General features: G+C 38.5%; 1 protein-coding gene across 1 annotated transcript; it reads left to right on the top strand.

Annotated features, from left to right (window-relative positions):
• Positions 1-8,691: 8,691 nt before the first annotated feature.
• On the top strand, positions 8,692-41,477 carry CYTH4 (cytohesin 4). Its single transcript, XM_026693284.2, has 13 exons — positions 8,692-8,827; positions 18,723-18,805; positions 19,462-19,526; positions 21,080-21,146; positions 24,143-24,261; positions 24,388-24,468; positions 25,680-25,792; positions 27,294-27,442; positions 30,480-30,591; positions 32,042-32,118; positions 33,605-33,676; positions 38,081-38,235; positions 39,015-41,477. Exons 1-13 carry the CDS (start codon positions 8,809-8,811, stop codon positions 39,085-39,087), a joined length of 1,185 nt encoding a protein of 394 aa, XP_026549069.1. The 5' UTR covers positions 8,692-8,808; the 3' UTR covers positions 39,088-41,477.
• Positions 41,478-64,860: the final 23,383 nt, after the last annotated feature.

Raw genomic sequence — 64,860 nt, 5'->3', positions numbered from 1 at the left:
AAAATAAAATGCAGCCTCAAGTCAGTTTTGAGTCATGGTGACCACCTCCTATAGTATTCTTGGCAGCATTTTTCAGAAATGGCTTGCCAGGCCCTTCTTCCTAGGGCTGAAAGAGAATGACCGGTCACCCAGCTGGCTTTGTGCCTAATGCCAAACTAGGAGACACTTTTAGACTTAGGATAACTTGTCACTTTGAATGTACAAGAATTGGAATACATTAAAATGAAATTTCATTGGATACAGCTCTCTTAACCAATATACACTACATAAACATGACAAAATAAATAAAATAAATACAAAATTATGCATATACCCACATATATTATATGACACAGAGAAATAACATAGTCTAGTTTGGATGTATACATGTAAATGGGGAGAAAAACGAATCCTGCGAGTTTACCAGATGGATGGCATAGGGAACAAAGCTGTTACAGAATCTGGTAGTCCTGCTAGAAATACTTGGAAACTTCCTCCCAGAGGGGAGCAACAGAAATAGTCCATAAAGTGGGTGTGTAGGGTCTCTAACAATGCTTTGAGCTCTAAGCACATAGTGCTTGTAAGCAGTATTCTGAATAACAGGAAGTGAGCTTCCTATAATCTTCTCGACTGTCCTTACCATTCTCTATATGGACTTTCTATCTGAGGCACTTCTGTCACCAAACGAAACGGTGATGCAGTTTGTTAAAACACTTTCAATTGTGCCTCTGTAAAAAGTGGCCAGGACAAAAGGAGAAAGATGTGCTCTCCTCATCCAACACAGGAAATGCAGGCGCTGGTTTGCACGCTTCACTAAGGATGATGTGTGAAGAGACCAGTTCAGATTGTTAGTTATCTGTAGCCCCAGATACTGTTGACCACCTCTAGCTGCATCCTTGATACTGAGTGGAGTATGACTATGCTGTCTCTTTCTAAAACCTATAGTACAATAATCTCCTTTGTTTTAGTAACATTTAGAACCAGGTTACTTTTATTGCATCAGTCCACCAGAACCTTCACGACTTCCCTATAAGCATCTTCATTGTTGTCCTGGATAAGATCCACCGCTGCCATGTCATCTGCATACTTCACGATATGATTTGTAGCAGATTTGGCACTGCAGTCATGGGTCATCAAGGTGAACAGTAGTGGACTCAAGACACAGCCCTGTGGGGAACCTGTATTCAAGGAGATAGTGAGTTGGAAACTTTTCTTTCAACTCACACAGTTTCACAGTCTCCTGGTTTCTAACTCGGAGCCTTATCCATTATACCAAACTGGTTCTTGGTGATGGAGGAGGTGGATCTAAAAATGGTCCCAGATGTGTTGAGTATACTACTGAATCATAGATTCAGAATAAGAGCAGATGATGATATTTGTGGATGCTTACTTAGTTGCTGTTACAAAATTATAGAGAGCTGGGCTATTTAAATCAGACTTATTTAAGAGCCAGTTAAGTTCTTCTCCTAAATTTCCTATGTAATATTTCACCAAATATTGTTCTTCCAACTGAACTATGATACTCATGCCCTGAATGGTTCAATGTGGCTGATATGATGTCTGAGATAGCCACTTCCCGGGCAATTAAGCCAACTTTTTGTATTAGTCAACTTCATTGCCACAAGATGTAGTGTTGGCTAAAGGCTTCATAGAAAGAGTTGGCTTCATAGAGAGTTGAACCAATCCATGGCAGTAATGGGGATCAATCACCCTGGTGACATTATGACTGCCTTGGAAAAGCTATCTCCTGGGAGGCTAGTGGGCTTCTTTTGGTCACTGTGCGAACAGACTGCTGGATTAGATGGGCCAGGCATCTCAGCTTACATTTTTATAGGACACCCTCTGGTATTTGGGTAGAATGGAAAAATGAATTCTCTGTGCCCACTGTCTGCAAACCACACATGAATTTATCAACTTCAATCATATCCTGTCTAAGTTGTTTTTTTCTTAGCTAACATGTCTCAGACTTACTAGCCTTTTCTTGGAAGTATACAATAAGTTAGATTTAGAATAACATTCACAACCTTTCCATTTTTTATACACATACTTTTTATTAAAAAATTTAAACAAGATAAAAGCTAATGCAAGCTAACATAAAGAAAGCAAAAGAAAAAAATAAATTAAAAGTGGAAAAGAAAGTTTTAAAAAGTGGCTTTCAATATTCTTCACAGCAGTTATAATGTTATGCAGTTATCATGCAAATATATTTTGAACTCTCTAAAGTTACATCATATGATTCTTCTTTCTACAATCTGTCTATTAACCAAAACCATGTCACAAGTTCCTTTTATTCTTTTTATGCAAAATGTCCAGAAGAGGCTGAATAATATCCACAACTTTTTCCTATAGCATGGTATCTTTCCAATTATTGTCAATTAACCAATCATCATAATATATCTGTCCACAGAAGCTGCTTCTGATAAAATTTCTAATAAAATCTATCTATCTATCTATCTATCTATCTATCTATCTATCTATCTATCTAGAAGGCAATGGCAAACACTTCCAAACACTGCAGGAATTTGTCCAGGTAGTTACCAGAAATCAACAGTATTTTGAAAGCATCCCCGTCCTCTGTGAAAATTTCAAAAATTTACAGTACTAAGTTATCAACTGAGTTGTCAGGACTATCCTTTGCCATTTCTCCGTGTTAGAGATGTGATTGTGAGTGAAGACTTATACCAAGGAAAGCCACTGAATTGCTGCACTTTTACCAAGCTTCTTCTTCTTTGTATTATCTTCCCACCCATTCCCCAGAGAGAATTTGATAGTTCCTCTCTCTTGAGTAACTATATATGACCTTGTTTGCAGGACTAGAACACCCAAGAAAAGATTATATACCTCTGCTTGACTATATTCCATCAAAGGCAAATGGGTATATTAACTAGGGGAATGAATTATTAATATGATAATTGAAGCTATATCATTTGATCATTTAAATAACTGCTTTCATTAGCCATGAATCTGCCCGGCTAACATCAAATTATCACATGATTAATTACTGCAGTTTCCTCTTATCATATCAAGGAATTATGAAAGAAAACTGCTGGTTATCATTTGATCATGTGTTGACTACAGAATTACATAGAGGTAATTTTGCCACTGCAGAGGGACAAGGGAGTTGCATCCTCAGATAGTCTGAGAATGACATTGTTTTTTGTGGTATTGTTCACCTTTCAGAAGAGGATATTGTAACAACAAAGCAATTATTATACAGCACAAGAGGAAATTGCTCAATTACCCTCAATCTGTCTTCCTGTTCCAGTGACTTATGCTTCAGTCTTCAGTTCTCTTCCCCTCTAAAGATTTCTGTCTTGCAATCTTTCTTTCCATCTACCCTCAGCAGAAAACACATTTTAGCTATTAGTTAGCTCTTTTATCATACAGACACCACTTCGGCCCTTTTTCTGGCTAACTGACTGCCATGGACCAAGGCTGAAACCAAATGTTATTGCCAGGAAAAAGGCAACAAAAATGTTTTTCCTTTCATAGTCTACAGGAGATAGTGGTAGATTAAATATTTTGCTGTTTCTGTGCTCAGTGTGTAAATTCTTGGCAAACCCCAAGCTCTGAAAAGGGAAGCTTGCTCCATCTAGACTCCAATCTCCTAGGACAGAAAATTCAAATTGCTAAAAGCAGTTGTGGGGGGATTTCACTGGATTTGTGAAATAATCTTCTACATTCTTGGACATTTTAAATGATTAGAATTTATTTGCTTAAAATACAATGGAAATGCACTATCAACACAATGGCACACTTTTCCTTAAGATGAGTCATGATATTATAATTTGGCGGATCACCAGTAGAATTCTTGAGCACTCTGTGCTTTGTCAAAAGAAGAGGGGCTAATAAGGCTTTCATGTTTCATCTTAATTTGTCATATTAGCATTAAAATAATCAGTGAACGAAGAAAATACTAAACGTCTACTTTTTTCTCAGTTCTCTTCATTCCTCAGTTCAGAATATCAGGATTGAGCTTCAAAAATTTCAGCAACTTGTTCTCTGCCCAGTTGCTGGGTGGGCATGGCCATTGTGGGTGTGGCCTAGTCAGCCTACTGCACCATGGCAAGGGGGTGTTTTTGCCCTCCCCAGGCTCTGGAGGCTTTCCTTGAGCCTCTGGGAGAGCAAAAACAGCCACCCCCGGGGTCTGGGGGCTCTCTGGAGGCTGGTAAATTCCCCAAGGCCTGTTTTTCACCCTTCCCAAGCCTCTGTGTGGGCCCTGCACTTACCTCACATCCAAAATGGGCTTTGTGGAGACTCCTGGAAGGAGTGGGGCAGGGCAGGGTGGGCGGGCCAGCCAGGGGTAAGATTTGCCGGTTCAACGAACCAGCAATAACATTAGCTATGGGTTCGCTCGAACCCAGGTGAACCCATAGTAGCCCACCCCTGGTTCAAATTCATAGACATCATATATTCCCCTCTCCCACGCCACACACTTTTATCTCTCTGTGCTTCTATATTCAGCATTTTTAAAAAAAAATTTAAACATTTTATTAAACAAAACAATTAAAAACATTGAACATGGTAAAGTCGGTTTGATGTGATTTTGGGTCAATATCGCATATATATACATTTTCCTATAAACAATTATTCAACTATATACATATATACATTTGTTCTTTCATATAATACATTTCTAACATCATTCGTCTTCTTTTCATCTCATCCAATCATCTACCCTTTCAACAAATCCTTTCCCAACTTAAGACCTTCTCTGCTCCCACCAATGATAGAATTTATCCCAAATTGCATAGTATGCCGATTCATCTTTGTTTTTCATTTCTAGAGTTAACTTGTCCATTTCAGTGCATAATAAGATTTTGTTTATTACTTCTTCTTCACTTGGTATAACTGTCTCTTTCCAGTTCTGGGCAAATGTTATCCTTGCTGCAGTAATAATGTGTATAATCAAATAAAGCTCATCTTTTAAATATTTTTTTACATAATTCCTAATAGAAAGCATATCTACTTTAAAACCAACATTTCCTCCAGCCACTTCCCTGTCCTAAGCCAATACTCCCGCGCTTTTTTGCAGCACCACCATGCATGTAATACATTCCCCATTCGATTGAACATTTCCAGCAATTTGGGGACTGTTTTTTGAACATCTTGGCCAGTCTGGCTGGTGGAAGGTGCCATCAATAGAACATTTTGAGCAGATTTTCTTTATATGCAGTGACCATGGTGATCTTTTTCCTTCTGTCCCATATTGTTTGCCGTTGATCTAAATTAATACTGTATCCAAAGTCTTTGGCCCATACCACCATAGTCTCCTTTACTTGCTCTTCCTCTAATTTATAGGCTAATAAAAATTTGTAGAGTTTCCCTATCAATTTATCCTCTGCTCCTAAGATAATTTTATCTAAGACTATTTCTTGCATGTTAATTCAGCCGAACCCATAGCAGCCCATCCTGATTCATAGACATCACATATTCCCCTCCTCCATGCCACACACTTTTATCTCTCTGTGCCTCTATATTCAGCAATTTGCATGACAGTGACAAAGTGTTGGCTTAATAAAGTCATTTTTTCCTCCATCAACATAAGTGTTCTTGCTATATCTATAAGAGTTATTTAAAAGATTGCTTGCATTTTTTAAATTAAAAGCTAAGTGGCAAAGTATTGGCTTAATAAAGGTATTGCCATTTTTTTCCGTCCATCAAAGTAGCGGATTTTGCTTTACTTATAAGAGTTTGCTTGCATTTTTAATTAAAAGCTAAAGGTTGCATTTGAGCTTCCCAAAGATCTTTTGTTAAAACTCACTATGTTTTACAAATTAAACATTTCTGTAGTCAAATGTAAGCCCAAGAGAGTTAAATGCTGCTTATTTCCAGGTATCTCTGTGCAGAATTGTTGTCATGCTCCATAAATTTAATGGTGCTATTTTATTAGTAGTTTGCTTGTTCAATTTGTCTGAATGCTTTTGTTTTTTAACCATTCAGGAAATTGTAAGAGAGCTGTTGTTAGTCTATAGTAGCCAAAAATCTGAAGCTTTCACATAGCTAATGACAACTTATGCCTTTTAATAAGATTTGTAGGGTCTGGAAAGTGCCTACAGATTCCTGGTTTTCTTTTATTCTTCTTTGCATATAAACAACAGGAATTAAAAATAAATATGTTCATGAATCTTGATTATAGTATCTTCTTGGTGACAGGAATATTATTTTCAAAATTTTACCACTACACTTCTGATTTAAAGGTAAAAGGTGAAATGCAAAAAGAAGTTATGCATCAAAAAGTTCCCTATTTTCTTTCCATCTGCTTTATGCTATATAATTTCTTCCTTCCTTCCTTCCTTCCTTCCTTCCTTCCTTCCTTCCTTCCTTCCTTCCTTCCTTCCTTCCTTCCTTCCTTCCTTCCTTCCTTCCTTCCCAAGATGAAAGACAATAAAACCCTAGATAGCATTGAAAGCCTGATGAAATATAACTATTTTTGAAAATCTCCTGAAAACTGTCAATTCTTTTTATTATTTTATAATATAAAATACAAAAATACAAAGCAAATAATAGGAAAAATAGGGGAAGGAAAAGGAAAAGAAAAGTATAGAGAAGAAAGGAAAAAGAAAGAAAAGGCACTGACTTCCAACTCTCTTTGGTGCAGTAGAATAAGATAGTAACATCGAACCTCAATTTTTTACTTTTATATAATAGCAATAGCCCTTAGCCTTATATACTGCTTTACAGTGCTTCTTGGTTCTCTCTAAGTGGTTTAAGAGTCAGCATATTGCCCCCAACAATCTGGGTCCTCATTTTACCCACCTCAGAAGGATGGAAGGCTGAGTCAACCTTGAGCCTGGTGAGATTTGAACTGCCAAATTGCAGGCAGGCAGCCAGCAGGCAGCAGAAATAGTCTGCAGTACTTCACTCTAACCATTGCGCCACTGAGGCTCAATATCATAATAGCACAAACTAGCCATTTCTATAACAACAGATCTATCTAATCAGTAAAACCCCAAATCAAAGTTTCATTTTTTTCCACCTCAAGAAAATCTGAAAACCAAGGTGGAAGGAAACTTATGGATCTCTGGAATTTGAGGGTTTAAGAGTGTGGTAGTGGCCACAGAGGTGGCCTACCATCTTATCCATATCCTTATCAATTCAGACAGATGCAAGACACTTAACATGTCTTCTTGAGATGGACTCATTACATGATTAGATTCTAAATAATGACATGTTATTTTTAATACATCCAATATATGTTATTACATATTGTCATAACCACTGCCATCAGATCCTAAGATGGAAACTTTAGGAACTTGGTTTCTTCTAATTGTAATTGTTGCATTACCCTTTTCTTTCCAGCTGGTGGTGCAGCTTCTCTGGATTGTCCTGAAGAAATGAAATAAAGAATGGTACTGCCTTTTGAGCATTTCCTTTTTTCACCCTTACTGATTGAGGAAAATGTGAAAGAGAAGCAGAAGTATTCTTGATCTGCTGGCTCCATTTAATTGCCTTTTAAACAACACTATTGCAAAATGGGATGAAAAGATGGAATGAAAAGTTGTGGGAAGGGGTGTATTGAATCACCCAGAGAGAAAGCTAGGGAGCTGGATGCAAAATAGGACCTTTTGTCCCCTTCACAGTTGTGGAGAGAAGAGGAAATGTCAGATACATAGGTAATTAAAGGTGCAGTGTGGTTTTCTGTTTCATTTGGTCTGTTAAGGAAGCCAGATGTAGCATACAATGTCATACACAAGGTTATATTTGTCAACAAATCAGAATTGCCTGGGGCTCCTTGCTTATGGATTTGTGGAGCTAAATTTCTTTTCAATGGATATGTGTACAAACTGTGCAAGTGTCGAATATGTTTGACTTGCATTGAATGAGGAATAAAGAGATTACAAAACAACAGCAAGAGATGGGAGCTCAGTACAATTTTATCACAACTGAATTTTAATGAGCTACATGGGATTTAAAGAAAGCATGCTCATACTGAAGAAATAAAAATAAGTTATACATGTAAGGCCCAGATTCTTTTTAACTGGCAAAAAGAACCAACAGGCAGAAATGCATTCTTTTATTTCTAGTTCTGGCTTTCTGGAAGGAACCCAAAACCTAAAACAGATAGTGTTTCCTCTAATTAGCAACATAAAAAAAGGCTCCTTAATTGTCACACCACTTGAGGTTTTTCATACTTTTGCTACCATTTTGTTCCTGAACATGATTCCTGAGCAAAACAACCATTTTAAACTCAATGTAAATCATTCTAAACTTGACTGTTAAAAAAATGATTTCTTTAATAGAGCTGTCAAGGTCTGGAATGTCCTACCTGATTCATACAAATTTTCACAGTTTCAGTCACAAATTGACTTCTGTGGACCTTACTTCATACTTAAGTGGTTAGTACAGGGGGTGTACATAAGTGCACTAATGTGCCTATCGTTCCTGTCATTGAATTTTAATTCTTTTATTCTTGTTCTCATTTTTGTTTGACAAATTCCAATAAATAAATAAATAAATAAATGATAGTTTTAACTATAGAATGGTTTACACTTACAAATGAGCACATTGAACTCAGTGGGAATCACTTCTAAGAGAGGAATATATTTCTGTGATTCAAGATTCCTCTTAACAAAGACATTCATTGCAGTGTGAGTAACAGTGCTGTGGGTTTGCATTTTTTTTTCCAGGAAATAACCAAACTACTTGTGCACAGTTCTGAATTGTGGGTAAATGGCTTCCTCTGTCTATCTGAATCGTCACAGAGGAACCAGAAACAAAGGGTGGAGTCACTTGGTTTAGTTATTATTATGTTCAAGTCACCTTAAGTTTGAAGAAAGGGAAGAGAAATCGGAGGAGCTGCTGCCTTGCCCTTGGAACATCTTCAGGATGGATGCTTGTCTCATCGGTAAGTCTTCTCTTAAAAGAAATAGAGAACTTTGGGGTTGGCTTTCCATATATATAGGATTCCTAAGAGATCTATCTCATAGGAATTTCATCAGCTTTAAGTACCAAGAAGAAATGAGACAACTGGGTAGAATATAAGCTTGTCCAACTTGCTTGGTGGATGTTTGTTGTTCTTTTGTTTCCTTAATTCCAGTCAAGGATATGTTAAAGGGAAAGAATTCCAGCTGCTATATCATTTTGTTATTTTGCGTGTGTTCACATGAACACTATTTGAGCTTAATGATTGATGGAAAGATATATAAATATTTGCAAAAGTGAAAAAGAACTACAGGGCCAGGAAGACTTGTTTGATACAACTTTTTTAAATGTCTTTTCATTCATTTCCACTCGGGTGATATAAAAAGGAGGCTTTCAGCAGGTGTGGCAGGTAGTGCTAGGTAGATATAATATCTTCATATGAAGTTATAAAGAGGCAGGCCAAGAACTAAGGAAAATACTAACTATTGGAGAGGAAATAATTGGATAGTCCAAACTGTCAAGTCTTTTATTTCAAACACACTCTCATAAAGGTACTGTTCAGAGATGGGAGTTTTATGCCAATCATTCAGATCAGAAAATATGAAATAAGATCATCACCATAACTTCTGAAGTATCTAAAATCTGACAGGGACACACACATCTTAGATATGTGCAGTTCCCAGTTACTAGATGTAATCAGTTGCATTTTATTTTCAATCCTTTCCTTCTTTCCAAGAGCTCTTGGCTGTGTACATAGTTTTCTTTTCAATGTTATCGTAGCAATATTAAATGAGAGGCAACAATGGCTACAGCCCATTGTATCTGTAAGCTATGTCAAAACTGTAATCAGCTGTCCGAAATGGCTTACGTGATCCTTTTGGGGAAGTTTTTAAAACCAAACAAGTCTACATGCAAAGACTAAAGCTAGTGCTCCCCGCCCCAAATAAAAAAAAATAGGGAAAGTGCTTGTGAAATGGATAGTCATTTGATTGCCGGGTCATCCATAATCTTGATTCTTCTCCAAAAGCCTCATTTTTTCTTTGGCTTTGGCATGCAGGGTAGCCACTCAGGAACAGGAGGGATGGAAGGTGAGTATCTCTTCTACGCTATAAAAGCTTTGTGTCTCCATCTGAGAAAGAATTTTTAAAAAAAAAACAACCAAAAAACTGGCTATCCCTGTTATATCCAGTAACGCTGCTGAGTATGAGTCTTGTTTTTCAAGGAGAGTATTACATTTCTTCCGGTTGAGGCAAGTAAAGAGAATCTATTGCTACAATGGATGACAAATAATCTAGAGGACTTTCACAGCCAGCTAGACCAGGGTCTCCATCCTTGGCAATTTTAAGACTTGTGGGCTTCAACTCCCAGAATTCCTCAGCCAGCTTTCCAGTTTCCTAACAGACTACCTACACCTCCTTTTCTCTTTTGTGTTTCATTACTGTTTGTGGTTGCCTATCACTGATATTCTGGAAAGGCCCCAGAAAAATTCTTTCATATTGACTTCCATAGAATATAACTGAAGGGAAGGCAGGATAGCTTCAGCCCATCTCTCCAGATGGTCAAAAGAACTGAAGCTACTGCCTCCTAGTAATCCTATTATTCCAGTAAACACAATTACCCTGCACTCCAGCCATCAGGATTTTTCTGAAACTTTCTCCTCTTCATATATTGAAAGTACTTTTCCCTCATCAGAATGAATTAGAATAAATCATTTTTTTTTAAAAGGATAATTTTTCAGCAGAGCACTAAATTCTAAGCATCATTGTTAACGCGGGAGTATTTTAATCTTACCTTTTTGTGATGATTTTTCATTAAAAAAAAGTTCCTAACAAAAGTTAGATCATTGACAGGCTGAAGGCTGACAGATTCCAGCAAGAGTTCCACTGAATTAATAATAATGAAAATAAAATGCATTTCCCCTTCCTAAATTAGATTATTAAACACAGAAAGCTTGAGGAAAAGAGGATTTATATGTAAAAATATTTATGTATGACCTGTGGTGCCAGTGCTAAAAGCAACTTTATCAGCTGAAGACATGCCTGGAGGAATTTTGCCCCTTACAAAAACAAATCCCAATGAAATAGAGCTTTGTTTCAGCCGTGCTCTAAGTGAAGCACCTTTCCAAAGTGACTTGATGAATACCCCTGCTTTAAGCAAAGACAATGGAAGGCCTTATTTCCAAGATGTAGTTTCACATGATCTCAGATTTCAGATAAAAATAAGCTAGTGTCCAATATGGCTACTCCATATCCAGATGTTCCTAGCATTCCTAGCCAGCAACATTATCTGGACATTACAAAGCAAAATAGAAGAAATGTAACATGCAGTAACTCACAGGATCACATTTTCTTTCTTGTAGGGATAGAAAATTAAACAGCTCAGATTTAGACATAAACTCCAATAAGAAGAGATTCAGAAAATTTCTGAAAGTATAAAACAGTTTATGCTTAGAAGCTGCTTTCACCGGAAGAAAGCAGCAGATCAAGTGAGATTGGCCTTGGCTTGCTGCTTGGAGGAAGCAGAGTGTCTCACTTTTGTCATTACATCAAAGCAATGATGCATTTTGGTGAGGCAAAATAGAACATTAAGGTGGATTCACTGCGATCTCCACAGATTTCATCCTTAATTTCCTGCCTGCTCCCAAAGTCACTATCCTGTGTCTGGTTCCATTTCAGTGCCACATATAATGTGCTAGTTGGTGGAAACTTGGCCCATGCAATGCCACATATATTCACATTTTTATTCTGACAACTTTCCCACTGAATTATTTGCAGCTGTTTTCATAGGGAAGTTGTCTGTTCTTTTTTCCCTTGTAGTTTAAAACTATTCTTATGTGACCTATATGACTGCTCTGTTGTATACTTTTTCTAAGCAGCCAACTTTATACAGTATGTATTGAAACCTGGCATATATTTTAAACATAGCTTTCTAGAACATCTATTGATTTTCCGCACCATTTTGGAACATATTCCAGCTGTTGTAAACCCCTCTATCTGGAGGTGATAGAAAATTGCATTTATTACAGTCTTTTATGTCACAGTATGTAATGGTATATGAGAATGACCTTGAGAGACAAGAACTGCAGTCAGAACAGTCAGATAAAGGGAAGTTTAGTTGATAGCAGAAAAATGGCAAACATCTCAGAAGGGACCATCCTTAATTTCTTGGGCTGCAAAGGTAACAGGAGAGAGATGTACTCTCAAACTTGCAAAATTCTGTTAATGTAACCAGCTAATGTCACCTTAATAAAATAGAACTAGTTCTTCTGGATGTGCTTCTTGTCAGGAGTGCCTCGCATGCCTGATACAATGATTTTCTATTAATGCATTCTGAGATTTCTCTGGGAAAGAGAACTGTGGTTGTTATTTTTTTTTTTACCTCTTTCACTCTTTTGAGTTCTATTGGAAAAGAAGTTCCATCCATAGCATTTTTCCAGGGATCCTGTTTGTTCCAGGAAGGGTTTTGCCACGTAAGACTGGAAACGGTATTTCTGCAAGTTTATATTTATATTGATCAGACAACTCGTGCTTTATCATAACCAAGCCAATTCAGCTATGCCCAGATTATTTATTTATTTGTAAAATTTATTAGCCGCCTGTCTTGCTACATGGTAACTTTTATCTCAGAGTTCAACTCAACCAGAACCAAGAATTTGAAATGTCCACTGGTAGCTCTCCAGGTTTTTAGCAAATATATTTCTTATCATCTATTATCGTATGCTTTTAAGTGAAAATGTTTTTGATTGAATTTACACATGGACCACCAGGAGGCAGGTATTATGTGATTGGTTTCACCAAATTATCCAATACAGCTAGCCAGATATTGTTTTGTGATGTTATGTAACATCTGTATGGCTGTGTTCTGAAAACTCAAGGGAATAGCCTTTCATTTGCAAAATACCTGATCTGCTATTGAGCTTTTCCTCCTGTTGAATATTGTGGTGTATGTGTGCTGGTCAGGAGGTCCTGGAGAAAACTTGTTCTGTTTGGTGGGCAAAAGATGTAGAGTCAACTCATTCTGAAAGTAAATATTTTAAAGTGTGCTATAAATACATTACTCGTAAATACTTAGCCAAAAATATGCAGTGTGTGGCAAGTGGTTGCTTTTATATGATGTAAAGCTTCTGCCTTTTTAATTTGTGCATCTGGAATACATTGCTACCTTACTCATAGTGCTACCATATGAACTATGGTGACTGTAATTCAATGAGAAACATCTCTCTCTCTCTCTTTGCAACTATCATTAGTAACTCCCTGTCCCCAACCCGCAGTAATTGGTTCCACTGTTAAATTTCTCTTACTGTCACAAAGTAATTCCCCCCTCCCCAACACGCAGTTGCCTTCTTTTAAACCCAGTTCATAGAAATATGGTTCTGTTCATGCAATCTAAAATTCTATTTCTCTTCTTTGCAGCCCTACCACAGTTCTTATTTATATTCAGTTTGCTATTAATGACTATTTCAAGATCTTTTTCACCAACACAATCACTAAGCCCAACTTGTGGGTTTATATTTCCTAAGTAAACAAATTTCTATTTCCTAAGTAAAGAACAAATCCATGTGCAACTTTCCCATTCTGGGAATTATTCTTCAATTTTCAAAAAGCTCTTTGAAATATTCCAATATTCACTGCATTTCTGGATGAAGACAGAAATGCTGTTTTGATCTTCAGGGAAGGCAGGGGCCACCATCAACAAACACCATTCTGAGGCCATCCATGGCTTCACTTCATGTGAACTCAAAACCCCTTAACATTTCCAGTCAAAACAAATGTAAGTTGGTTCTACACAGAGAAGGTAGTCCTGCTTGCATTTTAAGAACTAGACTCTTAAGTCTTTAGAGGTCAAAACCAAAACATTGAATTGCATTTGGAGGCTTAGTGGAAACCAGTGGAGTGCCCACATTAATGGTCATCTGTAATAAATTTCACTGATTGCTGCTTCCAATTAGTCATCAAAAGTAGATTCTTGTATAGCATATTGCAATATTTTATGTGGGTGGTGATCAGGGCATAAGGCTGAGTCAATCTCAAACCCCATCAGGATTGAACTCCTGGCTGTGGGCAGAATTAGCTTGCTATACTGCATTCTAAACAGTGCACCACCATGGTTTTGGTATCTTTTAACCTGCTGTATCTTTTGTTGGCTCCATTGCTCATCCCAGCTGTGGCTAAAACATTATATCTCTGCATTACCAGATGAGTAAACTACATATGGATAGTACTGTACTATCAGGAAGTGACATAGTAAGTTGAGGCAATCATTAGGCAATAAATTCTCTCTGAATGCCAGTGAAAGATATGAGAATGTGAATGTTTCCTTCTCTGGAACAGAGAGTATGCAAACTTGGAAGTTTTTAAAAAAGATTTCATATATCAATAGCCTCTCCCAATGACAAAAGTTCATTAAAAACAGTTCTTCTATGTTGATATCACCATTTCCGTCAGGCTTTACATCAGGGCTCTGAAAAATAATTACACATCAGCCTTTCTCTTTTTTTTTTTTCTTTTAAAAATGTAGCCAAGAAAAAACGGGCATGTTGAATGGGATTCTTGTTTCTCTTCCTCCTTTTTCATATCCAAATTTCATCTTGGGTCTAGGTGGTGGCTTCCCTTTTTCTGACCATATTTAGCAATAATCTGCATGTGAAATACAAAGTAGAGAAAGAGTTTCCAGGACCAATGGATTATACTTCCTTTTTTTCTACCCTGACAGCAGAAAATAAGACAAAAATAAAATGATGTGCTACTTAATTACAGAGTGTGCTTGCAAAGAATATTTGTTCTAATGTAGCAGAAACCAATCAAATAAACCAATGTGGTGCAATTTAAAATATCCTAATAATTACAATAACCACGGTGTATTAAATTTGCAGAACTATTAGAAATGAACCATTTCATTTTCTCTAATGGAAGAACTAATCCTGACCCCTGCTAAACATTAATTTCCCTAAAGTAACTAAGGTCCATTCTGAATATCAGTATGCTAAAGCAAAGCACAGCCTTCACAGAGAGATCTGACATTTACATTTGCGTGATAAGTTTCTGTGATACCTTTATTCTACATTAGAGTGAATGCCTCATAAATGGTACAATTTATAATCAAATAAATACATTTATTTGCAGTTACAATAGCTGTTTCTCCTTAATAGATAAATATTTGCTAAGCATTCATGATTTAACTGTAGTATTATCCTCCACCGCCACCCTGCCGGCTTGCTACTTCTGCTTCTTTATTTCTGCTTCATTTTGTGGCTTTTATCTCTGACATCAGCCACCCCATTTTGGAGAACTAAACAGAAACTCTGCACAGCCTAGAGTAAGATTTATGGACAGTTTCTGATAAAGCCTCCATTTCTTTCAAAATCTTCTACCATCTTAATCTCCCTTCAGGTGGGGAGGAAGTTTTATGTAGATAAGGATATTACAACAGGTGTCCTGCTATAAATGTTAGGTTTTATGCTCACGTAATTGTATAGGTATACTGTCTCAACAAAATAGTTACCCAATTTGGATCATTTTCAGGATATACATGGAAATGACTAATGAATTGTTCATTCAGTCCTCCATGTTGTGAGTTTTCTGGGACCCAAGCACTTTACACAGAGGATTTGTTTTCTTTGAAAGAAATTGTGAAATATTAAAGCCATTTACTGGAGCAAACGGTAGCAGCTACCAGCTCAAACTCACAGCAACTCATGCAAGCTTCACCTTTTTGCTGACTGTCTCCACTAAAGCTAAAGCCTGCTTGCTTTTATGCAAATCTCTCCATAAGCACACCTGGCAGGAACAGAAATAGATCCCCCTACTCCAACTCTTCTTCTTCCACAGCTACAGGCTATTCTCATAACACAAAGTACTTGATCATTTACTAGATGTATTGCTGTAATTTCCATTTGGTTATCTATTTGTTCTCTTCCCTGGTTCCCCCCCCCCATTCAAAAAGGCTGTATTGAGTTAGAAGGGTCCATAAGATGATTATGCTCAACCTCTCATTTTGACTGATTCATTGACTGACTATGTGCCATCAAGTTTTTGACTCTTAGCAACCACATAGGTTTTCTCCATGACAATCTGCCCCAATTAGGTCTTTGTTGTGGTTAGCTGGCAGCAGGTGCGGATGGTAGAGGAGAGCAAGGACTCGGAGGAGGGGCTGGGACCATCAGGGAGTGGACTGCTGCCTTCAGGGATTGTGGGAGCTGGCAGCAGTGATGAGGAGATTCCCAAGGAGCCTGTGCCAAGTGTGCATGAGCGCAGGATGATTCGTAGAAGACAACAGCTGGAGCTCCAGAGGCAACTCGGGGGTAAGGATGCAGTGTAATGGCCCTTCCCTCCAGGGAATATAAGCCTGGTTTCAAAAGGTGTTTGCCTTTGCAAAAGGCAAAAATGTTCAAAGGACTCAGCTTTGTGAGTAGAGACTCCGGTTTATCTGAAGACTTCTGTCAAAGTTTTTCTAGTTGGACTAATTGGCTGCAAGCCATCCATTATCTACAAAGAAGTTTATTTGTAGATTAAAGCTGTGAAAGTTTGAGTTACTGAGCTTATCTGTGTTTGCTCTCTGGGAACCTGGCTGGGTCAGAACAGTCTTTCAGACCTTCCAATGGTGCACCCATTGCCACTGTAACAAAGCCCACACATCATGCAGTTGATCATCCTCTTCTTCTCATTCCTTCCATCTTTACCAGCATTACAGACATCTTTAGGGAGCTAGATATTTGCATAATGAGTCCAAAGTAAGATAATTTCACCTTGATGCTACGTGTCTTGAGTGAGAACACTAGATTGATTTGTTCAATGATTCATTTTTCTTATTGTCCATGATATTGTGATGGATTTTTTCCCCAACAGCAGAGTTCAAAAGCATCAGTATGCTTTGTATCCTGCTTCTCCAAAGTCCACCTTTCACTTCCACAGAGCGTCATAGGAAATACTCTTGCTTGCACTATTCTGATTTTTAACCAGTGGTGGTATTCAACCTGTTCTGCCGGTTCTGGAGAGCCGGTAGTGGGTGATGAGCAGTGGAGACCAAACCGGTTCTCTTCGCTGCTCTGTGTTTGGCCCACCTGCCCACCCGGACTCCCATACTCACTTTTATGGCCAGAATTCAAAGTGCAGCTGCTTTGCGTGGCGCACAATAGTGCCGCACAGCAGCTGCTGCCACGACCAGCATCGTGCAGGCTTGCAGGAGGCAAGTTAGAATGCCTCTGCGCCTGCGCAAAGTGCGTGTTTGGTGCACACATGCATGTAAAGTGTGCATGCGCGCAAAGCGCGACCACCAAGCCACGCCCACCAAACTGGTGGCAACTTTATTTGAATACCCCACTGTTTTTAACTACTCACTTTATTAGGATTTGATGACAGCAATTCCCAAATTAAGTTTTTAATTAGCTTTGTGGAAACAGATCTGTCATTCCCACAATGCTAATTTTTAAAAATTAAGTGTACGGAGATAGAATTTAGTAGAATAATTCAAATGGCAGACTAGGACTTCAGAACCTTGGATTCAAATCCCTACTCAGTCATTGTTGTGGTTAGCCGGCAGCAGGTGCAGATGGCTGAGGAGATCAATGACTCTGATGAGGGGCCAGGACCATCAGGGAGTGGACTGCTGCCTTCAGAGATTGTGGGGGCTGGCAGCAGTGACAAGGAGGTTCCCAAGGAGCCTGTGCCAAGTGCACGTGCACAGAGGATTACTCAGCGGAAAGAACAATTACAGCAGCACAGGCGACTTGGGAGTAAGGCTGCAAGGTAATGGCCCCTCCCACAAGAAGACAACAGCCATGTTTGAAAAAGCGTTCTTTGCAGAAAGCAAGGAAGCTCTTAAATTCAACTGGTGGACATCTTAGTTCGTGTTTGGATAATTTTGTAAATTAGTTCTTATCTCTGGGTTTGTGGCAGCCTTGACAAACAACTTGGCAAGGCTCTTTCTTGTCAGAGCTAATTAGTGGAAAGCAGCTTTCAGAACAGAATTCATTATTAAACCTTAAAAGGTGGGGGCTGCTGCCTTTGTCTGTGTTTGCTCTTTGGGAACCCAGTTGGGTCAGAACAGTCATGAACTTTACTCTCTAGAACAGGGATCCTCATACTTGAATTGAATAGCTGGCTGGAGAATTCTGGAAGTTGAAGTCTTAAAGTTGCCAAGTTTGGAGACCTCTGCTCTAGAAGAAGATATCTATTGAGAGAAGATGGCTCAGCAGGCATCATGACATGGTAACAATAGGAAAGAATAATCAGTTTAGCTTGCCTTGCATTTAAGCCAGAAAAAGAAATCTGGAATTCCTTTTAAATTCTCAGGAATAGAAGCATCTGCATGGATTTGCATCACAGCTTCTGCTTTCAACAATGAAAAACACATAAACAGACTTTTCAATAACATCCATATGGTGTCATTTATCTGAGAAATAGCTGAAACAGAAGCATAACCAGAAAAACTCTCATTATAAAAGTTTCTAGTTAATGTAAATTCAGTTTGTGGGATCAACCTCATCAATCTACTTCAGGCCTTGTAATGTTACTCTTCTTTTCCAAACGTATCTTCTGACTGCCCACTTGAACTTCAACACTGCATTGTCATTTGCCCTGGTACCTGGACTTCTCCTTCATTGACTCGGGTTTGTCTGGAAAATTTCTTTTCTTGTGAGCACTTTATGTTACTTGTTCTGTTAATGACAGCTCATGGGTTTTGTTCTGGAGTAATCTAACAATTTTGCCTCCTGAAACTTTCATGACCATCTAGATCTGACTGTTTTTCACTGAAGATGAATGAAAGAATCTACATGTATGTGAGGTGTTTTTTTTTTTACCACATATGTCTTTTGGGATCTTACTCTTATTACTGCAGTGAGTTTCATAGTGGGAATAAAAAATGTTTCTCTCTTTCAGATTCATCTGACTTGAATGACGCTGAGGAGACTGAGCTAGAGATAGTGGAGAAGCATCAGAAAGACTTTCTGGATGATATTCAGGTAGGGAATTGCTTTGGTTCACCAACTAGATAGGGTAGACTACAATTGGCAAAATCCCACTCCATATGCCTACTGACTGTGGAGTGGAAATTGTAGGAGGTCTAGTCAAGAGCATTTGGACTACCCCAGGTTGGGGATGGCTGAGAGAAAGCAAAGGATTATCTGAATCAATGATGATTCAGGGTAGGTAATTTTTGACCCTAGGGTCAAAGGGTTATAGATAGTAGAAAAAGTCTTTTAAAGTCAAGTGTATTGCACTGAGTAAGCACTATTTTCCTGTGAGATGGAGCAATATATTTGGATAATGGCTATGCTTCTGGGAAAAGAGTCCTGGCATTATTACGAGAAGTTTGTTGCACGACTATCTCTACTTGGCCTGTGACTTATTGATCTAGAGAATCTCTACCTTTCTACATATATTTTTTCATCTGTATCATGGACATAGTAACAATATATCTTGACAGATATTCTAAGGATAGATAAATGTGTATATTGCATCTAAGTGAAATGACTGAAAAATGCAAATATCTGTTTGTTTGGCATGTAATTGTTTTTTTTTTCACTACCTAGTCTTCTGTACATAATATTTGTAAAACATTCAGTGTGGTCACTGTTTTTCTCCCTACGTTCATTCTCACTGTTTTTCTTGCTTCCAGAAAATAAATCAAGAGATTGCTGAAATATTTCTGGAGATTGATCATTTCCAGCAAGCACAATCATGGTAAGGTGCCATCCACATACATACATACAGTAAATATATTTAAAACAAAACTAGGAAATTCTGGATGTTCCACACAGAAGGTCTCTTTGGATATAAAAGGGGGAAAGTTTTTTTTTCAAGCTATACATTTCAGAGGTCTTGAGAACAATTTATACACAAAGGATATTTCCTATTGCAGCTAACAGCCTTTACTATATTAGTTAAATTTGTGGAGAATTGAGTTGAACCATGATCAAGAATGCTGACTAGGGAATCTGGGAATTGAAGTCCATATATTTTAAAAGTTGCCAAAGTTTGAAAAAACAACAACACTGAATTAGCCACTTTAAGCAACATACGCTAAGGGAAAAACAGCAGCAGCGAGACTTAAGAGCACTCAGAGTTATACAGCTTGCTTTGCACCCTAACTTCTGTTTGATTAATCTGTTTGCCTGAAATGAGAACTGCCATTCTGTCATTTAACTCTGCCTGCAATTTATAACAGCAACTCTTGGTTGTTGTTGTTTTTAAAGCTAGTTACAGGCTGGCTGTGTCAGGTGTTCAGGACCTGGGAGAGCTCCATGGGGAGATTAGAAACGGATCCAATAAAAACAGCTGGATTTTATATGCACAAGGAACACAAGCAATCTAAGTGGTTTTTAAAACCAGACTAGTCAAAAATGCAAAATGTTTCTTCTTTAAATTCTAAATTTAAATTGCCATTTTGGCTTGCTTATTTGCTTAGGATAGGCATATCTTTATGAACGTATGACATATCTATATGTCATCCACTTGACAAGTCAATTATACAGCCTTTCCCAGTTTCCTTGAAAACATTACTAATCCAAAATTACAAAAATACTTAATCAAACAAGTGCTTAAAGAGATCTTCTAAACAATATATGTAATAGAAACTTTGATTTGAAACATAAGACTACAGAGAGCAAGAGTAGTATATGTCTTATTTATACTATACTATAGTAGTAGTAGATAGTAGAATAGAAATATTTATTTATATACCAACTTTATTATTTTTTATAAATAACTCAAGGCGGCAAACATATCCAACATAGCTTCTTTCTCCTATTCTCCTCACAAACAATAACCCTGTGAGAGAGTAACTGCCCAAGATGATCCAGCTGGCTTTCATGGCTAAGGCAGGACTAGAACTCACAGTTTCTGGTTTTCTAACCTGAGGCCTTAAGCAGCAGACCAAACTGACTCTGGTTTTATTGCTTATAATATTGTTTATAATTAATTAACTTTTGCATGAAAAACTCCATAAGATGGGCACAGAGCAAAAGGGGAGATTTACTCTGCTTCATACTGTTCCTTTTATTTCATAAATTAGTAATGTTTAATTTGTACCTATATTTTGTCTGACATAAAACAAGTAAGCAACTGCGATTTAATGTGCCTAAAATTAAGAAAATCAGTTGTATAAACTGAACTTTAAAACATCCAATGGGGGGAGGTTGGTGTATATTTCTGGGACTTAGCAAACAGCTAGAAAAGACAGAAGGTGACTTTCCTTTGTTTTCCCCCATGCTCTGATCCTATCTTTATATTTGCAGCAAACTTATTCAGAGGGATAAGAACTTGAACATTGGACGGAAGAAATTTAATATGGATCCTGTTAAGGTATAAGTCTGTACTGAGATTTAATTTGAGATTTAGGTCCTTGACAATCTCAGCTTTCATGATTCAAATAATCGAAGGAAGGAAGGAAGGAAGGAAGGAAGGAAGGAAGGAAGGAAGGAAGGAAGGAAGGAAGGAAGGAAGGAAGGAAGGAAGGAAGGAAGGAAGGAAGGAATTACTCTTGTGCCTATCATGTCTCAAAGCCAATCTGCAGCTTAGGAACCAGCTCAAATAGTGGTGGAAACAGAGGTGATGGTACTTGGGATGGGTGGTTAAGAAGGAGAGAGAAAGTGGTTCTCTTTCTCTCTGCCATTTTATGGCATAATCCCCACCCAGTTATCTATTGTTTGCCCTGCTTTTGAATATGGGTTTAACTGTCTTTGAGAAAAGCACTAAAGCTTTTGTTCCTTTTGAGTGTGGATTTAGTGCATTAAACCCATGTCACAACGATCCCCATTGTCAGATAATAGTTGGGCTCCTGTTGAACTCAGGTATGCAAAATATTTGCTCAAAGTCAGCGTGAATTTTGACTAAAGATTACTAAAGTGGCCAGACCAGCCTATGTACAATATACTACATGAAAAAGAGAATGGAACAAATGAGAAAACTTGAATGAAAGTTTTGAAGGCCAAGTAATGAGATCACTATGAAATTATAAGAAATGAAATAAGCCATGTGATGAAAGACAGATCCGGCTCTGAGAAATCCAGATCCTCTTTCTAATGAATGACCCCAAAGCACCCCAGGTCCTCTTTCTGATGAAAAGTGCTAGGAATACACATAATATTCTGCTCTTCTGTGGTCCAGATCTACCCTTTCCAACATCCGCTTCCTAAAAACAAACAAATGAATAAAGAGCACATTGGTATTTCCTCCAATCGTCTTTCTCTTCTTTGAAATTGATAGCTTATACTCAGGGGTAGGATTCAAATTTTTTTAACAACCTGTTCTGTGGCTGTGGCTTAATTGGTGGGCATGGCTTGGTGGTCATGTGACCAGGTGGACATGGCTTTGTGGTCATGTTATTGGCTGGGCGTGGCCAACTCAATATCACTCACATCGAGGGACGCATCTCCTTGCCTAGCCTCTCATGACTGTGAGGATGCTGCAACAGTCGTAAGTGTGAAAAATGGTCATAAATCACTTTTTTCAGTGCCATTGTAACTTTGAATGGTCACTCCACACAAGCAAAGTACCAGCAAAGGAGGGGGGGAAAACTCCAGAGACGTTCCAGAGACAGGAAGTCTAGTCCTGCCAAGAATGTAATAAGGGTTAATGGAGAGGCAGTTTCTGTAAGCAACACCAGAATGTTTTCTTCCTGCCTTCCTTACAGGATTAGGCCAGTAATTTCTTCTAACAATCGGTTATCCAAACTGCTTAGAATGTTAACAACCGGTTCTAGCAAGTAGGTGCAAACTGGTAGAATCCCACCCCTGCTTATACTTGAACAGGAAAATCAAAATTACTAATTAGCAGTTATGTTAACTGCAGCTAATTTCATCCTGGAGCTCTTATATATGCCCATGTTTTTGGTTTCACCATATTCCTTTCTATTTATCACAACCAGGTACTTGCCTACACAAAGATGGAACTGAACTTGTCTTTATCCTTATCTTTCTTTTTTAGATGTAATTATCTCTGTGCATTCCACTAACTGTAACATATTGTGAATTGCACTTCACACTGAATGATTTCTTTCTGATACTTTCAGTGTAATTACTTCCTTTTACTAACAACACTACAGTCAAAAGTGACCATTCAATCATTAAATGGTAGTTAGAATCTTAATAGAAAAGCAGCTACCTACATTACTACATTGGGGTAAAGGTGTGCTGAATACGAACAAGGCCTTTAAGAAAAAACATGGAGGACAATTTGATAGGATGATTGATATCCATTGTGTTTTATTAGTTGCATTTTTATTTCTGATTGATTTGTAGGTTATTAAAGAACCTACCTATGCAAAACTAGTTCAACTAGAAAATATGTCCAGCCCTATTTAAAATCCCTCTTCTTCAAATAAGAATGTGTGTGTAAACACTAAAACATCGACACTGAGAACCATTTCCCACTTACCTTCACATTGAGGAGTGCTATCGTAAACACAGCTGCAAGTTGAAGACAGTTGAACATGTTGAAAAATAAAATAAGGAACTGGTGGAACAAAATATTTTCACTTAATTGATGCAATTAATTAAGGAAGTTACATGTGCATGAAAGAGATTCCTATGGTTATGATGTCACCACAGAGAAATATCTTGAAGAATCTCAGTTCTGATTCCCCAAAATCAGAGGACCTAAAGCAGAGCTCCAGAATCCATCTATACTTTGCTTACTAGGAACATATGGCCCAACTGTTGTAAGTTAATTTTGAGAAAGAAAACTGTTGGAAATCTTAAAATACACAGAGAAGAAATTATTAGCCAGTTATACAACCTATTATCTCTTTCTATTGGCAACTGTATATTCCTGAGACTTGAGATAATGGATAATTCATGGCTTAAAATAAATTCAGGTCATAAAACAAAGAACATAGAATAACAGGTTTGAAAGGGACCTTAGAGGTCCTCTAGTCCAACCTTCTGCTCATTTAGGAGAATTTCCATTGGTCCAGACAAGTGGTTGTCCAATCTCTTCTTGAAAACTTTCAGTGATGGAGCATCCACAACTTCTAGAACCCTAGCCACTCTTTTGTATGACAGCCCCTCAGTACTGTAAGACAGTTATCATGACCCTCCTAATCCTTCTCTTTGATAGGCACTTATCATCTTTGTTGCTGTTCTCTGCACACTTTCTAGAGCCTCAACATCGTTTTTGTATTGTGCAATCAGAACTGGAACTGGTAGTATTTAACTAGAACCAGTTGAGCTAAGTTGCCCACATAAAACAATAACTATCACTCATTGCTATAGTCCCTTATTTTACATGTTCTTGTTTGCTTCTTGGAACCAATAGTCCATCCACAGTGAACTCATCGGATCCTCTATTTTCCCAAACAGGGTATTCAATATCTGGTTGAGCACAAGGTACTCTCCTTGAATGCACAAGAAATTGCTAAATTTCTTTACCAGGGAGAAGGACTCAATAAAACAGCCATAGGAGATTACCTAGGACAAAGGTAAGTGAATTGTCAGTGAATAAACACAACTATGTTTCACTTCTGGCCTTCAGGTCACAGGGGAAAATATGCTTGGGGGTGGGAAAAAAATCCATGTATCTCATCTTGCTCTTGTTCTCCTGCCAGGGATCCACTGAATCTCCAGATTCTCCAGGCTTTTGTAGAATGTCACCAGTTTGGCAATCTCAATCTTGTTCAAGCACTACGGTAAGTTCCAAAACATGCAAACTAACTCAAAGATTGAGACTAGGTGCTAGGTACTAAACTAATCAAGGAGAGAAGCAGCCTAGAACTAAGGAGAAATTTTCCAACAGTGGGAACAATTAATCAGTGGAACAGTTTGCTTTCAAAAGTGGTGGGTGCTCCACCACTGGAGGCTTTTAAGAAGAGTCTGGACAATCACTTGTTTTGAATAGTTCAGGGTCTCCTGCTTGAGCAGGGGGTTGGACTAGAAGACCTTTAAGGCCCCTTCTAACATTGTTATTCTATGGCTCTCTTTTGATCTTGATGCTCATCTTCCTTCTCTAGAGGGGAACCAGTTGAGATGCTGCCAATGTGAATCAAATGGATAAATTCTCTCATGCACTTAAGTGGTTTCTGTTCCACTTCTATGCATATAGATAGATAAATAGAGAGAGAGGGGAGGGGGGAGGGAGGAAGGGAAGGAGGGAGAGGGAGAGAGAGATACTTTCCAGCCTTGTTATGCTAAACCAGTAAGGATTCAAGACTCTGCCACTGTGAAAAATGATTCTGAATTTGTGAAATGGAAGAGAAATCCATCCAATAGTTTAGCACTTGGCTGCGCTCACACAAGATGGTTACTGAGCTTGTATCATAACTTGAACCAGAAACTATCCAAATGTCTCAAGTTCACAAAATAAGTAACTAAGCCACAAAAACTAACCTAGCTTTTAGTATACTGTGGAAATGTAGCTTCTAGAATCTAGACTCATCTGAACTGGTTATGCATCCAAGATGAACATAGCTGCTTTGTAGAAAGAAAATCCTAGGTCATGAATGTGAAGCCACAATTATAACTCTAGCTTCATTTTTTTGCAAAAAGAAAGGATTGTCCTCTTCATCTCAACTAAGTCAAAAGATCTATACAATTAATAAAATCAGATGAAAAACATTACCCAAAATAGTAGAATTGTTAATTTAATTATTAATCCCAATTTTAAGACCACCTAACTCCTCAGTGACTCTGGGCAGCTTATATATTTAACAAAAAAAAAAAAAAAATGCATATAAAAGTGAAAATGTCTCACCAGAAAAACAAAACTGGAGCTAACTAAAAAGAGTTCCAACAACCAACCTTTACCAAGGCCTAGGAGGAATGAAGTTGTACACATTTCTATTTTCCAGGAAAAACATTGCCATTTTCTGATAGAAGATTCTGAAGATAATTTTCTTTACAGGCAGTTTCTGTGGAGCTTCCGTTTGCCTGGAGAGGCCCAGAAGATTGACCGTATGATGGAAGCTTTTGCCAATTGGTATTGTCAGTGTAACCCAGGCATTTTTCAGTCAACAGGTGAATGGATGGATGGAGATATTTATTTAGGATCCTAAAACACTAGTCCTAATAGCGTGGATAGAGATGCCTGTCTGATTTCAATCTGAGCTTCAAATCAATGGGTCTATACTATTTCTGTATTATCTACTAACTTCAGTTAATGTATATTTTCTACACTGCCTTTCAACTCATTGAGTGGCTTAGTGGCTTAAAAGATGCTGGAGAAGGTCTATACTCCAGTGATTCAAGTCCTACCCCTGGGGGATAGGCTGAGTTCTCATCACTTGCCTCAGCTTCTGCAACCTACTGCATTTCCCAAAAAATAAGATCTGGTCTTATTTTCTTTTGAGCTACAAAATAAGCACTAGGGCTTACTTTCGGAGGAGGTCTCATTCTTTGGAATGCCACTGTCGCAAGGTGGGGGTGGTGGAGCTGCCCCATGGGCCCCACACCAGCTTACCTCAGGGTTCCCGCAGCCAGGCCATTCCTGCCGTGGCAACTGCCTTGCCTCATGGTGCCAGCCCACTTATTTCGGCACTGGTGCAGCAATAATGCAGGAGGCTGAGTAATGTGTTGGTGCCTCAAGGTGAGGCAATTGTTGGGGTGTGAATGGCCTGGCTGTGGGTGTCCTGAGGTAAGCTGGTGTGGGGCGCATGGGGCATCTTCGCCACCCCCACCTTGCGACGGTAACAGTTTTCCATGTTTTGCTGTACGCTTAATGCTGCAGTGTGCATGATGTCATGCTGGCCACATAATCCACAGAAATGTCTTTGAACAGTGATGGCTCAATGACTTAAAGAAATGGAAATGAGCACCATTCCTAAGGTACTCTATGACCAGTGGAGCAAAACTCAAAAAGATTCCTTTAACTTTACCTTACTTTCAACTTATTGTTAGGGGAGTAAATAAAAGTAACAAAGAAGATAAGGATAACACTGATCAAATCCTGATAAGTATTAACATGGACAAGTGTGCTTTGCACCCCTAAAATAAAAAGGACTTCCTGAAAATTATAAAAGCCATTAAGGATCTAAACAAATAGGTGCCAAGCTGGGCAGAGAATATCTGAGATAGCACAATACCTTTGAAAAGGGTTAGAACATACTGTTACTGTTTTACTTATTTAATTTATTATGGATGCAGCTCCAGAAGACTCTGGGCTGTTTTACTTAAGCTTTTTTTACTGTCTTTCTGGTATAGTAGCCCCAATATTTTTATTGCACTGACCCAGAAATAAAATATCAATGTGTGTACAAAATGAGGCTGTCACAAAAACATGTAGCCCAGACTTGCCTTTGTGATGACAAATGTTTTGGAGAAAATTGTTACCAGATGAGGTGTCAAGGTAAGTCCCTGACTCTAAAAGGCCTCATTAGGTATCATCTTGCTAATTGAATTTATATATATTTGAATATATATATTCAAATTGAATATTGAATATATATATATTTGAATATATATATATATATTTCAGAAACCCACTATTGTCAGCTACTAACTCTACATTTTTCTTTGCCAGATGCCTGCTACATCCTTTCATTCTCAGTCATCATGTTGAATACCAGTCTTCACAATCCAAATGTCAAAGATAAGCCGCCATTTGAGCGTTTCATGTCCATGAACAGAGGGATCAATAATGGAGCAGATCTTCAAGAAGTGCTTTTAAAGGTAATGTTAAAAAAAACAAAACTAAAATGTCATCTGTTTTACTGATATGAACACACCTTTTCTAATTTCTGGTGGTATTAAGGATTGTGTGCACTTCAGAAATTCATTTATTTCCAGCATACTCATAGGATAGAGTGATAGGAGAGTTTGCTTAATTGTATCTATAAATAGCATTGTTTGCTAAGGAAAAACAAATTACTGTGAGCCTATTAGACATACACTGTCATAGGTCTAAAGAAGATGCACTAATTGCCAAGTACCCCAAAGAACTAGATTTGTTTTGCATTCACAGTTTGTAGACCAGTTTGGCATATTTTAATTACATTAAATCCTAACAACAACGAAGGGAGTATGTGAGATGAGACACAAAAGGAAATCATCATATATTCAAGTAAAGAATTCCATCTAGATGATCTTACTTTTTTCAAACTTGGTTAGATTTGGATGGAACATTAAGAAAGTACAAGGGTGTAGGCTAGATAAGGATTTTTTTAAAAAAAAAAAAAAAAAAAACCTTAGAAAAATAAATGTCAAACCACTTCTGAATTGTTGCTAAGAAGATGACATGGATGTGTCTATGTAATAACTAGGATCGGTAGTTTGTGGTACTGTTTGTATTTATTCTACGATCCCTAAACTAGATAGAGATATTCAAATTGTAGTGTGTTGATCAAATATATGAAAGATAAATAGAATCATACTGGGTGGCCATAAATGAACATGCCCACTAGCAATGCTCTTCACAGTTATGTTTTATTAAACATTTGTATGCATATAGGCCTCCTTACATTAATAGGAACTCTTGATTATCACAGTCATATCTTCATTTATATATGACCTTTCACTTTTCTACTGAATGTGGGCGACTGTTGGAATTATACAGTCTTTTTCATTTTTCTTCTTGCAGTGCTTAGGTTCTTAAATAGGGTTTCATAGCATGTTTTATTTATACTATAGAGCTACTTGTATTTTCCGTAAAAGTTTGCAAATTTGTACAAATTCAGTGTTGGCTTTCAAAAATTATCTTGAAACACTTCTATGTAACTTTGCATAAAGGTAAAGGTTCCCCTCGCACATACATGCTAGTCGTTTCCAGCTCTAGGGGATGGTGCTCATCTCCGTTACAAAGCCCAAGAGCTAGCACTGTCTGAAGACGTCTCCATGGTCCTGTGGCCAGCATGACTAAATGCTGAAGGTGCACAGAATGCTGTTACCAAAGTGGTCCCTATTTTTCTACTTGCATTTTTACATGCTTTCGAACTGCTAGGTTGGTAGAAGCTGGGACAAGTAATGGGAGCTCACTCCATTATGTGGTGCTAGGGATTCGAACTGCCAAACTGCCAACCTTTCTGATTGACAAGCTCAGCATCTTAGCCACTGAGCTACCGCGACCCTTTGCAACTTTGTATAGAAATCTGAAATTACCTTGTGAGTAAAAGCGGAGCTTTCTGAGTGAGCAATTTCAGGAAGTTGCAGGGACATTACATAATATATGACATCATATTCCAGTAGTCCAATGTTATTACTTCATTGGGTGAGAAATCACTTTTAAAAACCCTGGAAACCTAGCAATAAGTTACATGCATATACACAGAACTTATGGTACTCCCAGATTTAAGAAAATGCTGTAAAATGGAAATCCACTTCCTGAGCATATTTGTGTGTGCTTATCTTTGGGTCATTTTTTTCCCCTGATGATTGACTGGCCAAGTTCTTGCAGTTTTCTTGGCAAGATTTCAGAAGTGGTTTGCCATTGTGTGCTTCCTATGGCTATGAGAGAGTGACTGGCCCAAAATCACCAAACTGACTTTGTGCTTAGACAATCTCCTGATTTCTAGCCTGATACCAAATTGGCTCTGGAGCATAGAGTGAGTTAATTTTCAGTAGTGATGAAATGCTCTTTTCTTTCACTTTCCATCCATTTGTTTCAACTTACTTATTAGGACTAAGTTGGTGGGGCTTATGTGTGATTCACAGCATATGCTTTAGGATTGTGGTTTCCAATTAGATTGAGAGGAATGGCAGGAAAAAATAAGTTTCATTGCAGGAAGTCACACACACACACACACACACACACACACACACACACAGAGAGAGAGAGAGAGAGAGAGAGAGAGAGAAATGATAGAATGAAGTGGTTTAACTAATTTCTTTCATTTTTTTAGAAAACTGCAAAACCTATATCTATCTCATTTTGATGAATGAAGAAGTTTGTTTAGATTCCATTGTATCAGTAGTAATACTAAATGTCTGATGATTCATTCAAAACTGTATGTGTACTCACACAACTATATTACATATGTTTAGGGACTCAGGTTGCTTTGGTCTATATCAGGGGTGTCGAACTCGATTTCATTGAGGGCCACATCAGGGTTGTGTTTGACCTTGTGGGGGGTGGGTACGGGTGTGTGGCTATGGGGCCTGGCCAGCTTGATGGCACTCGAGGCCCTGTTTTCAGCCATGATGGCCTTCTGCACCACTCTGCCAGCGAAAACGGAGCCTGGCGGGGCTGCGCGCAGCCCGCATGAGCTCTGTTTTTGGCCACAACAGCCTTGTGCAGCCCTCTGCCAGTGGAAACAGAGCCAAACACGGAGTCAAAACATGGCCAAACACGGAGTCTGGGAGGGCCACACATGGCCCTTCCGAGGTCCATTTTTGCTAGCAGAAGCACCGCGGGCCGGTCCTTCGCTGTTTCAAGGGCAGCACTGTGGGCCAGATCTAAGCACCCTGAAGATCGGATTTGGCCTGTGGGCCTTGAGTTTGACACCCCTGGTCTATAGGGTTAATCTTAAGAAAGTGCAAATTTGCCAGTTAATAACAGAAAGGACTGTCTATTGAAAGGACTGGTTTGAGATCTACTCAAGGTCCAGACCAATAAAAAGGAACAGATGGCATAGGAAGGGAGAGATTCTACCTGAGATCTCAAATCAGGAGGCCTATCAACTGCTCCAAAGAAATAAATACATTGACCTGGTAAATCGAACATTAAAACTCATCAGGATTTTTCCTTGCTTTCTCTTCTCCTTTTCCCTGGCAGAATTTATTTGAGAGTATCAAAAACGAACCCTTCTCCATCCCAGAGGACGACGGAAATGATCTCACCCACACTTTCTTCAACCCAAGCCGGGAAGGCTGGCTCCTCAAGCTAGGTAACCTGCTTGTAATTTGCTAATAAGGGGGGAAAAAACCTTGTTCCTCAACTTCTACTCAAATTTAAGTCTTTTTTTTTTCAAGGAAAAGGGTTGTAGCAGAGGACTGCAGCAGCAGCAGAAGGCAGCCAGCCAGCCAGCCAGCCTTCAGCTATGGGGCGAGAATGACCCCTGGTGTTTGGCTCTGGTATATATTTCTCTAGAGACTCCTGCAGATGACACAAAGCCCTAACAGAGTGGCTGATTTTTTGCTCCTCACTCGGCCTGGGTAACTTGACTGGCGTCATTTAATGGGCTGGAGGAAAGCCACCTGAAGGGCCAGTTGCTTCAAAGAATGCTGGGGACACTTTTTCAAAGGATAAATTGAAAGCTATGTAGCTATGTTGACAGGCGTTCCAAGCCTGCATAATAAACAGAATTTATGAACGGGAGATTGGAACCGGAATTGTCAAGAACCAGTAATTTAACCAATAATTTGTACAGCAGCCCACCATTCAAAGACAGATGATTTAATGAAATGCTCTTTTCTTTCCTTTCTCTTCCATATACTTTGTTTCACTAATTCATCAACCTGCTTGTTAGGATTAAGGCGGTGAGGCTTACTTCTGATTAACAGTGCATTCTTCTGCCAGGCTGCTCTTTGAAGTTCTCCTCTGTGCTCTTTAAAGGTATAAATCAAAAGCCATAAAGAAAGAATAAAATATTTTGGCTCCAATTGAATCAAATCCAATAAGCTTCCTGGGGCAAAGTCCCAATTTTTACCTAAACATCATCTATTCCTTCTTCCTTCACCAAGAAGCCAAGCAATACTGTGAAACCTTTGCCATTCCATGACTTGTTTTAAAGGGAAAGAAATGTACAGGAAGCCCTAGACTTATTACCATAAGTCAGAATTTCTGTGGCCAAACAAAATGGTTGCCAAGAACTGACCTATTTCATGACCTTTTTTGCCATGGTTAAACAAATCACTACAGTTGTTAAATGAATCCAGCTTCCCCCATTGATTATGCCTGTCAAAAGCTGTCTGTAAATCTTATGATGATAATCACACAACCCTGGGATGCTGCAACTGTCATTAATGCCTCCTTAAAATGTTTTAATTTTTTAAAAACCTTTTAATTCTAACTTTTTAAAATTGTATATACTGTTTTGTATTCCCATGTTTTATTATGCACTGCTCAGAGTCCTTCTCTGAGGGAGATGGATGGTTCAGAAATGTGAAAAACAAACAAACAGACAAACAAACTGGTACTTAACTTTTGATGTTTTGATGAAGTTTCTGACCTCTGGCTGTACTAGCTACAGCAAATATTGTTTGTTCATTAATTCATATTGAGATATATAGTACCTCACATTTTATGGATTTATGAAAAGAAGCTTTGAGAGAGAGAATCTCTCTCTCTCTCAAAAAAAAATCTAATTAGCTCATCTCATTCTTTTTTTGTTGCAGGAGGCAGAGTGAAGACCTGGAAACGCCGCTGGTTCATTCTGACGGATAATTGCCTCTACTATTTTGAATACACCTCGGTAAGAGCATCGTCAGGGATCATCTTCAGTGTATAAGATTTTTTGGCTAGAAATTAGAGCTTTCTGAATCAGAAAGTTGTCCAAGTTCCACGTTGACTGCTCTGTTGAGCCATAACTGTATTCAGGAAGAGCATGGAGAAAAGCCAACTACCGGCTGATATATCCAAGCAGGAGTCTTCCAGCTTTATGTTCTTCCACATTACCACACCTCAGGTTTGGTAATGCTTGGTTCACTACTTCTGGTTGTAGAGGTAAGCAATCAACATGAGAAAAAATTGATGAAAGGATGCAGAATCCTTCGTGACATTGAGATCATGGTTTCAATTCATGGCGAAGTGAATGAATATCTGTGTTCTGATCCAGCTCCCCAAACAAGACAAACCCTTTGAAGTTAACTCAAAGATTCCTTTATTGGGAGCACCAGCAACCCCGGCAAAAAGTTTATTTCCAACTGCAGGCTAACAAGTCTGTCCAGCTGGAAGATGAATAGTTGTCTGCCACATCTATTCATCTCCACCCCGCTGCCTTTTATCCCCAGAGCTAGATGGGTCTTCGCTAGCAGCAGCGGCTCTTCCTTCTCAAGGATCGGCCCATGGATTTCCACTACTCTCCTCTCATCTGCCTTCTGTGCATCCACGCATCAGGCACTGGGCCCAGCTGTTCCTCCTCTTCCTCATCAGCCATTTCCAGACCTGGGGGCTGTTGACTCTCCATCTGAGGGCTGACGGATGGCCCAGGCTCCGCCTCTGTCTCTCCCTCTCTCTGTGCCAGCTCCATTCCCTCTTCCCCCTCAGAGCTCTCAGGTTGCCTTGATGCTGACCCTGACTCCCACGCCACCATCTCCTCTGATTCAGCTGCTGGAGGGGCTGGCAGCTGACAGGCCACAAGAATCTTATTGCATTTGCAGATGGCTCTGTAGCTCTCCAAAATTATATGGGGGAGTATATATCACCTGCCGATCATATTCTCATTACTTTGTCTTTCTGGAATGAATTCTTCCCCTGATTCCTTTCTAAAGCAGAAGTTGTATGACTTGGTTTGTCTTTCCTTGGTGTAGGGATGTGTGTGTGTATGTGTGTGTTTGTGTATGTGTGCATGTATGTATGTATATGTAAATGTATATGGATATAGCATGTGTATATGTCTGTTATGTATGTGTATGAATAGATATACACTTTCTTTTGAGAGCAAGCAACAAATTTTCATTTTTAATGTGTGCTAGTGTGCTTACAGTAAAAAATGACAGTAAAGGTTAGTCTTAATCTTAATTCCAAAGTCTTAAGAAATTATTATTTTGCTTCCCATTTCAGCTGTAAGGCTTTTTCTAAGATGAAACTTTTTTTTTTGCTGAACTGGAATCCCATGCCAGAAAAAGGATTAAGTCTTCTATCAGGCATCTTGAAATGGAGACTTAAGATTTACCTTAATTTCACTGATATTATGTGCACACTAGGAGAATTCACTTATGATTTCTGTTGTTTATTAGGACAAAGAGCCTCTAGGGATTATCCCACTGGAAAACCTATCAGTTCGACCAGTAGATGATCTCAAGAAACCAGTAAGTCATTGCCATTAGGTTTGTATGTTTTACAAATTGTGCTAAAATTGTGCTAATTGTGCTAGATTGTGCTAGATTGTGCTAAAATAAGTTAATTTTTGCTTTAGTGTATTGCAGGAACAGTTTGATTAGATGCAGCCATAGCACCTTTTATATTTTTATTATAATTTTGTGTTTTAACTGCTGTTAATTTATTATTATGTTTTTATCACAGAAAATAAAAATATAATCAATATATAACAAATATACAAAAGGTATGTGAGAACATGTTAAATACATGTTTTATTTGTTTGGCTATAGCTTGATATGGAAATTCAGCAATTATGTTTTATTATTCCATGTTTACAATTTAGGGTGTTATGTGAACCATTTAATTCTGACTGAATTGTTAAGAATTCGCTTGCTTGCTTTTTTTGCTTAAATCCCCCTCTGCCCACACACACACACACACACACACACACACACACACACACAGAGAGAGAGACAAACACCTTTCTTCTTTAGAAGTTAGTCATGATCATGAAGTTTATGGAATCCAGTCCCTAAATTCCCTCTGTTCCTGTGTTATACATTGTTGATTTAGGATTCCAATGTATCATAGATAGAAATAACATGTTGCACTGCAGAGCATTTCAATTCAGGCTTCAGGCTATTTCTCTATTCAAGCATCCTCAATCTGGGGGCAAGATTGCCTCTCAGGACATCTCTTTGGGATTGGATTATAATAACTCATCTGCAAACTCCAGCATGGTTGGTCAGACTGGAAATTCCAGGGTTTATAATTTCAGAATGGAGGTTAACAAAACTGGAAACTGGTCATGAATTTCTTAAAGGTATCTTTCTCCCATAAGGCCTTTTCCTCTGTAATTTCTTTGCTCCAAATCCCACCAAAGAAATGTATATTTCAGGATTGAAAACAAAGCAATATGAATCTCAAGATCTCAAATTCTTTACCTTTTTGTACACATACTTTTTTATTAAAGGATTCCAATTTTTAAAAGTGTTTACCTTTATGTTGTTAAGTTCAAACAAATCTATTTTCCACATGAAAAATTCACTGTAATTAATTCCAAAATCATACAAATTTAACTGGACTCTTAATCCTTCTAATATGCAGCTGCCAAAAAAAGCCAATGCAGTCCTAGGTTGCATCAATAGAGGGACAGCTTCAAGATCACAAGAAAAGATAGCACTGCTCTATACTGTGAGGCCACACTAGGAATATTGCATCCAGTTCTGATTGCCATGATAGAAACAAAGACCCTAGACAGAGCAACAAAGTGATATGCAGTTTGGAGGCTAAACTGGCCAAATGAGGAGTTAAGGGAAGTAGGTAAGGTAAAGGTTCCTGTCGCGTCGAGCGATCGGTCTGTTGTTTCGATCTTCCGGCTTGTCGCTGAATCCCTTTCAGAAAGCAATTTAGTGAGACCTCGCAAGGGTGAGGTTTAGCGGAGCCCTCGCAAGGGCGAAGTTTAGCGTAACCCTAGCAAGGGTGAGTGCGAAGCACAAAGAAAAAAAGACACGAAACAAATGATTTCTTCAGGTGAGGCAGCACATCGCGCCTGGGGCAGATGGAATTGTCCCGGCGGCCCCGATTGCTTTACGCTGTCCTCTTTTATTGTGCTGAATAAAAGAAGGGGGTGCAGGGGGATAGCAGGAAGACAAAGAAGTTACAAAGTTAATCATTGAAACCAGGCTACGTGATACAAGTAACGAACTTTGTGACTGATACTTTCAGGCAAACATGTCTTAATACTGAATACACATCTTTTAGCTGACACAGACTTCTGAAGTTAATCCTGTCAGCTTCTTTCCTGTCAGCTCAGTGGAATTTGCCCTGAGAGGTATACGTGTTAAGCAAGATTTGTTCTATGGAAAAATACTAAGGCAGAATAGCCACAGGTTCCCCTCGCACATACGTGCTAGTTGTTTCCAGCTCTAGGAGGCGGTGCTCATCTCAGTTACAAAGTTGAAGAGTTAGCGGTGTCCGAAGACATCTCCGTGGTCATGTGGCCAGCGTGACTAAATGACAAAGGCACACAGAACGCTGTCACCTTCCCACCAAAGTGATCCCTATTTTTCTACTTGCATTTTTATATGCTTTCGAACTGCTAGGTTGGCAGAAGCTGGGACAAGTAACGGGAGCTCAGTCCGTTACATGGCGCTAGGGATTTGAACTGCCGAACTGCCGACCTTTCTGATCAACAAGCTCAGCAATTTAGCCTAATGAAGAGAAGGATTAGGGATGACATGATAAAGAACTTTCAGTACTTTAGGGCCAGTCACAGAGAAGAAGTGATTAGTCTTATTCTCCAAAGTACCCTGAGGGCAGAGCAAGAAGCAATGGGTAGAAGAGAGAGATCCAACCTGGAACTAAAGATAAATTTCCTGACAGTGAGACCAATTATTCAATGGAACAGCTTGCTTCCTGGAATTGCGGATGCTTCATTGCTGGAGGTTTTCAAGAAAAGATTGGCCATCCATTTGTCTGAGGCTCTCCTGCCTTAGCAGGGGTTTAGACTAGAAAACCTCCAAGGTCCCTTCCAGCCTTAAGATGACTCTATGCTTCTGTGTTTCTTCTTTTTGTGGAGCTGCCTTTAGTCCACCATTTCCTCATCTGGAAGTCCAATTTTATGGCTTTTTTTTTACAAGTCTACCAAGCATGATAAATACAACCCTTTTAAAACTAAAGCCCTCTTGCAACCAGTTATTCTCTTGAATTCATTTTATATTCTCCATGCTCTTGTTTGAACAGCTCTCAAAAGGTTAACAATTTCTCTCTACCTGCTGTTTCTTTCTTATGAAATGCTTCTTGTGCTAAGACCCATAAAGGCATTTATAGGCACAGTCTGGGTTTATATTTATTCCATATTTTTAATATGGAGCTTCTAAGATAATGTTTTGTGAAATCTACATTAAAATTGTCTTTCAAAAGATAAGAAGAAGCCCTTTATTTCAATGTTTGGACTCATCAAGGACCCAAGATACAGCCTTCACAGAGGTCAGGATGATCTCATCAGAAAACTTCACTGGAGAAAAAACTAATACCAGATCAGAAGCCAGTTTCCTTCCTTGTCTCCTAGTGTACATGTCATAATGGAAGGGAGAGGAAATGTCATCAATTATACATAATGCCATATGCCATGCTGGAAAATTATTAAAGGAGTAGACCAAGTTAAAGCAGCTAAACTGCTCTACAAATCTGATATCAGATCTTTTAACTTCTTGCATATCATTTGAGTGGATAATCCTAATGAGACTAAATGGCTGATTCTTGCCAAGAACCAGCTAAGTATGATCAAAAACAGATTCCTGGCCAGTATTTTCCTTTAATTAAACAGCTGACACTATGCCAAGCCTGCACATGCTGGGAGTTGCTTAAAAAAAAAAAAATCAGCATAAGATTGGGTGGTAGAGCATAGATATATTCCCAGATCACAAGCATTCTGAAGATCTGGGGTTTAAGTGAAACCTTAACTATGGCTTTTTCCAGAAAACCAGTTTTTCTGTATCCCAAATCTTCAGAATCTAATTAAAAATGGACTAAACATTGGATCTGGGCTGTTTTTATTATTTCCAGATCTATTCAGATAAGTATCCAATGAATATGGGCTTATTTATATGTTGATGCCTTATCCTTCTATCCCTTCACTCTCTGGTTTGGTTACTTTCTTATTTTCACCAAATCAAAAACCAAGGTTAGAAAACAGGAACAAAACCTAATGTCTATTACTGGTCTGCAAAATACGCAAGTACCATAGTTTGCCGGTCCAGCAGTAATCAATTGATCTATTTAAGATGCTTATTTTCTGCTTTTCCTTGTATGGTCTCAGGTGGCTAATACAAGAATGGTAAAATGCAATTAAAAACATCAAATGACTAATGGAAGGGAAAGAAAGCATGGGAGGAAAACAGAGAAGGGAAAGTACTCGGGCAGAGGACTCTTTCATGTAATATCTTCCATGATTTAGCATTTTATTGGAATTGAATCTAATTAGCTCCCAATATCCTCTTATAATGTACATTGTAAAATAAATGTTGGTACTTTATGGATGGGGGTGGTCTAGGAACTATGCTGCATCATTTGGAGAAATGTAAAATTCTAATTTTGTAAGATAATAATTGCAATAACTAACTGCACTCCATTCTGCATATTAGTCCATACGTGGCAGACTAGATGAAACCAGTTGAATACATAAATCCACATGTAAATGAAATAAGTGTGCAAAAAGCATCCTCTTCCAGTTGTATTGGATTAGCAGCCCTATCATCCCTAGCTATCCCGGTCAAAGTAAATGAAAGTCCTTTAGGATCTGCAGCACAAAAGAGATGTGCACATCCATATCAGATATTGGAGAGAGTAATATTGTTGATTCTCACTACTTTCCACATTTTTCCTCTCAGAATTGCTTTGAGCTCTTCAATGCAACCTGCAAGGGGCAGAAGATCAAAGCTTGCAAGACTGATGGGGATGGAAGGGTGGTTGAAGGCAAGCACCAATCCTATAAGATCTCTGCAGCCTCCAAGGAGGACCGTGACCTATGGATTGAAGCCATACAGTAAGGAGAAAAGGCTGTCATTCTATGATGGAACTATGACATAGAAAAGGAGAGAAATGTTCAGTAATAAGGAATATCATAATAATTTTAGTAGGGCCTTAACAGAGGCACCTATCATTTTATGAAACTGTTCTTCTGTGAGATATTGCATTTGAAATTATTGTATTATTCTGCCTCTGGTGTTTTGACTTCCTATGCAATCATCAAGTAAGAAACATGCATGCATTAACCACCTGACTTCATTTACTTTTGAGGTCTCCCCTACCCCTCAAATGATGACACAAAATGGATAGTTTTGGTGATGAAAGTTGCCAAGGAATGAGAAGTGATAGAAAGCAACATTGTGAGAAATCATTTCATCCTATAAATCAAAGAAAAGAGAGTACTGGCAAATATTTTAAATACTGATAAAAATATCAACTTCATTACCAAAAACTGGGAGGGAACAATGTTTTATATTCTTTTCAGCTATACTATTTTCCTTATTTCCTACTTTCCTTGCCATGATCATTCTAAGTATGAAAAAAAGCTCTCTAAACCCACTATCCAACTTTTTAACCACCAAGGTTCCCTAGAAAGAATATGAAAGCCTTTGTCAAGCCCACCTGCCTGTATAATTTTATTGACACATTACCTCTAAGCATGGAAGGTAGCTATCACATGGCCTGTTGCTTTTCCCAGCTTTAAGCTTAAAGTTTCCCTTGTGTTTTGTGAAGGAGGGAATCAGTGCTTTGCTAACAGCCAAATCTTAATATTGTTTCTATTTTGCTTTATTTTAGAACCAGCATCACTAGAGATCCCTTCTATGACCTGGTTGCTGCTCGTAAGAAAAAAGTTACCAGCAAAAAATGAACCTTCTGGCTTGTACCACCTTGTTCAGTGGATGATTAACATCAAGAAAATATTTCTTTGAAGTCTGTAATGTCAATATTCCTCAACCATCTCTGAGACAGACAAGCAAATGAAAGGATGATCAGTGGCCTGCTTCCATTCTCCAGAGTCAAAGTATGCAGAATCAGAAACTGGGACAGGAATTCTTTCTGTACAGAAAACAAGTATGGGTTTCTGAGTAAATGGAGCAGGATATACTTGTGTGAGTGTGACTAGGTATGGATGTGGGAAACCAGGAAATGGTTTCAACAGTATTTTTATACTTGTAAGACTAGATTTTTCTACATTGACACCTGCCTCCTCTGACTCACTGACTTGAGGTTTCTTGAATAATGATGCTATCTGAGATAAATTTACTTGGAATAATAGGATGAAGGACAAAGTGAACTAACAAACTCAAGGGATGCTATGAAACCTGGCCAGAATAAACACATATTACTGTGTGGTTGAGTTTGGCAAATGGCTGGTTTGGACCTGGAATTATTGCCAAGTTGATGGTAATACTGAATGTCAGTCTTTTTACGACAGAACCTTCCAGCCAAAGTTAGGCTCTAAACAATAATCAATGCAATGAGTTTTTAGTTCTTATATTCTTTGAATTGGCTGGTTCATCAGTGCTGGAACAGTTGAAAAGTGTGTTTACAGATGGATATTTGTTTACTTCTCTTCTCCTCTGAAATATTCATTAGCCTAGAGGATCAAAAGTTAGGTTTTTTGTTTTTTGTTTGCTATGGAAGACTTACATTCAAACTCCATCTTGACAATAGTGATCATGGGAAAATCGTTTCCGTCTCCTCTGAATTTTTCATCTATACAATGAGTTCTGTAAAATAATAAAATTTGTTTAATGTGGTTATGAAGAACGGCATTGTTGTAAGAATGATGCCTGCATGCAAATGAGTAGTACAATATTTTGTTTAAGGAGATGTAAAGAGTTGCTTGTTATTAAAATACACTCCCATATGCACACTTAGCCAGAATTCGGGTGTGTTGTTTTCCACACTGATTCAAACAGATGGAGAATTAACTGTTTTTCTTTTCAAATGAAAAAAATGAAAAACATCTTGAGGCCTTTTACACTTGTGGTTTTGTTTTTATTTTATCAAGATAAAACAGAAGCAGGAGGTATGTTATATGTCTCTGCTGCTTTTCTTTTTTCTTATGAATTCCACTATACAATTTGGAAAAATGCCCAATATTTGTTACATGTGAAAAGTCTTAAATTCATCAAATGGTAACCCTATTCAAAGACAGAAAATTCAGTCAAGGTCCAGCTTGGATGACCCAACAAATAATTTGGTATAAGATAGATTCTAGTATTAACATTGATAGGTTTGGAAGCTGATGACACTCAGGGATATAGAAGATGTACTCATATTCAGAATAAGGAATATACACAGCACAAAAATTATCCAAGTCAATTTTGAGTCTTATCAGCACTCCTAAAGCATATTGCTTGATCTAATTCACTACAAAGATCCAATCTGACTTTAATCCATGATCTTAAATGGATTTTGAGAAAAGAGAGCTCAATACAATCTTGTATAGAGATTGCATAGTATGTATAGTTCTAGTATATGGAAGAAACGTGCTTGTTTTAATTGTTACAGAATAAAATGAGATTTGTGCGAAAGCTATACATGTAGTGGATGAATGAAATACAGCCACTATCGAAAGAATTCATATAAGGGGATTGAATTAATAGCCTTTAAATTTGGCTTCTCTATTTAGAAAAGTGCCTACAATTTTGTCATTTTAGAAATAGAATAATAACCTCTCTGGCTAGATACATCCCTAATCCTCAGATAGGTTGAAAGGTATTTTGCAAAGAGAAGGGTGCTCTGAGGAACCCAGAGGTGCTTTTTCAAAAGGCAACTGGACTTTCTTTTTCCTTGAAGATGTTTTGCTTCTCGCCCAAGAAGCTTCTTCAGAACTGAAGAAGCTTCTTGGATGAGAAGGGAAATGTCTTCAAGGAAAAACAAAGCCCAGTTGCCTTTTGAAAAAGCACTTTTGAGACAACCATGAGCTGGGTGACTGAGAATCTCCATAGACACCATTGAAGAATGGTGATGCCCTTTCTGAATGTAGTAGAGGTGATTTGGGGGGGGATTAAGGTAAAAGTATAAGACATGAACCCATCATGGGTTAGTTTATGCATAGCTGAAAGTATCAGACAGCAATGAGGGGACAAACAATGAATACCATCTGCTGGCCAGTGAGTGAAATATTTATCTGAATTTGAATATTTTAGAGAATGAATATGCAATGCAGTGTATGATTCAGAAACTTTGGATACAGTGTAATACAGGAAGAATGGGAGAATATGTGGACAAAAGCTCTAAAATTTACACAAAATTAAAATTTAAAAGAAAAAATTTATAAGATGATGTACTGTTAGTATTTAACACCAGATAAGTTGTCAAGAATGTATAAAGGTATTTCAAATGAATGGAAATGTAAAGGTAAAGAAGGGGCCTTTTATCATTTATGGTGAGCATGTGATAAAGCAAAGAAATATTGGAGTAGGATTCACATCTTAATACAGGAGATTCTCAAAGTGAATATAAAGATAAAACCAGAAACTTTTATTCTGGGTTTAATGGAAAAAGACTTGGGGGGGGTGGACTGGAACTTTGATGTTATATATGTTGACGACAGCAAGATTACTTTATGCACAAAAATGGAAGGATACTTTGATTCCTATAATGGATTAATGGTTCCAAAAGTGTATGGAGTTAACAGAGATGGCCAAATTGACTGCTTTGATTAAAGAAAAAAAATACAATTACTTTTGTTTCTTCTTGGAAATCACTTACAGACTTTGTGCTTGAGGTAGAAAAAAAATGAAACTTTGATTTTGGGTTTTACCAATTAATAGGTTTGTTGTTGTAGAAATTGCTTGTTTATAATATTATTATTTTAAAAGTTGAGGTTTGATATTACTATCTTATTTTATTGAACCAAAAGGAGTTGGAAGTCAATGCCTTCTCTTTCTTCTTTCCCCTTGCCCTACAGTTTTCCCTTCCACTTTTCCTCCCCTATTTTCCTACTATTTTCTTTTATATTTTTTGTATTATATATTATAAACTAATAAAAATTTGAAAAGCATAAACATTTTTTTTAAAAAATAACATTTTATACCTACCTAGTTTACAAACATTTCACAACTTGTTTTTTAAGATCACAGATGTGGGCAATGCTAGCATGTATAGTGTGATCCTTTGGCTTAATTTCTCATGTTAAAATTGGAGATACATGAATTGACTTCCCTAGATTATTGGGAATATGCATAATAGAAAGACTGTGACGTTAACAAGCAACTCCAAACAAATGATAGATAATATTGAATATAATCAAGGTTTGATGCTGGTAGCAATTCCACAGCTATGCTATATGAAGTATATAAAGGGTACTTTTTTGGAATAATATCATTAGTAGTAGCACTGACTTATTATTCAATAATTCTGAAATAAAGTCTGAAAATGTGTGAATATCAGAGTAGAAATAATTAAAGATTTATTGATGCCAATCTATGTACAATCACTTTCTGTTCTAGCACCCTCTGTTTTAACTAATATATAATCTGTTCCAGTTTCTATTGTTGTATTTACTTGTTACTTGAATTATTTATACATTATTGTTCTTATGACTTAATTAGATTACTTTGTCTTTATAATTGCAGTGATTACCTTGTCCTGTAAGTACTATATTATACTGTACTATAAATTAGTTTTTAAACAAACATTTAGGGCAAAATTCAGGCTGTGGTGACTTCTGCATTTCTTTGCTGTTCTTTAAGCTGGGCAAGACAAAACAATCCAAAAGAGGAATTGTGGGTGCTATTTGCATAATGTATAGATGGTAGCTAAATTTAGACGGTGGATTAATTATGTGCATGGTGATTATAATAATGAATTACAGCTAGGAAACCAACAACTCCTTTTTTCTTGCATATGGATAAGCAGTGACTATTCCATGTCTTGCTTTTCCTTTTTGCAGATAATCTCACCTCTTTCATCTCCAGTTGTGGTTATTCTTTCTCTCTTTTCTTCCTGAAGAGGGCTCTGTGCACAAGGAAATTCAGACACCAAGTTCTTTTTCTTCTGTTTGGCACTGCAACAGGGCAGGTGAATTAATTCCAACAGGCACAGTGAATAGATATTAGAGTCAAATCACGTGCAAGCACAGGAGATGAATGTGAAGGTTTTTCTTGAATGAGGCTCCTGTGTTGCTCTTCCTTTTTGCTAATGGTGACAATCCTCCAAGGAGTTTGCTTATTTATTTATTTAGTTAGTTAGTTGACTAGCATGTATCATACATCTCCCCATAGAACGAGGAAGAAGAAATCTCTGTGGGGGGAAAAAGCAACTTTGCACAGAAAATGGAAATAAATTACCAAATATTCTGAAAAGTTTATACATGCCAGGAGCTTTCTAACCAATTTAGCTCAACACAGAAACTTCAAGAAAGGCTTGGTCTGTAACCACCTGTTCAAATACTTGAGGATGTGCAAAGAGAATAAATTTTCAGGTACAAAATAATTCCAGATGGGTTTCTTCTTCCCAGATCTCCTAGGCTACTTTGGAGCTTCTTCCAGATGAAATTAAATCTATTTCTAGTTACTCCCTCTCCACAATGTTTCCTCAGTAAAATGAATAAATCCCTTCAACATGACAAGAAATTGTTTTTAAGCCTTAAAGAACATTATGTCAGGCAAAAATTCAGTCATGTGAAACTCTTGGTGCATTCTGAACTTGGTTGTTTGCTTGCAGACATTTCATTACCCAACTGGGAAACATCATCACTGTAATGCGCTATATATAAACATATATAAACAAACTATATATAAACAGGCAGTAAGCTTACACTCATACTGATGATGTTACTGGTCAGGGAGTGAAACATTTGCAAGGAAATAATTAAGTCAGAGAGCACCAAGAACCTCATATTTCAGCCTTCAGCCATTTCAATACAATTTCTCAATTTTCTATGCTCCCAAAGTATTTCATCTGCTGTTCAGCCAGCTCTTGATATTTTGTTTTTAGGAACCATATAAGCCAGCGGTGTCAAACTTGCATCATTATGGTGGTGTCACATGACATATCGGGACAGTTTCCCTTTCGCTAAATTGGGCAGGGGCAGGGCCAGCACGTGACCCTCTGATTCATGGGTCGTGAGTTTGACACCCCTGATATAAGCCCTCTTCCCTTCAAATCAATGTGCAGGATTGTATATAATTTTAGTACCCAAGTGGAAAATCCTATCAGTGTTTTGTCATAACAAATGAAATGTTATGTTACTCTCTTGTGTTATCACAGCACACACCCCTCCCAACTTGGCCCTACGCTATCATATGGCTGACCTGGACCCCTTAGCATAAATTTTCAAAATATGCTTCAGCTATATTTTCTCTTTGAATATTTCTAACTTGGTAACATGGCATTTACAGAAGTCATAGGGCCCACAACTCTAACTGGGTCTCCAAAATTAAATATTTTTAAAAGGAATCAAATGACCCAAATCTGAAGGATTTCTGCCACCTGGGCAAAGTTTTTGTTATCACATAAAAGTTTATGAGATTTTTACTGATATTTAAAATTTAGAACCAGTTTGTGCTCATCACCTTGGGGGAAATAGCAGTGCCTGTGTCCTGAAAAGTTTGCTATTGCCTGAGAAGCAGGGGTGGGATTCTACCAGTTCGCGCCTATTCACTAGAACCAGTTGTTAACATTCTAAGCAGTTTGGAGAACCGGTTGTTAGAAGAAATTACTGGCCTAATCCTGTAAGGAAGGCAGGAAGGAAACATTCTGGTGTTGCTTACAGAAACTGCCTCTCCGTTAACCCTTATTACATTCTTGGCAGGACTAAACTTCCTGTCTCAGGAACTTCTCTGGAGTTTTTTTTTTTCCCTCCTTTGCTGGTACTTTGCTTGTGTGGAGTGACCATTCAAAGTTACAATGGCACTGAAAAAAGTGACTTATGACCATTTTTCACACTTACATCTATTGCAGCATCCCCACAGTCATGAGATGCCAGGCGAGGAGATGCGTGCCTCGATGTGAGTGATGTTGAGTTGGCCATGCCCAGCCAATAACATGACCACCAAACCACGCCCACCAACTAAGCCACACTTACAGAACTGGTTGTTAAAAAATTTGAATCCCACCCCTGCTGAGAAGTGATCAGTTTTGTGTATAATTTGGTTAAGGATCTTGAACATAGTGCAAACTAGGTAGCTTCTTTTTAAAATTTATTTTTAAGAACGGGTAAGAGTTGCTGCTGCTGAAGAAGAAAAAGTAGCTTTAAAAGGTAGAGAATTTCCCTTCCTCCCCATTACAGACATTGGTTGTATTTTCTCATGTATTGAATATAAAATTGATATAATTTCATATTTTTACTACCTTAAAGGTTCAGAAAGGTTCATTTATACCTGCAGAAAATCCCTACACATTGCCAGTAATTCATCCAGCTGAAGAGCTATATATAATACTGTATCTAACATTCTAAACTATTTCTGATAACGTAGCTTCATTAAGCAAGCAATATAGATTGTATCTGGGTTGGTGATTTACTGCTCTCCACCTTCTCACTGGTAAGGGGAAGAAAGTGAGGGATTGTATTGCTATGCTATTTGACATGTATAAAAGCAGAGAGAAAGTTTAAATTGAAAGAGGAGTAGGAAGTAAGTCAGAATATTTTTTTTCTTTTAGCCATTTTAGAGGCAATAGTCTGAGCTGGGAATAGATCTCAAGAGATTAATCTGAAAATAAAAGGTCTGAGATTTTAAAAGTCTCTTTTTTTAAAGTACAGGATCTCTTTTCCCATAACCTCACAGAACTATAGGTCATCTTCCAAATGTTGATGGTCTAGACATTCCTGGAAGTTGGTCGGGTTAGCTGTGGCTACTGGAAATTGCTGATTATGCAGCATTTCTGGGAGAATGGAAGACGGAGGGTAATCCAATTTATTTAAGGCAAACATATACAGCCCTTTTTTGTAGTGTTATTTTCTTATAGAATTAATCTGCTGGAGGTGGCACTGGTGGGCAGAGCAAGAAACAAAAAGTAGATGTGGACAGAGACATCAAGCACACACACACACTTGTTTTTCTGCTGCTGCAAAGAAAAAGATAAATTGCTTTTGGAAAAGATCTGATCTGACTTGATTACTTACAAAGGGGTTTTGAAATCAGGCCGAAGGCCCCAGGATTCTGAAGCTGTAGATTGCCACTTTTGATTAAGGGCATCATGGTGCTTTGCATATAGAATAAATCAGGTTCCAAGCACAGTATCCGCAGGTTTGTTCTGCCCTACACCTCCCCCTGCAAGCATTATGTGGTAGAAAAGTTCTTTTCCTGAACCCTGTTTACAAAAGCTTTGCACTCTCTTGCATTAGGCAGCTTCCTAAATTCATATGCTTATTTCTTATGCGTCAGGCTCTTTTCCAAACACCGAGTATAGATTCTGGAGCAAAGCCCTGATGAGACTTGGGTAAATATAAAGCCCCGGACAAGCACTAAATCTTTATGTTTAAAATGAGATTGTTTGAAATGTAAGGTGGGGGTAGAAAGGTAAATGATGCAGGGCTAAGTTTCTTGTGGTAGGATTTTGAGTTTCGGTTTCCCAAAATGGCTTGAAATAATAGTAGGCATTCTGGAAAATGAAAATGAGGACAATTTCTGATGCCTTTGATTGGAACATTTTTCTTCACTGACAGGAACTCAGGCATTACAAACAGGCTGGACCAGAACATTGACCAGCTCAGATTTATATTTCACTATGTGAAATTCACCCCTTTGACTCAAGATGTAATCTGTGTTGACCCTTCATCATTAATTCAGCAGAAAATTTGCCTCACTACCCATGCACACTTACCTATCTGGGTGTGCAATGCACTGTCGGATAGTAAATTTGATAGATTGCTGGCTGGCTAACATGCTTCTTTCCATGCTTGGGAGCACAAGCATGTCTGAAGACAGAAAACGAAGCTTGACACTTTGGGCCTTTTTCCTATCAAGGACTTTGGAGTGCAGCTGGTAATTTATTTTCATAATAAATGCCTATATATCTTCATAAAGGGCCAGGAAGCAATGGGCATAAAACAGAGGAATATGGCAAGTTCTAGCATTGTCCCTCCTTCTCCACCTCGGCTTATCAGTTCCTCTTTTGAAAGATGATAACAATTTTAAAAGGCTTCAAGAAATCATTTGCCAGTGAGGGAGAATGAAACTGGAAAATCAGCCAGGAATTATTTCCAGCAGACTTCAGAAAGGATGTGCTAGCGGGGAATGCAAAGGTGGAGAGAGGGGAGGAGGAACAGCAGCAAGAACAAGTCAATAGCTTTGAGGTTCTGCATCTTGTTCTAATGCCAAACCAAGCTTTATAGTAAAACAAATCAGACTTTTCAAACCTAGGATTGCAATAAGCTAGATTTTGACCTGAACGTGGTCTTTGGAAGGAATGAAGATAGACAGAAGCTCCCTGGCTGCAGTAGATAAACCTCAGAAAATGCTGGAGTTTGTGAATAGTTTCAGATGCATCAAATAACTGTGGGTGCTTTCACACTACTCCATTTCGAGCTCCCAATCTTTATAGCTATTGTGTCAATTTTCACCTCTAGAACTGTCAAAATTCTGAAGACATGAGGGAACTATATGGACTGGAAATAAAAAATGGAGACTGCATTACAGAACCAATTAAGATCTTCTCACTTCTATTCTATGTGAAAGAGGGAGAAACAAAACTGCTAGACTGAATCATCACCTTGCCGCTCTGTATTTAAGCACATATTGTGTACATTTTCCTTCATTTCCTTTTGGGGGGAGGGGAAACTGATGATTGCTATCATAGGAAGCTAAGAGGAAACACCATTCTTCTGCTGCATTGAAAGGCAATAGTTCTCTCTCAAGCTGTGTCCATCTTTATAGTCTGAAATGTACAACAGATATAGAATTTTAAACCCCTGTTAAATTTTAGACCCCCATTAATATGCCATGTTTTTGAGATGTAAAAATATCAGACCAGGAGGAACCACTTCAGAATTGTTTCCACCTTTAATATGACATATAAGCTATACCATTCAATTGAAAAACAAACTGAAATCTTTTAAGAGGGAAAATAATAATAAAAAATGTAGAGCAAAGCCCAGTACCTGAGTAGCACTAATCAATATTACACCCATGCAATGCTGGTTAGTTCTGAGATCTTCAACTGCTCATTGTTCTTTTCTTCTTTTCATGTTCTAGCACAGTGTGAGACATCAATGGTCCTTCCCTTGTTTTTTAACTGCAGCTCCTGCCATTACTATTGGCCATATTGATTGATGGATGATGGAATTCAACATACCTGCTTTCTATCTCAATCTAATAAACCCCCTGACCCTACTATAAAAAAGTATCTTATGAGTACCATTATCACTGTGGCCCCAATTTTGTATCTCCATTGGCTAAAGAATGAATGCAAGTGAAGGCATCACTGTAAGCTACCGTGACAGGTGTATGCCGCAGTTTAATCTTGCTGTGCCATTTCCAATCTTCCTTTCTCTTTTTGATGTTGATGAATGGGGCCTCGGTAGAAGGGAAAGATAGAAAGGAAAGAGATTATATATGGGAAAGACATGCATGCATATATTCTTGTATCTTCATTATACAGTGTCACTCCATTTTATGAAGGTAGTTGAAGTTACAGAAGTAACACAAATAGGAAATTCTCTAGAAGAAATAGGATAATATCAAGTTGAGGGCAGGCTGTTCTTTGCCTAATTCCTTCTTTTCCACCTCATATTTTATCTTATAAAAATATAAGTGACCATTCACTTTTCTAAGAGCATCAGAAACATGAGGGAGTCAGCACTGGTGAACATCCTGGTGGATTGATGGCTTTTTCTTTGTTGCAGCTATGATCCAGACCACTTCTTTGCCCATCTTATATGTTGATATATATATTGATTATATGTTATATCATCTGAGATCTCCCCAATAAAGCATTTTCAGGAGCAATGATGTTGTCAGAGCTAAACGAGTGTCCTGCCTTTGTGAAATTTTTGGAGAAATGGCGCTGCTATTGACCAAAAATGTGGAAATGTGGAAATCTATCATGTTTTCCTATCTGGAAATGTGAATAATTACAAGTATGGCCAGCTGCCATTTGTAGTAGTTTTTCACTTTAGCCTAGGAGAATATAACTTTGTAGTGATTTATTATATTATATTATATTCTGTCTTTTCTTCAAGAGCTCAAGGTGGCATACAGAGTGCTCCTTCATTGGTTGGGCTCAGAGAGAGAACCAATGGCCTCAAAACTCTCAGTGAGCTTCCTTCCATCAGGCCTTCAGTTTAGGCCTTGCTGCCAGTCTTGATGCCTGAACTTGAACACTGCATGCAAAACAGTGACAGTTCCCCTCTGCTTCCCTTCCATGCTTGTCCCCCACTCAGTGGTTCAGATGGGCAAAAAAGTATTTGAGAATATTGTTGAAAGAGAGGATGAGGAAGAGCCATAGGATAAGCAATAAGAACCACAATGTGAAAAAGATGTTGACACTCTAGAAAGAGTGCAGAGAAGAGCAACAAAGATGATTAGGGGACTGGAAGCTAAAACATATAAAAAACGGTTGCTGGAACTGGGTATGTCTACTTTAAGGAAAAGAAGGACCAGGGGAGACATGATAGCAGTCTTCCAATATCTCAGGGGCTGCCACAAAGAAGAGGGAGTCAAGCTAATCTCCAAAGCATCTGAAGGCAGGACAAGAAGCAATGAGTGGAAACTAATCAAGGAGAGAAGCAACTTAGAACTAAGGAGAAATTTCCTGACAGATAGAACAATTAATCAGTGGAACAACTTGCCTCCAGAAGTTGTGAATGCTCCCAATACTGGAAGTTTTTAAAAACATGTTGGATAACTGAATGTGGTGTAGGGTTTCCTGCCTAAGCAGGGGGTTGGACTAGAAGACCTCCAAGGTCCCTTCCAACACTTCTATTCTATTCTATTCTATTCTATTCTATTCTATTCTATCCTATCCTATCCTATCCTATCCTATCCTATCCTATCCTATCCTATCCTATCCTATCCTATTCTGCAGCTTAGCAATGGGGTTGTAGCAAACATCTCAGAAGGGACCTTCCCTAGTTTCCTAGGCTGTAAAAGTGAAGGGGGAGAGATGTATTTTCAGACTTGCAAGATTGATGTGAGACCTTAGAAGAAATCCAGACAAGAAGCACCAACCATGAGTGCGAACACTACATATTTCTTTATTACCCTTTGTTCTTGAGCAGCTTGGTTGGTAGGTGAGCACTCATCATCCTGGCAGCACCAGCAGCTGCAGTCCTTCCAGTTGACAGGACTGCCAGTTTACTGTAGATCTGGCACTTAAGGTACTAAGAGTCTGTCTTCTTGTCACAACAGAGGAGCTCTGGGAGGCCTCCAGGAGAGGAGGAAAAAAGCCTTTCCATTATCACTCAAAAGCACACCACTAAATCTGAGTCAAAACACTACAGCACCTGCAGGTTATCTATCGTTTTTATCAATGCCAAAAGCTTTCCCAACAGATGGTTATTACTTAAATTGGAAAGAAACATAGCTTTCCTCAAGTGGAAGGAATGGAAACAAAGATTATAGTGATTTGTCTGGAATCAGCAGGGTTCCTTTCCTTCAGCTGCTGGAAGTTTGTTATGCAGAGGGGGCAAATCACCCTCCAGATACATTCAAGTGCTCAGTCCTGCAACACTCAGAAGACTGAATTCAATGAGACTGTAGATGCCTTGACATTAATCCTAATATGAAGAAAGGAGCCACTAGTGAGAATACCACAGCTATCTATTCATGTCCCTGCCAGCACTGGCTTTGAGCTTGTTAATACAGTAATATTTGCTGGTAGTTATAAAAACAAGATATCACAATGACTTTTTGTATCAAGGGAACACAAGTGAGGCTAGCACCTTAGTTGATAGCAGTTTAATTTTTTAAAAAAAATTGTCTAAGATAAATCAGAACCAAGCGGCAAGATTGTTCCACACTGTCAGGTCTGATGGCTGTCTGCTCTGTGTGAGAAAATGAATCTTCTTCGTATTTTACTGTTTCAGTTCTACTCCCTTTTGATTCTGTCTGAATTATCCCTTTTGGGCCAAAAGCTTATTAACTGTTCAGAAGGTATATTCATAGGGAGCTTCTCTTTTTCTTAGACTTTTTTTTTAAACTTTAGACCTTTTATTACTTTTATAAATAACTCATACCTAATATTCCTTCTTCTTCCACTTTTCCCAAAACAAACAATCCTGTAAAGTGAGGTGAGTTAGGCTGACAGAGAGTGACTAGAGAGTGACTGGTCCAAAATCACCCAGTAAGGTGGGACTAGAACTCAGTTTCCTGGTTTCTAGTCTAATATCTTAACCAAATTGCCTCTCATGCAATCTAAATAATGCATTTGGAGTAATATCAGTGATATTGTAAACCTCCTGGTGTATTTGCAAATATGTTTTCCCACATGCAAATAATTCTATTATTTATTATTTATTTATTTGTTTGTCAAACATGTACAAGATAGAAGGTATAGGTATGAACATAAATAATGATCAAAGGAAGTAAATACAGATAAATGGGGGCAGTACGACAGTAATGGTAGGCACGCTGGTGCGCTTATGCATGCCCCCTTTAAGGACCTTTTTGGAATGGGGTGAGGTCCATGGTAGACAGTTTGAAGTTGAAGCTGTGCGGGTTTGAGGCTGAAACAAAGGAGTTGGGTAGAGCATTCCAGGCATTGGCCACTCTGTTGCTGAAGTTGTATTTTTTGTAATCAAGTTTGAACTGGTTTATCTTGAGTTTGTATTGATTGTTTGCCTGTGTATCACTGTGGTTGAAGCTGAAGAAGTCATTGACAGGTAAGATGTTGTAGCAGACAATTTTGTGTACTATGTTTAGATCAGACCACAAGTGGCACAGTTCCAGGTTGTCCAAGCCCAAAATTTCAAGCCTGGTAACATAAGGAATTCCATTGTGAGTAGAGGAGTGGAGTACTCTTCTCGTGAAATACTTCTGAACCCACTCAATCATGTTAATGTCCAATAAACAGTGTGGGTTCCAGGTGGACGAGCTGTATTCAAGAATTGATCTGGCAAAAGTTTTATATGCCCTAGTTAGCAATACAATGTTACCGGAGAAGAAGCTTCACAAAGTTAGGTTAACAACTCTTAATGCCTTTTTGGCAATGCTGTTAGCTCTGGGGCTTAGATCATTTGAGTTGAGTACTCCTAGGTCCTTGACAGAGTGAGGGTCATCTATGAGATCATTTCCGCCAAACTTGTATTTGGTGTTCTGAATTTTATTGCCAATGTGTAGGACAGAGCATTTATTAGTTGAGATTTGGAGTTGCCAATTGTTCGACCATTCTGACACATAGCCAAGATTGCTTTGTAAGGCAGCAGCATTGTCAGTGGTGTTAAATAATTTTATGTCATCAGCGAAGAGCATGCAGCTGCTTTTAATATGATCATGTAGGTCATTGATGTAAAGCAGAAAGAGTGTGAGTTCCGGATTTGATAGGGCCCTCCCTATTTGACTATTTGTTGCCTGTTTGACAGAAATGCAGCTAACCACTTGAGCTGGGATTCAGAGATGCCGTAAAAAACTTAGTTTCAACAGTAGTTTGTCATGAACCACTGAATCAAAGGCTTTACAGAAGTCTATGTAAATTGCATCTATTGCTTTACCCTGGTCAAGATGTGTGGTCCAAATGTTTCTGGAGTGTATGAGTTGCAGATTACAGGACAATTTTTTTCTGAAACCAAACTGCTTGTTAGAAAGCCCGTTGTTTTTTTCTAAGTGGAGGATGGTGGATTGGTTTATAATTGATTCCATGACTTTACAGGTGATGCAACACAGTGAGATTGGTCTGTAGTTTTCTACTAGACTAGGGTCTCCCTTTTTAAAAATAGATATGACCGTGGCTAATGTCCATAGGTCAGGTAAGAAGCAGTGGCAAGCCTTTTCAAGAATTAGCTCTGGGAAATGGGTGTCTAAGGTGTGCCTAATGCTAAGTCAAAATACAACCCCAACTACATTATTTTCCCACCCTGAAATAAAGCACATCCTCTTCCATTTCCGTGCTACAGACTGTAACTTTCTATAGTATCAACTGTGGAATAGTATCAGATTTGTTCCTCTGTTCTTGTTTCATTCAGAATTTGCTAGAGCAGCACCCCCCAACCTTTTGAGCATCAGGGACCAGTTCCATGGAGGGCACTTTTTCTACAGACCAGTGTGGTTTCTCACACTACCTAGATCCCGCATATGTGCAGATGAGGCTTCGCTTGTATGCATGGCCTGGTTCTTGACAGGCCACAGACAGGTGCTGGACTGCAGCCCAGGGGTTGGGGACCCCTGTGCTAGAGTACATTGTTACCTTCACTCTGACTTGGCTTCGTTATTATAGCACTTAGCACTTAGACTTATATACTGCTTTACAGTGCTTTACAGCCCTCTCTAAGTGGTTTACAGAGCCAGCCTCTTGCCCCCAACAATTTGGGTCCTCATTATACCCAATCAGAAGAATGAAAGGCTGAGTCAACCTTGAGTCTGGTGAGATTTGAACTGCCAAATTGCAGGTAGCCAGCAGTCAGCAGAAGTAGCCTGCAGTACTGCACTCTAACCACTGTGCCACCATGGCTCATTATATTTTGCTATTTATATATAAGTCAAGGCAACAATGTTGCCCAGTTCACCCAATTAAAAATGGGGCAAAGATTATTCTAAGATACTAAAACAATAACTATTTTCTACAGTCACCCTGATCTTTCCCTATGTTCTTTTCTGTTATTCTTGCTTGAGTGTTCATTAACTCACTATTTTATTTTCATATTTTTCTTTATCTTGCATTCCTGGATCTATACCTCCTCCTATTTTCTCCATGACAACAACCCTGTGGGTTGGGCTGAGAGAAAGAATGATTGGCCTACAGGCACCCTGTTGGCTCTAATTTTTAAAGAGAGTTTTCTGATGCCTTGCTGTTAACATGAAGAGATAAAAGCACTTTAGATTTGGAATTTTAGGAATCAGATTTATGAGTAGGAGAAACAGATGCACATATGTGCACAGAAATTCACCATGAATTAATCCTACCATTTGCAGAAGAGAAAGAACCCTTTATTAGTAAAAAAAAAAAAAAAGTAATCAAGCATAATCAAGATAGATAAGTATAATGCATAGCTGTGCAGACAGATTCTTAATGGAAGCTGAATAATGTCACCATGAGACAAGTAAGACAAACATATTACATTACCTTGACTATTCACAGTGATGGAAAAGTAAGCTTATTTTCCTTTTTCCTGAGAAGCGTAGCTGAGCACGTTGGATCTATGATAGGTGAGTATAGCAGCTTCCCAAGTTTAATGTACAGTCCGGTTCAAAAAAGATATCCCTGGGATCCGTCTGTCTTTTATCTCACTGCATAAATTGTTTACAGTCAAAAAATGGAAGGCATGACCTTCAGCACTAGCCATGAGTAGTGTAAATAACTGAGATAAGGTGTAAAAGCAGGGATGAGAAAGATGACCTGTCAAACTCCCAGAACAATTAATCACGTGAGAAGACAAGAGGGGTGGTGGAAACAGACGGGCAGCTAACAGAATAGTTGTCTCAATATTATTTCCTCAAATAATACTTTTCTGCAATTCTACTATGATGGAGCCAGAGCTAAAAAATATGGCAAGGTATCTTTCTCTCTCTCTCCCTTTCACATAATGTAGTGCCTAAGACAAATAACTTTTTACAGAGGTCAAAGCTGATTCTTTTTTTAAAAAAAATTAAAAGTGCATCCAATGACAGTAAGCTGCCCTAGATTTGTAAGTTGCTTATCTCTGATTTATGATATAATGCTTTCTTGAGGGGAGGGTGGGTCACTAATCCTTTCCTTATTTACCTCAGTCTAATTTTACCCAGTGTCCTACTGACATCAATGAGATGTTCAATTAAGCTTGGCTAGGATTGACGGTACTATAGAAGAGTTCATAGCATCCATCTGCTCTTTTGCAAATTGCACCTGGGGAGATAAGCTATGATAGATCAGTTATGTTTTTCTAAAGGTATTTTTTCCAGTGAAGAAGGATGTCTTCCCTTATGATTAATGTGCACAGCATCAGTACCTCAGAGTGCAGCTGACAGGAGAAGGTATTTCCAAATATGAAGTATATGGTTAGGGGGGATATGTTGGGGCTTAGGCATGTGATCTTGCCACAAAGCAGATTAAAAAGAAAACAAGAACACTATTATTTATCTTATGAATGGCTAAACATAGTAGATCATGGTGGTAATAGCTAAAATGACTTTTGGTCAGGGAGGGAATGACAACTACTCTTATAAAAGACCAGGAAATATTTTATGGACTTTTTGCTGAAAATGGATCAAAATAATTTGTGATTTCTGGATTCATTAATTAAAAATGGAGATGCATGTGGGAGAAGAGAACTCTGTTATGTAGTTTTGAATGGGGTATTCACTATGTCAATAATTGTGATAAAGAAGATTGAACACTGCATCTTTAAGTATTTGATTTCATTTTCATTTTCTCACCTTCTACTGTTTTCAATATTTTTCTGTCTTTCTTGTTTATTTTTCTTTTTTGTGGATTGGTTTATAATCTTTTAATTTTGTTTAAAAATCTTGATATATATACATACATATAAAGATAAAAGTTTCCCCCCATCCAGTCTTGTCTACTCTAGGGGGCAATGCCCATCTCCCTTTCTTAGTCAAGAGAGTTGTTCAAAGACATTTCCATGGTCATATGGTAGCATGACTATATATATAGAGGCACCGAAGTGGTACCTATTTATCTACTCACATTTGCATGCTTTCGAGCCGTTAGGTAGGCAGGAGCTGGGGAAAGAATGGGAGTTTACCTTGTTGCTCATCTTAACCTTTGAGCCATCGCACTCCACCTACCTTTCCCTCTATGTCTACCTCTACATCGTCTACATCCGCATCCACATCCTCATACGTACACACGTACACACACACACACACACACACACACACACAACCGGGATGGTAATGCTACAAAGAGGCAAACAAATGAATCTTACAGTGTGTAGCCCTCACTGACACTAAGGAGATTTCTAGGCCTTGGAGCAGGTGTTTTACTCAGCCTTACCTGAAGATGCCAGCCTTTGACCCAGAGACATTTGCCTGCAAAACTTGTGCTATGTCACTGGCATAACCCTTCCCAAGGAAGGATAGGATTCCGGGGGGACATGTAGGTTCTGAGTGAAGGAGCAGTAGCTGTTGCTTTCAGAAATAAAAACAGAGCAAATTAAACAGAGCGTAAGAATTGAACTGAAATTGAAGAAAGGTAAGAGAGTGGAAAAGTGGAAAGGAATTAAAACATAAAATCCCATGGTTGCAGAGGTGGTATTCAGCAGGTTCTGACCAGTTCGGGAGAACTGTTAGTGGAAATTTTGAGTGGTTCAGAGAACCGGCAAATGCTACCCCTGACTGGCTCCGCCCGCATCTATTCTCTGCCTCCCGAGTCCCAGATGATTGGCTGGGTCTTCTGTTGTTGCCCTGCACAGGAGAATGGAGCTGGAAAGCAGGTTAGTGGGGTGGGGAGGGAATGGAGATTTTGTAGTATCCTTCCCCTGCCATGCCCACCAAGCCACGCACACAGAACCGGTAGTAAAAAGAATTGAATCCCACCACTGCATGGTTGTCAATATGAAATTTAAATTTAAAATGACAAAATGCTTGAAAGGTTTCTGCACCCTTCCTGCTTTCAGAGCATTATCTATCTCCACAGCACTAGAGATGGGTATCATAGCTTCTCTCCTCTAAAACTTTCCCTTCAGTTTCCTGCCTGAAAAATGCAAGAACATTTTGCATAAAAAGAACCTCTGCAGTATATCTTTTTCCATTTAGAACACGAGAAGGTGAGAAGTAGTTTTTTTTTCCTTCTGACTTCCGAAAGCTTCAGCCTTTGACATTAAATAGAAAGAAGAACAATCATAAATCCAAACAAAAGTGAGCCATTGTCTGCTTCACAGTGGGACAAAGAGGCCAGGGTAAGGAGCAGAAAAGCAAGAATGGGAAATATGAAAAATCAATAAACAAAATAGGTCAGAGGCAAAATGACTCCCTTATGTTTTATATGACAACATGGAATGAAAATGTGTAATACATTCTTTAGTGCCCAAAATCCCATATTCCAATTCAGGTACAATAGCATTAATGTAGCATTCTCTGAGAGAATATCTCCCATTTGTGCTCACTTTAATTTGTCATAGTCACAGTCAGTGTATGAATTCTGTAATTTGGAAATCCATTGAATGTGTATTGTTGCTTGGTCAAAGATACCCCATACTAATGATAGTTCAGGTTTTGAGTTCATTATGTCAAAAATTCAGAAAAATGCTTAATGACTCTTTTGGTATGTCTCACACAAACCCAAACTCATCTAATGAAAGAGAAACAATTCTTTAAATATTCGTTTATTTAAGAAAAATGCAGTCCAATCGTACTGGTAGGTATTATGTATTACATAGAGAAACGTTAAATAATTACAAAAATGGAACATGAATAAAACAAATTCAAACATATGTAAAATAATAATTAAAAAATAGATTCATTATTAAATGAGTTTCATATTAAAACAGCATATTAATCAAACAGAAGGAAAACTGCAGTTATTCAGAAGAATAAAGTGTGAAAAACTGAAAGAAAAGAGAGAGAGAGACTTAGACAGAGAAAGCAATAGAGTATGCCCACTGATAATTGGGCTTAAAATAATACACTTGTTGTGGCTTGCCAGCTGCCAGCAAAGCTGGTGGCAGAATTGGACAATGATGAGGTTGAGGAGGAACTTGGGCCAGTTCTGTAGTCTGGGGAAGGCTCTGATGGAAGCTCTGTATTGGACACAGTGATAGAGCCAGGGCCATCTGACATTTCCCAGCCATCGGAGAGACAGCTGCCTTTGGAGGCTGATATGAGTGAGGAGGAAGAACAGCTGGGGCCTGTTCCAGATGCATGTATGTGCAGAGCTGTTAGGAGAGGGGAATAATGGAGTTCAAGGAATCGACTTGGAAAGCAAAGCACATGTGATGTTGAATGTCCCCTCCCTGGCTGGGGGAAAAAAAGAAGGAAAGGAGAGTGGTTGTTGTAGGAGACAACAATTCATATTTCAGAAGATTTTTCTCATTGTATTTAGTGCCACAGAGACTGCCAGAACTTAATTTGTAGCTTTACCAATGGGAGCTAACTGCCTGGCAATTATTTCAAGGAACTGATAAGGTCTGTTACTGTATTTAACTCTTTGAAGGACTATTGCCTGGACTTTTCAGTGTGTGAATGCCATTAATTCACAGGAGATAAATAAAGAGGGGGTTTTCAGGACAAGGAGTCTGTTTCTTGTTTCTGCTAAGGCTGTGTCAGAACATCAATGAAGAATGCATTATTGTTTGAAATGGTACAATACTTCGTCAAATCAACGTTCTGCCCCAGTCTCAGAAGAAGAAAAAAGCTATCTGAAGCAGTGATGGATCACATGAAGCCTTCACTTTGGGAACATTGCATCCTTTGAAAAGAGTGGGAAAACATGTCCCATTCTTGTGTACTTTTTGGAGGCCACAAGAGCACATGTGACTTCTAGTGAGGCTGGAGCAGAGGTGGTATTCAACCAGTTCTGACAGGTTCTGGAGAACCAGTAGTGGAAATTTTGATTAGTTCGGAGAACCGGCAAATACTACCTTTGGTTGGCCCCTCCCCCATATATTCTCTGCTTCCTGAGTCCCAGCTGTTTGGATGGGTTTTCTTTTGTTGCCCTGCACAGGAGAATGGAGTTGGAAAGCAGGTTAGTGGGATGGGGAGGGAATGGGGAGGGAATGGGGATTTTACAGTATCCTTCCCCTGCCATGCCCACACAGCCATGCCACGCCCACCATACCATGCCCACAGAACTGGTAGTAAAAAAAATTGCAGACCACCACTGGACTGGAGGCTACTTGAGAGCACACCACATTCTTGTGTAGCCTCTACAGCCTCAGAAAATTGAGCAAAAATGGGCATGTCAGCATGTCACTGAAAATGACATGGTCAGTGGTGGGATTCAAATTTTTTACTACCGATTCTGTGGGCATGGCTTGGTGGGTGTGGCAGGGGAAGGATAGTGTAAAATCTCCAGTCAGAGGTGGTATTTGCCAGTTCTCCAAACTACTCAAAATTTCCACTACCGGTTCTCCAGAACCGGTCAGATCCTGCTGAATAACATCTCTGGACATGGTTTGTCACATGTGTCACACATGTCATAGTTCACCGTCAACACTCTTTACTGTGGAGAGTATTAGGTTAGGGAAGGCTGACTTAATTTTTATATAAGAACCTTTCATAGTTTATGGGTACTTTCCTTAAGATAATTGTAATCACTGTGTTCACCCTCACATTAAGCCAGGCCTTCCCAATCTAGATGTCTGAACTCCAGTCCTCCCAATTCTCAATAATGGCCATGCATTCTGGGGAATTCACAGTACTGGATGCAACATGCTATTAGAGGACACAGGCTGGAGAAAGCCACATTTAAAGTTTATTAACCTTATTCAAGGTTTATTTTTTAGATTTTCACATCATACCAAGCAATAAGCCATTATTTCCAAGTAGAATCGCCAAAAAAAAAAAAAAAAAAAGCAGAAGGCCGTTAAAACCACATTTTTGGCTAGATGGGAAATATGATATCAGTCTTTCTGTCTGCTTACTTTTACAATGACAGCAGTGGCACTGATTTGATTTATTTATTTATTTATTTGTTTGTTTATTTTACTGTTCATCTTACTATCCAAAATTGTTTCCATTAGAAATAGAAGTCCATTTAAAAAAACAGACAGGATTCTAAAGTAATGGATAAGTAGCGCTGAACACAATGAGATATATAGATACATAGAATTGGAGTATACAATTAATCTACAGTAGATTGGACAGCCCTCAGACAGTCACTCATGCCTAGCCTTTACAGATTGACTATTGTGATGGGCTGCCTTTGTAGACCATCTACTGTGGAAGCTTTAGCTGGTCCAGAAAGCAGTGACGTGAATATTGATGGACATGCCTTGGTATGCCCCTGTAACATCTATCTTTGCAAGCTACATTGCTTGCCAGTTTCCTTCTGGGTGTGGTTTAGAGTCCTGGTCACTCACTTCCTATAAAGCCTTACATGTCATTGGGCTCAGGTTCTTAAAGGACCACCTGTCTCCCGTAGAATCTACCTAGCCAGATGGATCTGGCAGGATTGATAGACTGTGGGTTCCTTTGATTAAACAATGTCATTTATTGGAACCATAGAGGCATTCAATTCTGAGCAATATGTGATATAAACCAGTTCATTTGATCAGCATCAGATTGGAGAATGTCACCAAAATGGAACTAACTTTCTGTCATTGTTTCATTTAAAATCTATCCCAAGGACAAGCCCCATCATCACGATCATCACGATCACATTTTATCAGTTTTTTTTAAAAAAAACATTCCCTCAGAAAGTTTGTTGAAGCACTATGATTATGTGTCATGAGAGAAGAATGGTTTTTTGCAGCAGGTACTTCAAGAAACCATTGTTTGTAGCATGCTTGTCAGATCAATAAAACAAAAGAGAATTGTGCCGGAGAGAATCTGAATCATGAACTAAGAGAAATGAAGCACTGATGCTTCATTTTTGAAGATGAAACCTGCTGAGGATGAAAGAACGTTCCTTAAAGCATGAAAATCTAGTCTGGGATAACTGATTATTGCTGTCAGTGTATGACTCATGAAGACTGGTGTAACATGGTGACTGCTAGTTTTTAGACAGCATGTTTAATACAATGGCCAAGATACTGATCTGTGAACTATTAAATTCTTTCTTCAAACATCATGTGTCTTAAGTGAGTTGCATTCAAGGCATTGGTCCTACCATTGGTCTGAACCAGACAATTGATTCTGGCTTCCAATGCAAAGGTCAGGGAGCATTAGCAGTATTGGAATATGCAGCTGCTACTATCATTGCAGTAAATGACATTCTTATAGCACCAACGTTAAACCTATATGCCGTTTCATATCCAACCAAATATAGTGCTCCAGAAGTATACAAACTAGGGATTTATCTTACAGAATTATAAGGAACTTTGTTGAAATAATCCTCAATGATATTCTTATAAATTTTAAATATCACCACCATTCAGCAAATGGACAAAATGTACTCTATATGTATTTAGTCAAATGTTCTCTTTTTTCACTGCTTCGTATAGTCTGAGGATAAGATGTGGCATTAAAATCATTTCTTTAATCTCCACATTAGCATAATTTGAGCAACAACACAAAATATACCAATTCCTTTAAAATTTGTAGCTCTCGATAAGGCTGGCATATTTATTTAGAGTCTTCTCATCCCTTTACTATATATTTCATTTTCTTTCACAGATTCTCTTGTGACCTGAAACATCACATAATCAGTTGAACACCATTTGCTTTAAAATAAGTAGTGTTGAGTTAACTTTGTTTAGTACAAATAGAGCATAGTGTGGAAATCACTTTTATGGATGCTCTTTTTCAGTCTCATTAAGCACAGCTAGTACCAGATTTCCATCTGCCTATTGGCTAAGACAATTCATTTAACCTCTGGAGATATGTTCAATTATTTTGTATCAGTCCCAGCTTAGAGCTATCGATGATACATTAGAGGGGATCCAGTTGAAAAAGATTAAGTCAGGTGAAATTTGAAATAACACATTTGATATTCGTCTCAAATCTAACTTTCTCCTTAACCAGAAATAACTGAAATCTATATAACTCTCTAACTCAGGGGTGTCAAAGACCATCCCAGTCTACTTGTGTTGCTTTGGCCTGGTCTACCCAATGCCGAGAGGAAAGATCAGCCCAGTGAAGCTTCAGCTCAGTCTATCTGGTGTGAAGAGGAAAGTTCAGGCCAATGTAGCTTTGGCCTGGTCTACCCAATTAGGTCAGTGTGACTTCGGCCCGGTTTACTCAATGCGAAGAGGAAACATGCCAGCAGTTTGGGAAGTGGTGTCAAGCAGGCCACACCCATCCAGCCATGCCCCCACACCCCTGAGGTCAACCACAGTCCTGATGTGGCCCTCAATGAAATTAAGTTTGACACACCTGCTTTAACTCATAGAAAATGCAAGCAAAAGGGAAGCAGATTATATTTTAGTATGCATCATACATGAGTAAATCCACAAGTGGGAGGGAAGGAAAAGTGAAAAAATATGTGTCAATTATGGAAATGCAAACTCCACCCTTTATAAATGTACACACATTACAGTATGGTGTGAAAGAGTACATTTCATCACTTCTGTATTCTCATGATAAGGAACAGAAACAAAGAAAAAGAGTCATGAATATTTCGCACAGCTGGCTTATCCAACTATGTATCAAAGTGCAAAACTTTCTGTAACCTATTTCTAAGCTCATTAGTGACCCATCCTCAATATGTTGCAGTAGAATTGCAAGTTTAGATGCCTGCATAACCTCCATCTGAGTACAGATGCTTTCATTTTCCTTGAATTCCTTCTTTCTTTGGGGTGTGAATTAATAACTTTCCAATCCATTAGCTGCAAGCCTTTCTTGGATGCCATTTTTTTTTAAATTGCCAACTCTTATCCAGCCTGCCTCCTATTTTACAGATAACTTTCCATGTTTCTAATCATTTTATGTAGAAGGAGATGCCCCACAGCATATTTTGGTTGTTATATAAGGACATAATTTGCAGTTTGCTCACTCCGAAACAATTTAATGAAGAACATCTTTCAAACCTCCTTCTGCTTCTCAGATAGCTCTGTTGTCAATTTTAATTAGGGCAACAAAAAGTTTAGTGGACTAATAAAGATTAATAGAATTTTAGGGGTGTAAGCAATTCCCAAACTAGAGCCCATTGCCTCAGATGAAATGGGTTTTACTCCATTTAGAAACTCATGCCACAATCAGTCTGTTAGCTTCTGTGCGGAATAGGATTCCTAATATTTTTTCTTCTTCTAACTAACATGGTGATACTTCCCTCTCTTCAAATATACCCCAGGATGAACCCTGGAGGGTTCAGCTGTTACATGTCTCCTCCCTCCAATCAGTACTCAAACAAACCACATGATGGCATTTCTGTTCTGCTAAAACACCTTTGAGGATCAGTTGATCTGATCTGGTATGCAAGCAGCCACTTTGCACACAATCTTTTTTTAATGACAGTTTTTTTGATGCTACTTTAAACACATTGATGCACTCCTTGATACCAGATAGCAGTCCCCCTCAGTGAGAAGGAAAAACAGCTACAGTAGCTTCAGCAAATTATTTCCAGTCAGTGTCCCTGCATATTGTTAGAATAGGGCCAGTCTAAACACATGTCATTGTGGGTCTTCAATATTCATACCAAGGAAGGAGAAAAAAGAGCAGTGTAAATCTTCAGAGAAGAGGGCACAACGTTGTGTTGGAAGAAATATTCATCTGGTTCAGCTCCAAGTGGGGAGAAAGACACTGGAAACATGGAGGCTGATTGAAAAATTCATCATTATTGATGAACAGGACCACATGGGTTTGAGCAGTGGTGGGATTCAGCCAGTTCACACCACTTTGGGAGAACCAGTTGTTAACCTTCTGAGCAATTTGGTGAACTGGTTGTTGGAAGAAATCATTAGGGCAGAGAACTGGTTGTTAAATGATTTGAATCCCACCACTGGGTTTCAGGTCCTGAACAGCTGTCCACATGGAGTGGAGACTGAGGGTTATTTATACCTCTCTTGGGCCTTGCCCTTGAGCTCCCTGTTCCTGTGGCAAGAGGATGTATTCTATTGGTTGCTGTCAGACTCCCATGGGGTTATGCAGAGGTCATAGCTGATTTTATAGGTTATCTGAATCTAGCTTGGTTGAAGCTTGGGCTGATGCAATGAAAGGGATTGTTGTGCAGTTGTGCAGTTCCTATTGTGGCTGAATGGCTTTTCCCTGAAAGATAATCCCATCATCTTGGAGCTGAAGGTCTTTTGCTTTGTAGATGGTCTGGCTCAGTCTTTTTTAATGGGCACCAAATATCTGCTGGGGCAGGGAGCTAAATACCTGCAGGGAGTTTCTGTCTCCCTTAAGATTTCCATTTCTCTTTTAGGGGAAATATAATATTCTGCCTTTTTAAAATATTTCTCAAAAACATTTCATTCTTCTAGGGGTGTGTGTGCTAACTTTCTACAGTTGTTAGCTATGCAGTTTCACCATCAGCCTTATAACTGCTGTTGATAGAGCCATAGCTCAAAGGTAGGGTCCATGTTTTGTGTTAGGAGATCATAGATTTTCCAGCATCTTCAAGCCCAATTTGGAAAGGCACCTCTAGAATGACTGCCAGGCAATATAGTGCTGGCCAAGGGTCCAACAAAAGGCTACTTCTTGTATTATACAGAAGTATATTCTTCTATTCTTGTACTTTTTATTATATATAAACAAATTGCATTTCAGAAAATCAAAATAGTGGGAAATATAGTTGTCACACCTTTTCCTACCACCAAAATCAAGAACCATGGCTTGAGAATTTGACATCTCCAAATTGCATACTTCTCACTCTCTGAATTGTAGTTGTGTTTTGGGAAGCCGTTTCCAACTTTCTGAAATGCAAGTCTTAATTTCAGCCAGGATTAAGTCAAGGAATCTTGTATTCAGATTTGAATGCAACTTCCATTGTCACTTCTCTTCTCTTGAATCAATCTAAAATATTACAACTATCCTTTTGTATTCATATTTATATAATT

This window comes from Notechis scutatus, chromosome 6 (genome assembly GCF_049901735.1).
Source record: "Notechis scutatus isolate UNSWTSFEM ecotype Mainland chromosome 6, rNotScu1.2, whole genome shotgun sequence".
Classification (NCBI taxonomy): Eukaryota; Metazoa; Chordata; class Lepidosauria; order Squamata; family Elapidae; genus Notechis; species Notechis scutatus.
The sequence above is the reverse complement of the archived record's forward strand: the minus strand, read 5'-3'. Positions and strand labels throughout refer to the sequence as shown.

Coding starts and splice junctions, on each gene's coding strand:
- CYTH4 (XM_026693284.2), top strand. Junction 21,147..24,142: donor TTAATATGGATCCTGTTAAG/GTATAAGTCTGT, acceptor TTTCCCAAACAG/GGTATTCAATATCTGGTTGA. Junction 32,119..33,604: donor ACTATTTTGAATACACCTCG/GTAAGAGCATCG, acceptor GTTGTTTATTAG/GACAAAGAGCCTCTAGGGAT.